The sequence below is a fragment of the Salvia hispanica genome, chromosome 3 (genome assembly GCF_023119035.1).
Source record: "Salvia hispanica cultivar TCC Black 2014 chromosome 3, UniMelb_Shisp_WGS_1.0, whole genome shotgun sequence".
Classification (NCBI taxonomy): domain Eukaryota; kingdom Viridiplantae; phylum Streptophyta; class Magnoliopsida; order Lamiales; family Lamiaceae; genus Salvia; species Salvia hispanica.
The window spans coordinates 36,129,603-36,183,499 of NC_062967.1; the positions used below are offsets into that span (position 1 = coordinate 36,129,603).

Sequence of the window (53,897 nt, forward strand, 5' to 3'; positions counted from 1 at the left end):
TTTGTTTTTCCATTTGGGAAGTAAAACATGGTCGGGGTGAAGTATTCCAAGTTAGAGTGAAGTGCCCGGGCTATCTATGCTTGTTTTGCTTTTTTTTTCCATTTAAAAGGAAGAAAAAACATGGTCGATAAGTTTTCCCAAAGTTTAGAGGGGCGTTTTGGTATCTTTGGAAGGTTGTTTTTCCAAAAGTAAAACATGGCCCGTAGTGAAGTATTCCGGGTTTTTTTTATATTGGCACAAGTGTTGCTATTGATTTAGAGTGACATTTAAATTTAAACCCTTTTCATTTTAGTAAAGTGAAATGTGCTTAGAGGAAGTATTTCATGGTTAAAGTAAAGTTTTTTTGGACCATGCTTATGTTTCTATAAATGGCGGGACAACTATTAATCTTTTAAATTTTCTGGATATACTTAAAAAAAGACGAAGGGGAAAGATCTAGAGCAACAAAGTAGAGGCCAAGATTTTTTTAAATTGGGAAATTTTGGGGTCTATGAAGGGGAAGATGTACCAATTTGATATATTCATAACAGTTTCAAGTTCATTTAAACCGATTTAGCCCCATTTAAATTCCCAAAATTATGTTTAGAGGGAACAGATTATGCTTTTGAGGAAGTAACAACTTGGAGATAGATGTGGAAAAAATTTTTGTAAATTCAAGCGTTCATGCCCATTTGTATGAAAATGATATAGTTCATAATATTTGTCATCATATTCTATATAAAGCTCATCCGTTTTAATTAAATTAAATATTATGTTTACTATTTACTTCACCGAGAGCATATTTGTTTCACTATAAAGATATTTTTCTTCATTATAATTCACCAAAATTATTATACTTCACTATAAACATATAATAGTTTTATTTACACAATATACTTCATTGAGGGAAAAAAAGAAAATATAAGGGGATGTTCAATTTACATCACTATAAAAACAATATATTCCACCGAAAAAAGAAAAAAAAGTAGACTATAAGACATGCACAATATACCCACTTTATGCTCAATATACTTCACTTTATGCCCAATATAATTACTATATGAAAAAAAAGACATCATTGAACATTACACTTTATGCATACTATACTTCACTTTAAAAGGGTCAATATACTTTAATTTTTGGGGAAAAATTAAAAATCATATTTATTTTACCGGGAAAGAAAAGACAAGACACCATAAGGTATTCCCAAAACCACTTTTAAACATTTAATAGTTCACATAAGGTCAATATACTTCACTTTTCGGGAATATATTTACTCTATGAAAAAAAGACACTATAACCAATATTCTTTTACTCGATATTAAAAATCATTCAAAAGTGAACTAAACATTCTACAAAGTGAACTATTTCCGATTCTCACGCCTGTTTTGTTTTGTCTTTCATCTTTTTGCGACCTCAAGGATTCCGGTGAAGGACGATCGATCAGGAACCGAATCGGAAATCATGGTTGACGATCGATTAGACATCGGAAAATAGCGAATAGGATGAACAAATCGAATTGTGATGAATCTAAAATCTGAATTGAATCATGTGAATTCACGATCGAAGGACGATCGATCGTGAATCGAATGAAATCATGATTGACGAACGATTAGAAATCTGAAATCACGAACGAGATGAACAAATATGGAATCGTGATGAATCGAAATATGGAATCGAATCATGTGAATTGACGAAGGACGATCGATCAGAATCGAATATGGAAATCATGCTTGACGAACGATTAGAAATGAAACCCACAACGAGATGAACAAATCGAATCGTGATGAATCAAGTCTGGAATCGAATCATGATGAACAAATCCAGAGGATTAACGATCGGGGAATCGTGAATTTTGGAAGAAATCGTGAATTCGAAGAGCTAAGAAAATCATGAAAATATGGTGATGGTGAAGAAATCATAAGTTTGATTTAGTAATATTGAATTACAAAAATGCCCTTGGGCTATATTTAAGCAATAGGATAACTTAAGCCATATGATTAATTTGAAGTATTAAAATGTGTCGGGATTTATTCTATAGTTATGGACTTAAAATTAGTTAAACATTGATCACTTCTCATATATATATATATATATATATATATAAGGGGAGCATTAGGTCCTTTTGCCCCTAGTGTCTATTTCCTTCTTAATCTCATCCACTAGATTGAGGGAATGGATGGATTAGATTAAATTGGGTAAACTGATCCCGTGTTGCATTATTTGTACTAATATGTGCATTATAAGGGTATAAGAGTAAAAACATATTGGTCAGAACACTTTCAAAACGGAAGGTCCTATAATTAAGCGTGATTTTTAAACCTTTCATCTACCCCCCTCTCTCTCATTCTATCCCATCAACCCCATTCTCCACCGTTTCAAAAGGGCAAACCCCCCGGCTCTAACCCCGACACCCTTTCCCCCAAGAAACGTGGGGTCGCCGATTAAGAGGTTTAAGTAGATTTGTTTGACGAATTGATTGTCGAATTTTTGTTTCTAAAGGGGGGTTTTAAAGTTTTTTTGGGAAAAAAACCTTTTTAGCGGTTTAAAATTTTCTGGATGTATACGAGATTGCCGAATAATGCAAATTTTATGGATAAATTTTTTCTAAAAAAAAATGAAATCGTATGCGTGTGAACTAGGTTCGTTCAATTAGTTAATTTTATAGTTTATTCGAGTTGTTTTTTAAATGCCCATTATGTTTTTTTTGGGTTTTTGGATATTGTCAGTTTTTGGGTTTTTTTTGGACGCAATTTTTGAATTTTTTTTCGTGTGGGTTGATTCTTTCCATTTTTGGGAATTTGGTTGATTATTGTGTAATATTTTAGATTTTGGTTTTGGGATGTAGAATTAACCGATTTCGTTTTTCACTACAAAATATCGATATTAATGCCATTAATCGAAAGACATTAACAAAGTAAGGGAATAATGGTATAAAAAAAGGAGAAGCGAATATCATTATTAATGCAAGGCTATTAATCGATAATGACTTTAAAAAGTAATGGAATAATGGTATAAAAAAAGGGATAATGCAAAAATATCATTATTAATGCAATGCTATTATTCAAAATGCACATTAAAAAAAGAATGGATTAATGGAGTAAATAAACGGAGAAATCACAATATCGATTGAATGCTATAATTCGATAATGCACATTAACAAAGTAATGAAATAATGGTATAAATAAAGGGAGAATGAAAAAAATATCATTTTTAAATGCAATGCTATTATTCAAAATGCACATTAACAAAGTAATGGATTAATGGAGTAAATAAATGGAGTAATCCCAAATATCGATTTTTTTAATGCTAAAATTCGATAATGCAAATTAAAAAAATTGGAATAATGGTATAAATAAAGGAATAATGAAAGTCTAATTAATCACAAGTTAAGTCATGTTTGTGGAGAAATGTACATATTCATTCCATATAATGACGTTTGATTAGTAGTAAAAGGATATTATTCGATAATAATTAACTTCGAAAAATGCAAATTTATTATGCATAAAATTTCCCCGGGTAGAAATAAAAAAACTAGGACAAAAACAATAAAAGACAAATACAAGCAAACAAATTTTTTTTAGGTAAAAAACTTTTTATGCATAATAAATTTATCGTGCATTCACATCGCTTCCCCTTTTCATCTTCCCCCCTCCCCTTCATACGAGTAAACCCAAAAGAACCCGTCCCCGCTTTCTCATTCCTTTTTTGCCATAAAACCAAATCCGGGGGATACACATCATAAAACAAAAGCAAAATCTAGGGGTTGGAAGCCCAACCACAAGCTTCAATTGTGGAGAAATTGTATAACAAACATATAAACAAAAAAAAAAAAAGCATATCAAAATTTATTTCCCTTATATGATATCAACCAAAATTAAATATGAAAAAATACATTATACATTACTACGCTATCATTATTTACATCCGTAAAACCCAACCAAAAAACAAAAAGGGGGTTTCCCCCAAAGATTCTAAAACCAGAGGGTTAAAAAAAAACTAATACGTATTCAAAACAAATTACAATAATTTAATAGTATCTTTTTTTTATAAAAGAAAACACTACACATAAAACCAAAACAAAAAGTAAAAATTTATTTTCATTATATGATATCAAACCCTACATTACATATGGAATGCAGCCATTATTATTCGATTATATAAGTCCCTAAAACAAAAAGGGGGAAAACAAAATAAACACTAAACCCTAATACATGATTTGGCTTGCAACATATAAACCACATCCACCAGCAAAAGGGCCCTTTGATTTTTACATTCTAACCAAATCACAAAAAGGAGCTCATGAAATTAAGTGAAACAACTAAACAATGCATAGCCCAAATTTTTAAAGATCAATTACTCCAACAAAACGATTTAATTAACAACTCGGGTTAGAATCAATACATGCAAAAATTTAATTACCTTCTTCTAGATGAGAACAAAACGATATCAATGATCTAGTGTCGAAATTTTTGTTTTTAAAAACTCGGGAAAAATCGTATTTTTCGTAAAAATAAAAACGGGGTTCTTCGACCCTAAAAACAGAAAGAATGAGGAATGAGAATTTTTTCAATGGAGAATTCCAAATTTTCAAGAAAGAAGAAAGAAAGAGTATGTGGAAAATAAAGGGGGATATCTTTGATGGAGATAATCGGTAATTTCCATAACAAAATACTTTGGTATACCCTTTTGACCTTTTTAAATTAAAATATTTTAATTCACATGTGGCATGATTTAAAACGGGGTCTAATAATGGGGCAAGATTAAGAAGGAAAAAAAACAATTAATATGAAAAGGATATGAATACATCCCTATATATATATATATATATATATATATATATATATATATATATATAAAGGGGTGCTTAAAAATAAAAAACACTCTTAAAATGAAAACTTTGACACCCCCCCAAGGCCCAAAATTTATTTTGCAAAGGGGCGCAATAGTAAAAAACGCTAGGTTTGATCTGGGGGTTGGGCCCAATGATAAATTTGCGGCCGGAAAAAAAATTCCGATCAAATTGTTTTGGGAATTGGGCCCGTGAAAATTTACCCTTGAGCAATTTTTATGATTCCCCTTTATGGCGATTTATTATTCGTCCACATGTACAAATGATTGGCTAGGAATGGTGGTATGGTGTTACTTTAAAAAGGTGTTGTCTTTTTAACCAATCCTATATATATATATATATATATATATATATATATATATATAAAAGGTTTGTGTTAAAATGACAAAGTGTGTTTTTATCGGCAATATTATAAAGGGCCTGACAATATTACAAACCCAACACCCACCCCCAATCATAGATTCTTTGTTATGGTCGGATTTTGTTGTTGAAAAATTGTTGTAAAAAAGCCCGGCATTTTTTTTTGTTTTTTTTAATTTTTTTTTTTTTTACCACGTGGGGGCTTATTTTTGTCACGTGTACAAATTTTGGCTAGAAATTGTGGTATGGTGTTATTTTAAGGGGTGGTGGCACCCTAACACCCCGTATATATATATATATATATATATATATATATAAAAAAGGGCACATTTATGGCCACCATGTTTAGAGTGACAACATCCCACCAATATCGGCCATAGGATCAAATCCAACCCCCCAAGGGTTAATTTTTCCGGGGTTTTTTGTCTAATGTATTCAATTCTTAGGGGGCATTTTAGTCATTTCATAAATTTTAAAATTAAATGGGATTTGGGGATTTTTCCTCCCCAATCACCCCCATTCTCTACATTCTCTCTCTCCCTCCTTCTCTCTTTCTTCACCCGCAATTAATCTTCTTAAACCCTAAAACCAATCGATAAAAACCCCAAAAATTCAAAAATCTCCCCTTTGTTTGCCGCCCCCATTACCCGTGAATTGGTGTTTTCCCGGCCAAACTTTTCGAATTGGCGCTTTCCCCCAACTCCGAGAATGGGCGTTTTGACCATAACTACCGAGAACCCAGCCAATTTCAGCAACTCTGAATGCCTCTATACCACTCCCCGATGCCCTTTGGAAATTAGTCCCTTTTTCGACAAGGTATGTTGAGGGGAATACTTTTCCAAAAAATTTTTTTTGATTTGTTTATGCAGATTAATGAATGTGTTTATTGATTTTTTTTTTGATGTTTTTTGAGAGATTAATATTCCTCAATCTATGCCTTGTTTAATATTGATTTGTGTTTTTGTGAGTGATTTATGGTTTGGATCGGGGTTTTTTCGAATTTTTGGTTGATGTTTTGGAGAACATAGAGGGAAACTGGGGTTGGAAACCCTAGATCGGTGAGCTACGTAACCAAGCCATGTGAGATTTTTTTTGATTGATTTAAATGATTTGTGGATGGTTTGGTTGATTGGGGATGATTTGGTTGTTCATTAGTTGCTATATTGTACCCCGCTTTTTTTTTAAATGTTCTTGTTTGGTGGCCAATATTTGATTCATATTCTTGGTTTAATGCATTTAAAGACAAATTAAAATGGCACAAAACAAGATCACAGAAAGGAAAAAAAAAGAAGAGTTTAACATAACTCAGAAGGGGGGACGGAAAAGTTGAAAACAACCTTTTTTTCAAAAACGGGGAAAGAGGAGGAAGGGGAAACAAAACGGCATTTTAAACATTGATGGAAAAAAAAAAACGGGGCCCGGGGGGTTTAGGTATTGTGATACATCTTCCCAAATTTTTATGTTATATATTCGGTATTGCTTTTTATATATTGCGATTGCATCATTTAAAATTTTGATATTGTTGGACTCTTCTGTTTGTAGTTGGTGTTGATGAATTTTTTTAAAATGTTATTTTGTATTGTGCTTTCCCAACTTTGTCAATTTTTGCTTTATTTTTGCAAATTTCCTTTTTATGGGGAAAATTTTGCAGCGATTTTTAAACATCATTCGTTCAATTTCGGTTTTTTAATGTTGTTTTTTTTTTTGGGTTTGTTTAAGGGGGGTTGACATTTGGGTTCAATCCTTTACCCCCTCCACCCCTCTTGCGATACGTAACATGTTTGCATATGTGCGTGAGATAGTGATTTAAAACATGAATGCACTTGATAGTATTGGAAAATTAAAATTAATGTTTTGTGAATGTGGGGTAATAATGTAGATCTATTCGGTGGATAGAGTTTATATTCGGTACTTTGTTTTGGGTTTCGGTATTTGGTTTATGGGTTCCCTATCGAAACAAATTAATTTGTTGACATTACTTGCCTATTGGTGGGAAACTATATTTTCATATTTTTTTATACGGATTGCATATTTTAAGCAAATTATTTGCTATATTTAGATTTTTCAATACTTTGTTATTTGGCATTCGTCATATTAAATACATATGTAGATGTTGTCAACAAAGGGCATTCCATTTTTTTATACATTTATCCTTCGTTTTACATTTATTGGGTTTCATATTAGTTTTTATGAAAATGCAATATTAAAATGATCTAATGATTGAAATACTCTTCTACGTAAAGGTGATGGTGAAAGTAAACAAGGGGGTGAAAGGGCCCCTTCTTTTTTCGGATGTCACCAACAACCCTTTACCAATGTAATCATTTTCATGAAAAATTTCGACAAAACACTTTTAGGAAAAAGAAAAAGACCGAAAAGATGTTGAGAAGATGGTCGCGGACTACAAGAAATTGTCGTTGAATGAACAACTTTTTTTAAAAATTAGGTTTAGTTTCGGGGTTATTTTGGTGTAAATGAATTGGCTAATGTTATTATTTTGTGAATACCATTAAAAAAACGTAATTTTTTTCGTGGTGTAGACATTTTGGTCACATAATTTGAATGCTCATTGTTGCATAGTTGTTAGTTGTCCGATAACTGTATAATGTTTGCATGCATAAGATGGAGTAGTCAGCAATTCATTAAGTTCGTACTGCAATACGTATGTTTGCAATGCAATTATTAGGAAGCAGTATTTAATTAATGAGAATGCAAATCTTTCCACAACAGTATAGAATTACAAAAAAAAAAAAAAACTTTTATTGTGTTGTGCAAGCCAAGAAGTAATTCAAACACTGCATGCCACAAAGCTATAATAGGCAATACGAAAGACTTGTAACGCAAATACTACTTGGTAACACTCGCAATATTTATAAAGTAAAACTACAATCTTGTAATTGTATTGTGAAAAAGTAATACAAATAAAATGTTCAAGTACTATGCAATATAGGAGTCATCCTTTACACCAATCAAAAGCCAGTAAAATATGGAATGCTCGTTCGTGTAATGCGATATACAATACTTAACCAAGCAATATGAATTTATAATCCGTATTACATAACAGAAAATATTAAATTAACCATGTACAAATTCAAATATCCTTCTGTGTATTGGAATGTTTATATTCCTATAATAAAAAATCTAAATCGAGATGAAAAACTGAAAATCGAGAAAATCGAATGGGAACAAGTACAATAAATTAATATGTGCACAACAAATACTACTTGGTCACATGCAATATGTTAATCATGTACAAATTCAAATATCCCTTATGTGTATTGGGATGTTTATATTCCTACAATCAAAAAATTAAAATTGAGATGAAAAAATGAAAATCCAAAAATTGAGAAGAAAAGCTTCAACGGCGAGAAGCCGTAAGACAAAAATCGAGCAGGAAAATCGAGAAAACCCTCCAAATTGAGAAGAAAAGGTGTGATGATGAAAACTGCAGGAAAACCATGAGAGACCTCGACGTCTCTCACTTTCCCCTCGGCGTCCGTACCCTAGCTAGAACCCTAGCCCTCCAGCGCCTCAATTCCTCCACCGCCGATTACCTCCAGCTCTGCTCCTGCCGCCTCCAGAAGCCACCGCTCCTCAAGCAATACCTCCAGGATTCCCCAAAATCACACCTCCCAAACAGGGCATCGTTTGTAGAACTCTTCCCAAACCTGCAATCGAATGCAATTAACCATATGGTGGACGCAATATGTAACACATAATGCAACAATCGGTAAAAAACAAGGTATCCATAGAACTTAATAGAAAAATTAATCAAAACGAATTTGAACAACAATCAATGAGCTTTATGAAAAAAAAACTCAATTCATAGCAAATAACATGTAATTTCAACACAAATCAAAACATACTTAACTGAACAACTTCTAATCAAAGCCAACAAAGAAGGTGGAGCAATAAGAGCATCACATAATTGCTTCAATGGAAAAATAAATTGGAATCAAGTAATGACTACAAAACCAACAACAACGACAAAACATAACACGTGTGAAAAAATAAATCAAGGGGGGAACATGGAAATCAATGCATGTATAGATGCAAATATGTTCTATGTAATGCAAATATACGCATAACAAGAATCGCCACAACATAGTATAATGAAAAAAATGAAGATGACAAAATTGATTCAATGGTAAAAAAAATTGAAACCAAAAAGAAATGCACAACGAAATATTGAAACCAACTGAAAAATTGAAGATAACTGAATTAATTCAATTGATGAACACAGAATATGGACAAATTTGATTGAACAACAACATCTACAAATACTTACAAAATCGCGACAACTTAAATTAATGACAAAAATTGAATCGGTCAAGGATTACACAACACACATATCATGAAAGTTCCCCTATCGCGGAGATTAAAAATCTGCAAAATTGGGAAATCTTATTTTGAAAAAGTACTAATCTCTAAACCGAATCAAACCCGAATCGTTCGGATAGTAGGGGCAATATACGCATAAAAAGGAAGATGTAAAACAACAATTAGTAGATAGAAACTACAAAAAAACGAAAAAAGATGTAAAACAACAATTAGTACATAGAAACTACATAAAGAAACTAGTATTGCCATAAAATCACAACATGCATATTCTGCCTAATTCCTTAAATCTCGAAACGAAATTCAACCAAAAATTTTATAACCAAAATCACAAACTCCCCTTTTAAACCCAAAAAAAAAAAAACTCGCCAACCAACATAATAAAAACAATCGAATCGAATATGACAAACCCCAAAACAATCTGAATCGAGAAATTAATAATCTAACAAAGCTCACCTTCTAGAAAAACATCCATGTCAAAGTTGAATTGATTCACCCTTTAAAGATTTTGTGAATGTTGCGAAACAAAAATCGATTGCACAAGTCGTAATTGAAAGAAACGTTCAAGGGGGAATAAAATTTTAGGTCAATTAAACCGAGGGTGAGATTGATGCAAAATGAGATGACCTCAAACTGGATTGAACATGTGGCGTGTTATTTGGAGCTAGATATTGCGGGGTCGAGAATCAAAATCAAGATTAGTTGGGTGATTTGGAATCTAGCGTGAAATTTGGGGTTTAGAATGATAAGAAAATTTGCGGGAAAAGATAAATTTAGGCGTGAATGATGAAGATGAATTGAAAAGAAAATTCCTATTATGCCCTCCGTTTTTAATTTGATTAAACAAAAAAAAAATGAGGCCACATGGCACCTAGCAAGTCCCATTTCCGATCCCAGGGCCCCCAATGGTGGGATTTTATATTAAATATGTTGTCATTTTAAAACCCCCTATCATAACCCTATTTATTGATAACCTAATAACCCTAATTTTAGGCAAAAAAATCATTTTATGGGCAATATCATTTTAGGAATAAAAGTATCATTTTAGCATGTTGAAAAATCTCATTTTATCGTGTATAAATATCATTCTCAAAAAAAATACTTTTACCCATAAAATGATAAAAGGGGGTTTTTAGGTTATCACATAAATATGAGTTATGATAGATCCCCCTATATATATATATATATAGGGGTGGGTTAAAAAAGACAACACCTCAAAATGACACGTGAACCCGGGGGAAATGTATTTATATGCTAGGCGCAATCTATAGATTTGGTTAGCGTTTATAGGATGTGTCTAGTGTATTGGAATGGCGTTTTGAAAAATTTCCCTTGAGCAATTTTTTTGATTGCCACTTTGGGGGTTTTTATTTCCATAATTTTATTCAATAAATATTTTTTTAATTTTTAATTTTAATTTTTTATTAATTTTTTTTAAAAATTTTTAAATTATTTTTTTTAATTTAATTTTTTTTAATTTTTTTTAAATTTTTTTTTAAATTTTTTAAAAAAAAAAATTCATTTTTTTTATTTTTTAATTTTTAAAATTTTTTATTTTTCAACTGCATATACAATTCATGTCAACTACATACATATAATGTCAACTATGTGTACAATCCATGTCAACCACACACACAACATGTCAACTACACACATATAATGTCAACTATGTGTACAATCCATGTCAACTACATATACAATTCATGTTAACTACACAATATAATGTCAACTACATGTACAATTCATGTCAAATAGTATTTATTGAATAAAGTTGTTGACATTTGATGTGTAGTTGACATGAATTGTACATATAGTTGAAAAAAAAATTAAAAAAATAATAATAATAAAAAAAACGAAAAAAAAAATTTTAAAAAAAAATTTAAAAAAATAAAAAAAATAAAAAAATTAATAAAATTACAATTATGCCCCTCTGTTGACATAAACTACATGCTGTTGACATTTCACAAATATTTTGGATGAGTGGGCATATTGCATCTCATTTTTCAATTTAGCTAAATAATCTCAACCTAACAAGACCCTATATATATATATATATATATATCCCTATATATATACATATTTTTTAAATTATTTTTTTCTATAAGTAATTAAATCTATATATAGTTAGAATTGAGTTGGCTTTGATTTACTATGTGTTAGTTTCTTAATGTTAGATCGTACACTTGGTGTTACATCTACTTCTCTTGAATTGTTTTTTATTTACTCATATTTCTATTCTATATATTTATATTGAATTCAAATGTGGCTAAACCAAGTAATCATGAAACACTAATTTATAATGATATAAAGTGAAACTAAATTATATCATTATCAAACAAAGAACAATATTGCATAACATTAATTGTTGTTGTGTATAGTAATATACAATTGTATATATAATATATTAGTTTAATTAAATATGTTGAAATTACTTATAAATATATATTTATATTCAAGATATAAAATTTATGAATATATTTATATTTAAATTACTAGAAGTACACATAGTTATAATTGAGTTGATTTTGTTAATTGAAACTGGTGAACTATTTATTCCTTCAAATAGTTTGCTTTTTTCTTTTTTTTTTATTCTTTTGTAAATAGTAGTATTACATTTTTCTTTATTTGTATATCTTATTCTATTTCATCCACACATCTTTCTCTTTTGTTATTTCTTTTATTTTATACTACACTCATATCAAATATTAAAATAATATACAATCATCTGCTAAAATATGAAATGTTTCATTGAGAGTGGGCGAGAGAATTACAATTGTACAAATATTTTTTTTGTTGTTGTTGTTTATAATATTATAAATATTTATTTTAATTAGTTCTTATCTGTAAATATATTTTTATACTTATTTACTCTATATTTTTTTATTTTAAATTAATATATCTTCAAATTATTTAAAAATCATTTGCCCTGTGCATAACACAGGTGTTAACACTAGTTTTTATATTATGTCTCACTTTCTGTTTTAAATTGTCCTACTAAATATGTTATATTTTTATATTAAAAAATTTCTCTCTCGCATTGATATAAAATTATATTTTTTCTCTTCACTTAACAAACAAAATAAAACTTTATAAAATCTTGCGTCATCTCACGAATGTGATATCTTAAAGGACGGAGGGAGTACTAATATTGCAATTAGAAATGCAATTTTCTTCATGGACTTGACATGTTGTGTGCGTTTTAATGCACCTTCTAATACGATACGAGGCATACTTTTAGGAATATATTCCAATTGAATATTAATAATTAAAATAGGGCCCGAACCCAACCCGGACCTAAATTTCACCCAACCCAACTTAGTAATTTTTTTGGTCAAACTTACAAAAAATTTTCACATTATACCAGTGTATTTTTTATTAAGAACAACGATCAATTTTGCAACAATCAATTTTGATGGAAAGTTTAGGAATTTATAGATAATTATCCTATATCACGCTATTATCGTAGCAAATTTTTGTCATTGCTAGATTGTGGATTGTGGATGTATTATTGCTAGCATTTTGGTCAGTTGACATGCTTATTATTATTTGAGATAAGTGCTTTTGAAAACAATTACCACTAAAATGCATTATCTATGTAAAATAAAATGGAAATTGTTATAAAATGTGATGAAAAGAATATCTATTACTCACTCCGTCCCAGATTTATAGTCACATTTAGTTATGGCACGGGTTTTAAGGAATTGGTTGAGTGTGTAATTAATGAAGTGAGAGGTGGAGTGTGTAATAAATTAAAGAGGGAACATATTTTTTGGTCCACGAACTTTGCCAAATTATCATTTTAGGTCCGTGAACTTTGAAAATATCATTTCAGGTCTATCAACTATGAGTTAATATCATTTGGATTACTTTTTAACTATTTCCAAGTTTTTCTGGACAAAAATACCCTTGATACCTTAAAGGGTATATATTTTTAATAAACTTATCCTATACTCATATTTTTTATAAACTAGTATCACGTCTGTGCTATGCACAGATTAATATATTTTTAGAATATTTATTTTAAATTTTAAATTAATTAAACTAAATTAGAATCTATAATGAGTTACAATTTTAGTTCTATGAGAATAAAAAACCTATACAAATCAATAATGAATCATAATAAATTTGAAACAAAACGCATAATATAATGTTTAAACATTAAATCATGGAGTAGGAAGATAAAATTCTATCACAATAAAGAATTAAACACAATGGATTTCTCTTACCAGAGATATGATATAAAGCAGGCTGCTCGTTGGATCGAGCAGGTCCTTCCTTTCTCGTTGCTTCTGTTGATTGTATTCATACGTCAGCACCTCCAAGGTATTACCATGCTTCATCATATTGATATGGCCTTCTGATTTGTGTCAAAGCATAATTTATGTTTTATGATCTATTAATTAAAACCTTCTACTCACTCCACTTAATCACATATGTCATAGCAAAATCTCCCGCTCACTTCACTTAATCACAAATTAATGATATATTTATTTTAATATAATTTTTTAAATTAAATGACAATGAATTTATTTGATGCTATAAACGAATGCAAATTTAACAAACATGAGCAAAATTTAACTAACATGAGCAAATTGAAGCTCTGGTCTTACCAATTTACTTAAGTAAGATGCTATGCTAATGGAAATTCGTTAGAAGGTTGGATTCCATCTCTTATATTTGGAATTTGCTAAACTAAAGCAAATCGAAATTCATGAAACAATTTCAGATAATTTAAAAAATAAATCGAACAGAAAGAAAATAACAAATAATCGATACCTCGTCGGCGATCATAGCTGCGGATCTGAGGTTTGTTCGCCATTGCTATTGAATCTCCACAATGAACCAAAAACCTAAGTCCATTGCCACTAATTATACCACTAATCCACTAATTAAAACTAAATAACCAACTCTTATCCACTTATTATGAAACTAAATAACTCTAAACTAAAACACGTGGTCTTCAACATTCATGTTTATATTTAAATAATAATATCTACTCCCTCCGTCCCACATTTGTAGTAACAATTAGTTATGACACGAGTTTTAAGGAATTGGTGGAGTGTGTAATTAATGAAGTGAGAGGTGGAGTGTGTAATAAATGAAATGAGATGGTGGAGTGAGATGATGAAGTGTGTAATAAATGAAGTGAGATGATGGAGTGTGTAATAAATGAAGTGAGTTGGTTGAAGGTGGGTCCCTCTTTGACTTTTTGATTTTTTATTTTTGTTTTGATTTATTTTAATATAGATAATGACATTTGAGTGTAATTTTAGTGAATAATGGGGTAAAATTTTATGTGCAAATATGGTAAATTCTAAATGTTACTCCAAATGTGGGACGGACTTTTATAGCAAAATGTTACTACAAATCTGGGACGGAGGGAGTATTATAAAGGGGCATTTTCCTAAATACCCCCAAAACTCACCTTATTTTCCTATATACCCCCAAAACTCCCCTTTTATATATTGTATAGATGTCTTTACTATATATTTTTGATGAATTTTCAAAATATAATTTGACCTTTAATATTATCACTTAATTTTGTAATTAAGTGACATGCAAGAAAAGATCCTTATTAAATTTTTTATTATTAAAGAAAAGTTCTTTATTCAATTTTAAAATTCTTTAATATAAAAATTGAAGAAGCAATTTTACTTGCATGTCACATAATTAAGTGATAATATTGAAGGTCAAATTATATTTAGAAAATTCGTCAAAAATATATTGTAAAGATATTTATAAAATGTATGAGTATATGATAAATTTATTAAAAATATATACCCTTTAAGGTATCGAGGGTATTTTCGTCCGGAAAAACTTAAAAACTTGGAAATAGTAAAAAAGTATGTCAAATGATATTAACCCATAGTTGATGGACCTGAAATGATATTTTCAAAGTTCACGGACCTAAAATGATACTTTGGCAAAATTCGTGGACTAAAAAAGATGTCTCCTCTAAATTAAATGAGATGGTGGAGTGAGATGATGGAGTGTATAATAAATGAAGTGGGATGATAGGGTGTGTAATAAATGAAGTGAGTTGGTTGAAGGTGGGTCCCTTTTTAACTTTTTGGTTTTTTTTATTTTTGTTTTGATTTATTTTAATGTAGATAATGATGACATTTGAGTGTAATTTTAATGAATAATGGGGTAAAATTTTATGTCCAAATATAAAAACTTCTAAATGTGACTATAATTGTGGGACGAACTTTTTTGGCAAAATGTGACTAAAAATCTAGGACGGATGGAGTATTTTTTTCCATGTAAAAGTAATGGAAAAATGGGATAAGCTTTACTAGTATGATTTTTCTTCAATTTATGCAATTCTCGTGGAACGGGCTATAAGACTATAGAACTCGCACTTGAGCTCCAGCTATCCTGAGGGAAACTTCGGAGGGAACCAGCTACTAGACGGTTCGATTGGTCTTTCGCCCCTATACCCAAGTCAGACGAACGATTTGCACGCCAGTATCGCTGCGGGCCTCCACCAGAGTTTCCTCTGGCTTCGCCCCGCTTAGGCATAGTTCACCATCTTTCGGGTCCCGACGGTTATGCCCACTCGAACCCTTCTCAAAAGATCAAGATCGGTTGGCGGTGCACCCCTCGAGGGGGATCGCGCCGGTCAGCTTCCTTGCGCCTTACGTGTTTACTAGCCCGTTGACTCGCACACATGTCAGACTCCTTGGTCTGTGTTTCAAGACGGGTCGAATGGGGAGCCTGCAGGCCAGCAGCGGGAGCACGCAATTGCCAAGCACACACGAGGCGCACGCTCTCCGCCACGATCGCAGCGACGGCGTTCCACGAGAACTTTTTTATCTAAACTCATAACACTAACCATTTTTTTTATCTAAAGCCATGCGACACCCATTTAGATCTATATTTAATAGACTGATGAAGTATATGAAAAGAACTTTTATTCACACTAACTAATTTCATTTGCAGAAGAGATAATGGTGACGGAAGCAGCTACATGCTCAAAAACAAGCCATTTGTTTGGGGGATCATGCTCAAGTACTAAAGTTAACTATTGCAACTCAGTTTGTATGAAAGAGGGTTTCTTCTCTGGTGTCTGCAAAAGCTCCAATTATATCTGCCGAAAAGATTGCTAGAATAATGCTTGATAAGGGTGTTATGATAAGAATGTTGTAATAATTGATTACAAGAATTAAGAGGTTTTTTAAGAATATACTCCCTCAATTATACATTGATGCATTTTTCAGAAATTAAAAGATAATAAAGTAAATTAAAAGAAATAAAAACTATACGAGAGAATTAAGTAAGAAAGAAAAATATATGTTAATTATTAGTATGGAAACAATATTAAAATGATTCTCTTTTGGTGATTATTACTCTCTCCGTCCTAAGGAAGATGACTCATTCCTTGGGCGGCACGAGATTTTATGCAGTTAATTTTGTGTGGTAAGAGGAGAGAGTAAAGTAAGAGAGAGGGAATAAAGTAGAGATAAAAGTGTTTCCATTTTAAGTAATGAGTCATGTTGATTGGGACAAACCAAAAAGGAAAGTGGGTCATCTTCAATGGGACGGAGGGAGTACAACAATATTGTACATTTAATATTATAACGAGAAAAGAAAATATATAGGAAAAAGTAAAAAAATTATCTCATTTTAACTATCATTAAAAGTTGACGTTTTATACACGAATGATATAATTGTAAAACATGAAATCGCGCGTATTACGTTTTCAAATCTTAGAAGATTTATTATAATTTGACCAAAATTTATAATTAAAATTAGGGGAGTGATCAATTGCTAACTCAACATTTAATTGCTAACTACAACTAATTTAAGGTCATAGGATTTTAGAAAATGTGCGGTCTACAATTTTCCACGTGTAATTTTCGTTTTTATTAATAAAATAAAAAAAGATAAAAAAAAATCCAAATTAGGGTTTTTGATGAAACTGTCAATATAGTGTTTCAAAAATATCAACACAATGCTTTGAGAATGTCAACACAATGCTTTAAGAATGTTAACCCATTGCTTATATTGACATTCTACATGTATTATATTGACATATTTTATATAGTATGTTGACATTTTCTGCATGTACGAAAAAATTAAAAATTTTCAATTTTTTTTTCAAATTTTGACGTCGATATGCATGTAGGATATCATTGGAATCCTTATGAAATTATCTTTAATTTGATGTATGTTATATGAATTTAAAGTTTTGGGATTTCTTTTAAAAGTTAGTTATAACTAAACATGTAGTTAATTGACATTAATACCCCTATTGATATTTTTTGGAATTAATCCTATGGCCTTATTGACGTTTTTCGTTGATCGTATTGACATTTAGGGATTAATGATCTAAGCCCTTAATTTGAATATCTAATTGCTAATATTTAGTTGTAGTTAGCAATTAAGTTATGAGTTAGCAATATAACACTCTCCATTATTATATATCCCTATATTTTTTGACTGGGCCGCTTGGTGATATACTTTTTCAGTCCTAAAAGAATATGCACTTTGGGTTCGACACATGTTTTAATTCAAAATTGGTAAAGTAGAAAAGATGTAGAGAGAAAATGTAATTAAGTGGATTATTGTTTGTGGAGAATAAGTCTCCTCATTAGAGAGAAAAAAGTTTCCAAAACTAGAAAGTCCATATTCTTGTGGAACAAATTAAAAAGGAAAAAAGGTTCATATTCTCGTGGATGGAGGGAGTATTAGGGAGAGCTAATGCATATTTAACATAATCATCCTAATATATGAGGCTATGAGTAGATAATATAGTCATATAGTATTATATAAACGTAGAGTCATTAGCCATCATGCCATCACCTTTTTAATGGAAAATTAAAGAGATGAAGAGAAGAGGAAATAAAGAGAGAAGAATTGACAAGTCTGAAAAAGTGAAAAAATGAAAGAGACAGCCTTGCTCCATTTATCGGATTTTAAAAAATGCAATGTTTTGAGGATACTTCAGTCCCAAAATTAGTTAAAAAAATGAAAAATACCAAAAATGTGATTATATCATAATTTCAAGAATGTCCCATGCTTCTTTTAAACTTCAGGGACTAAACTTATCAAAGACTGTTTATATAGTTCAGTTAACTATTTTAATTATAAAGGAAAGACTTTTACTCGTAGAGTCGTAGTCACGTTTTTACACATAAAAACTATGTAAATTTACAATAACTCTTTATTGGAGCTTACAAATAGAGGTCAATGGATACCATATAAAAAGTTTCATATCGTTATCATACATTGCCGCTATATTGCTAACATATTTGATAGATCGACAGGTTTTTACTTTGAGATAAGTGCATTAAAGAAAAAAAAACCAAAATAGAACTCCATTGTCTTTCTAATTTCTATGTAAAAATAATAGAAATTTGTTATCAATGCAATTCAAATAAACATAATACTATTTTTCTTCAATTCATGCAAGTTTACACTATAAAAGGGAATGAACGTGTGAAGTTAGATATCAACCTAAACCTCACTCTCAAAATGGCTAAACAATTCTCAACTCTCTCGATCCTTCTTCTTTGCCTCTTCTTTGCTTCTCGTAAGTTTACACACTTTCATAATCTCTTCTTAGCCTACTAATCTTTTGGATAATAACATGTAAATGATTTCATTTTGGAAATCAGTTAAAAACTAGTCTTATTTTCCTTTTGATTACTAGACTAGCTAGTTTGTTATCAAATGTTATTTTTCCATCTCACTCATTGTATATATTTACATTCTGTCCAAAAAAAAATCCATTTTTTTACATCTATATAATTTTATACTCCCTCCGTCACACGTTTGTCGTATTCTATTTTGGGTTGTCCCAAGTTACTTTAGTCATATCTCTTTTTGACTAAAGACAGAACATCTAATCATACCTACTTTATTTTTTTTTTTTTTTTACGTATTCTCTCATCTCTCTCTTACTTTATTCACTTATTTAACTCACTAAGCACAACTTTTTTAAATCCCGTGTTGAAAAGAAACGCCTTAAGTAACGTGGGATGGAGGGAGCTAGCTAGACACAAATATGACAATATGTCAAGACTACTACATAAATATATGGATATATTCTTTATCCCTGATTTATTAATTTAATTTGCAGAGGAGATAATAGTGACTGAAGCAGCTCAATGCTCAGCAAAAAGCTATTTGTTTGAGGGGAATTGCTCAAGCTCTAACGCTGACTACTGCAATTCAGTTTGTAAGAAAGAGGGCTTCTTAGCTGGTGCATGCAAAAGCTCCATATGTATCTGCCAAAAAAATTGCTAAGAGCGGCGGCGGAAACTTATACTAATAATGTTGCATTTTGTTAGAATTGTAACTGTGATAAGAGGTTAATAATGTTGTACTCCCTCCGTTTCTTCATAGTTGAATCATTTTTCTATTTCGGGAAGTTTCTTCATAGTTGAGTCATTTCTATATATGGTAACTTTTTTCTCTTTCTTACTTTACTCTCTCTTACTTTATTATCTCTACTTTATTCACTTTATATTTTATTCTCTCTACCTTTTCCTCTCTCTTACTTTTTTATCTATTTATTTAACACACCCAACATTCATTTCTAAAACTCCGTACCGAAAAATTCCGCCTAAGACGGAGGGAGTATTTCTTATCGTGACAAAAATTAAGAAAAAATTGTTTATTATGTTATATGAAGAAGAGATAGTAAACTGAAGTAAGAGTAAGAAAAGAGTAAGAATACACACCGACCATTATTGTCGCAATGGCAATGTCGAAATAGTAACTTAATTTCGACATTTTAAGACACCATTTGTAAGTGTAAGTTTGAATTTTGAACAAAGAAAATGGAGAAGTAATCAGACTAGAGGTGTCAAAATGATCGGGTCTGATGTTTTGAATCTGGAGTCAAACTAAGTCTACTCATATACATAAGGATCAAGCTTTTAAGACGATAACTATTTAAATCACAAATTTTGACCAATCCTATGAGGTTTGGAAACGAAATACTATCAATACGAAGTTTCAATTACTTAATGGTCGCATCCATGTATAAACCGACGTCCTTTGCCGATTATTAAAACAATGTTGTTTCGTTAAAATGAGAAAAGGAAATAAAGGGGAAAATATTTACTGAAATATCTCATTTTAGGTATCATGCGTTTTATATACAGATGTTACATTTGTCAACATGAAACTGTGATCTAGTATTCTGTTTTCAAATCTTTTATAATTTGAAAAAAATTCATGATCTAAATATCCCCATATCTTTAGACTTTGGGATGCTTTGTAAAAGCCCATCAAGCTAATTTATGTCTTAAGTTGGGTTGACCCGTTCATTTGTCTCTGACCTAAAAATAAATGGCTCTATACAAGAATCACGACATTATATAAAGTACTTCATCCGTCCTAAGATAAGCGAAACACTTTTTTTGGGCATAGAAATTTAAAAATTTATATTTAAAGAATTAAAATGGAGAGAGTAAAGTATGAGAGAGAAAAAAAATAGAGAAGTAAATAGAAAATAAAGTAGGTGGATAATAAAGTATTCCGTTATAGACATGACTTTTTGCTAAGTTCAAAGTTTAAGGTTCGTGGAGAAAAAGTAATATGACTCGCTTATCTTGGAACAGAGAAAGTACTCCCTCCGTCTCATTGAAGATGACCCACTTTCCTTTTTGGTTTGTCCCAATCAAGATGACCCATTGCTTAGAATGCTAAGTCTACTCATATATATAAGGATCAAGCTTTTAGGACGATAATTTAAATCACTAAGTTTGGCCAATCCTATGAGGTCAGGAAACGAAATACTATTAATACGAAGTTTCAATTACTTAATTGTCGCATCCATGTATAAAACGACGTCCTTCGCCGATTATTAAAACAATGTTGTTTCGTTAAAATGAGAAAAGGAAACAAAGGGAAAAATATTTAATGAAATATCTCATTTTAAGTATCATTAAAAGATAGGCGTTTTATACACATGATGATACAATTGTCAACATGAAACTGTGATCTAGTATTCTGTTTTCAAATCTTTTATAATTTGACAAAATTTCATGATCAAATATCCCCATATTTTTAGACTTTGGGATACTTTGTAAAAGCCCATCAAGCTAATTTGTGTCTTAAGTTGGGCTGACCCGCCCATTTTTCTCTGGCCTAATAATAAATAGCTCTATACAAGAATCACGACATTATACAAAGTACTTCATCCGTCTTAAGATAAACGAATCACTTCTTTTGAGCATAGAGATTTAAGAAATTCATCTTTAAAGAGTTAAAATAGAGAGGTAAAGTATGAGAGTGAAAAAAAAGTACTCCATAGAAATAAATAGAGAATAATGTAGGTTGATAATAAAGTAAAAGAAATGATTTTTTGTTAAAATAGTGAAACATCCTAAAAAGTAATATGATTTTGCTTATCTTGGGACGAAGAAAGTAATATTTTATGCTAAGTTTATAATTTAAGGTTGTTGAGAAAACTAATTTTTTTAAAAATTTTGTGATATTTTGCGCCAATATCCTAAAAAATTAATCTCAGAAATCTTTGTCATGTTTATTATTTGAGACGAGTGCATTCAAAGAGAATAACCACAAAAGTCCGTTATCTATCCATATAAAACAAAATGGAAAGTTGTTATAAAATTGGATTAAAATAAGATTTATTATTTTTTTCCATGAAAAAATTAATGGAAAATAAGCTTTATTATTTTTCTTCAATTTATGCAATTCTCCATTCTATAAATGAGCATATCAAATATCAACCTCAAATTATACTCTCAATATGGCTAAACAATTCACAACTCTCGCGCTCTTTCTTCTTTGTCTTTTGGCTTCTCGTAAGTTGACACACTTTTACCATATCTTCTTAGCCTACACATTTTTTTGGATATGTTATTGCATATTGGTCAAGGTCTAATTTTTGCAATTATAAAATTTAATTAAGTATATTTTCAATTTATTCTAATTTCTCAATATAAATCAATTATTTCGAAATTAGAAAATTTAGGTTTGTAATGTAAGGATTTGATCTTTGTTTTGGTTTGGTTTGTTCTTGGTTTTATAAGGCTCACGGGGTGTCTGTGGTAGCTGTTGTCCTCTACTTCTCTTTTATTGTAACTTTGATTCATTTGTACTTTTGAGCTTTTGACTTGCCATCGAGTTATAATATGAGTATGTTTTATACTTATAAAAAAATGTGAAGATTTAGTGGGGATATCACCTATGGGGATCTATTTTTATTTAAATTGTAATTTTCACTATGTTCCATCGACAAATAATTATTCCACATTATCGATCATAGCATCAGAAATCAATTAAAAAATATTATCCTTTTAACTAGAGTATTTTATTATCACATCTTGTTGTTCTATCTCGTTGATTACAACCTACACTCTTTTCATACCAAACATTATTTTTGTAACACTGTAACCGTTTTTTTCATTTAGTGCCTTGTAACATGAGTAAAATTTAGTGGATAGAACATGTTGCCACGTAACGTGTCAAGCCAATCACAATCATAGGAAGAGAGAATATATTTTTGCACTTGTGACTGGCTGAGCATATCACGTGACAAAATATATCTGAACTACTACTGAGTACATCCATTTAGATCAATTTTTTGATGGATTTAATCATTACATATATGTATAGTAACTAAATTCATTCGCAGAGGAGACAATGGTGATTGGAGCACATACATGCTCAAGGATAAGCACATTGTTTACTGGGACTTGCTCAGGTGGACCTATCCTTGATGCTTACTGCTCCTCAGAGTGTAAGGAAGAGGGCTATTTATTTGGTGAATGCACCAGTAATCAACAATGTCTCTGTACACAAATTTGCAATTAGAATTGTAACTTAATTAGATTTTGTTGCCAATTTAGGCATCAGAGTTTATGTATTTTCATAATTATAATGTCGAAATGGAAAACTTCATTTTGAATTTCCGACGTTTTCTATCACTCTTTGTAATTTTTACTTTAAATTTTGAACTAAGAAAACAGATGTTTCAAATTATCAGGTTTCATCTTTTGAGTCACAAAACGCCCGGTCTGGACCGCCGACTCACGTATCTAGATCCTATAAGGGTAGAAACGGAAAATTAAATATAGAGTTTCGATTCCTCAATTGTTGAATCCATGTACAGAACGACATCTTTTGGTGATGCTCAAAACAACATTGTTTTATTAAAATAAGAAAAGAAAAAGGTGGAAAAATATTTATTTTTGATGAACTACATTGTTTCGAACTTTGATAAAATATACTCCCTCCGTCCCGGCTAAGATGACACATTGCATAGTCGGCACGGGATTTTAGGAGTTATTGGTTAAAGTGTTTAATTGGAGAGAGAGAAGGTGGGTGTAAGTATTAAAGTAGAGAGATGAAGAAAGATGAATATTTTAACAGGAGTGAGAAAAAGTGGTTGAGTATATTAATTGGAGAGAGAAAGTTACCAAAAAAGGAAATGTGTCATCTTAGTTGGGACAAACTAAAAAGGAAAACGTGTAATTGTAAGCGGGACGGAGGGAGAAATGTTTTGTACACGGATAAGACAATGGCAAAAATTGAAACCTCGCAGTTTTAATATCCATTTTCAAATCTTGTATGATTGATCATAATTTATTCAAATTTTATGATTTAAATAACTATTATCACTAAAATTATAAGCTAAGCTATTGTTGAATATTGATGGTCTACTTTTATTGGACCTTAAGTATTTAGTCTAGTATTGGGCATGGCCCAATTGATTAAATGTTGTGGCCCAATGTTTGTGTGGTGATGGCCCAACCCGGCTTGATCCATTACTTACCTAGGCTGCACCGATGTTTGCCACATGGAGCTTTCACTCGGATCCTGCTTTGTGGCCGTTGATCTGAGTTGTGTTTGTTAAGTGAGAGGCTGACCTCTCACTTGCCATTATTCGATTACTCTCTCTCTCTCTCTCACTCTAGAACTCTTTGCCTTCTCTCTTCGTTCTCTCTCTGGTTTTCAGGCGACTTCGCCGGTGAACTCCTCTGATCTTTGGCATACACCGATTGATCCTTGTTTTAGTGGGTTCTATCGGTTTAGATCTTGAGTTTGGAGACTTTCTCGGTTTCCATTAGAGTGGTGGAAGGATTCTTACTTAGGGTTAGAATCTGGTGAAGTTTGGTGGTCAAGAAGTGAGAACTTGGGAGGATCTTGTGAGTTCCTGGTGATTGTGAGGTGCTCTGATAGTCTGGGTGACATTCGTGTGGCTAGGGTTTTCTGACCTAGTATTCAAAGGTTTCTCATCGTGTGACTTGTGGTAGAAGCGTGTGGGGAGGTCCTTGGCCTAGTGTAGTCACTGTTGTGACCTGAGCCATATCCTTACTGTTCTGTCTTTGTTGCATTTGCTTGTTGTTACTTAGATCCGAAAGGATCTTGTGTTGATTTACTGATCTATCTACTTTAGTGTGCAGGTACTAATTGGGCAAAGACTTGGATTCTAGATTGGTTAAAGTCTGGAATAGTTACGGCTTCAATTAGGGTTTGGTATTGTAATAGTTAGATACCTCAGTGAGTTAGATTACCTTGTAATCTTGTATCACCGTTTGTACAAGCCTTGTAACTTCTGAGATTAGTGATCTCAGAGATCAATCAATAAAAGAGATCCCGGTAATTAACGAATCCCAAGTGATCTGATCCCTATAGCTATCTAGGGCAAATCCATTTTTCTCTAGCCTATTACCCCTATTTTAAAGTGACGCAACTTTATTTTTTCAATTAATACTAAGAATTAATATATTTTGCAAAGCACTATTCCACACTTGAAAACAAACTACGAATCACTAATTTGCAATTCAGTTTTTTATAGATCGAACATTATGCAGTTATGCACTTGCATCGTTATTCAACATTCTATTACAAACAAATGTTTAATTAGTTTTATCAATTATTAACTATTGCAACTCAGTTTGTATAAAAGAGGGTTTCTTCTCGGGAAGTGAGTTGATAATTTTCATATTATGTCTCACTTCTCATTTTAAATTGTCCTACTAAATATGTTACTCCATATTTTTATATTTAAAAAATTTCCCTATCACATTGGTATAAAAATTTCACTTAACCCACAAAATAAAATTTTGTAAAATCTCGTGTCATGACAGAGGGAGTACTAATATTGCAATTAAAAATGCAATTTTCTTCATGGACTTAACATGTTGTGTGCGTTTTAATGCACCTTCTATTACGATACGAGACATACTATTAGGAGTAGATTCCAATTGAATATTAATAATTAAAACAGGGCCCGAACCCAACCCGGACCTAAATTTCACCTAACCCAACTTAGTATTTTTTTGGTCAAAATTATAAAAAAAAATTCACATTAAACCAGTATATTTTTATTAAGAACAACGATTAATTTTGCAACAATCAATTTTGATGGAAATTTTAGGAATTTTATAGACAATTATCCTGTATCATGCTATTATCGTAACAAATTTTTGTCATTGCTAGATTGTGGATTGTGGCTATATTATTGCTAGCATTACGGTCGGTTGACATGCTTATTATTATTTGAGACAAGTGCTTTTGAAAACAATTACCACTAAAATGCATTATCTTTCCACATAAAATAAAATGGAAATTGTTATAAATTGTGATGAAAAGAATATTTATTATTTTTTTCCATGTAAAAGTAATGGAAAATTGGGATAAGCTTTACTAGTATGATTTTTCTTCAATTTATGCAATTCTCCACTCTATAAAAGGGTGTAATCATATCAAATATCAATCTCAAAATTTCACTCTCAAAATGGCTAAACAAGTCTCAATTCTCTCGCTCTTTCTTCTCTGCATCTTCTTGGCTTCTCGTAAGTTTACACACTTTCACCGTATCTAATCTTAATTAAGTAATTTTGAATTTATTCTGCTTTATATAATCATAAATTATTGCATTTTGGTCAAATCTCTAAACAATTTAATTCCATCTCATTGATTAATTTATATACTCTTTTCCATAAAAATAGTCCATTTTAACCAAATACACTAACAAAACTAAAATCATCTCTTTTTCTTTATCAGATTATCTCATAGCATATTCTATTATTTTCAATTTACGTGCACTATCTCATAGTAAAATATAGTACTCCGTATCTATGGTTTGCTATTTAGAGGTTGCAACAAGAGTAAAAATTTAGTGGACAAAACACGTTGCCATGTGACTGTGTCAAGGAAAATCACAATCATAAGTGGAGAGATTTTTTTATCCCTCGCAATTATGATTGGCTGAAGCGAGAAAATGTGTCTAAAACCACTAAATTTGTACTGAGCAAGCGATTTATTTGGATAAATTTTTGATGGGATTAGATGTAATCCAAATACAAGACTAAGTTTATGGATTTAATCTTTATCTATTCCAACTAATTTCATTTGTAGAGGAGATAATGGTGACCGAAGCAGTGGAATGCACAATAAAAAGCACTTTGTGGACTGAGCTTTGCCCATTTGATGCCAGAGTAAAGGACTTATGCAACAAAACTTGTATTAGAGAAAACTACATATGGGGTGATTGCGAAAACTTAGATTGTATGTGCCATTATGATTGCTAGTGGAATTGAACTTAGATTTTGTTGCCAATATTAGGCATCAGAATTTATGTATTTTGATATACATGTTGCCAATAATAATATCGAAATGGAAATTTGAATTTCCGATGTTTTCAATCACCCTTTGTGAGTCTTATTTTGAAGCTTGAACTAAGAAATCAGAGGTGTTAGAATGCCGGATTTCATCTTTTGAGTCACAAAATGCTCGGGCTAGACCGGCCGACTTGCATATCTAAATCATACTATGAGGTTTAGAAACAAAATACTAAATACGAAGTTTAGGTTTTTTAATTATCTTATTCATGTACATAATGATGTCAATATACGACGTTTTGTACACGATGAACAATCTCAAAAACTGAAAACTCTCAATTTGATATTCAGTTTTCAAGTATTATATGATTGATAATAATTTAACTAAATTTTTAAAACAATCTCAAAAACTGAAAACTCGCAATTTGATATTCAGTTTTCAAGTATTATACGATTGATAGTAATTAAACTAAATTTTGTGATTGAAATAACTACTTTCTACCTGCACAAGTCAATCGGGCTGATTTGGGTCTCAATTCGGGCCAAGCCATCCATTTTTCTCTAGTCTATTCCCCCCACTTTTAAAGTGATGAAACTTTATTTCTTCAATTAAAACTTAAAAAATCAACACTTGAAAGAAAAAGGATTTAATTGGCAATTCAGTTTTAAATAGATCGAACACTATGCACCTACATGCTTATTCAACATACATTACAAACGTTCCTCAATTATTAATATTGCATTATAAATGATCAATCAAAATGTTATATCTCCCAAATAATTTAGTGAAAATAAGTTTGATCAATCCTGTAATTGTAAGAAATTAGAATTGTGAATATAATATGCAGTCGCGTAACGAAATCATGTACTCCGTATGAAGTGTAATTAGGTACACCATACCGATAATGGTATATTGTAGACACTATCGAAAATATCGATATGAAAAAGGTAATTAAATTGCTCGTAAATTTCTAAACTTTTGTCAAATTTTGGTTTTGCATACCAACTTAAAATTTTTCTATAATATACCAAATTATTGATTTGTTCTATTTTGAAATCAATTACTAACATTTTATGATTTTGAAATCAATCAAGATTTCGACGTTAACATAGCCTAATGACGTACTTACATGATACTATTGGAGGTCAACCAAAATGATGCCATAGTTTTTAGGCAGCGAAATAACGTATTATTATATTAAATAAAATAATTTAATTTGTTGAATTACAATTTATATTTATCCATATTAGAGCATCTCCAATCATTCCACTAAACTCAAACTCATTTTAGTGTAAATCACACACTAAATATTGATTTTACTCCAACCATTTACACTAAACTCAAACTTAAAAGAATATTCTCTATATTATGTCTTTTTTACTCACAAAATTTGAAAAACTTTTAGGTATTGGTTTAGTGTAAACCTAAAGATAAAATATTTTTTTCTCAAAAACCAAAAATAGGATAGGTTTTTGAGTACTATTGGAGCAAAATACCTATCCCATTTTAGGTTTTAGTGTACCCTTGGAGATGGTCTTAGAGCATCTCCAACCATTTACACTAAACCCAAACTCATTTTAGTGTAAATGTCACACCAAATATGATTTTACTCCAACTATTTACACTAAACTCAAACTTAAAAGAATATTCTCTCTATTATGCTCTTTTTACTCACAAAATTTGAAAAAGTTTTGGGTTTGAGTTTAGTGTAAACCTAAAGATAGGTATTTTTTTCTTAAAAACCGAAAATGAGATTGGTTTTTGAGTATTATTGGAGCTAAATACCTATTCCATTTTAAGTTTTAGTGTATCCTTGGAGATGGATATGGTATTAGAATTAGAATAATGATTGATTGTAAATCAAAACAAATCAATCAATAAATTGTCAATTTATATGCGGATTTAAATACTACTACTATTATTGTACCGAATTTTTGTCTTACCTCGATTGTGGCTATATTGCTAACATATTTGGTCGATTGACATGTTAATTGTTTGAGACGAGTTCTTTTAAAATAAATAACCACAAGAGAAGTTGGTTATCTTTCCATGTAAAAATAATGGAAAGTAGTTATCGATGGAATTGAAACCTCAGTAGTTTGTAACTAAGCTACCTAGCTCAAGTCCATTGGGCTGATTTGGGTCTTGAATTGGGCCGCAGAATTTGTCGATCTGCAACATTCAATAAAAAACCTATTAATGTAAAAAATGATCATCCAAATATTCGTATCTCTTTCAAATATGTGATCAATAAAGCACTCGAGATTTGGAAAAGGGCTGTGCTATTATGCACACACACATTAAATTATTTAATAATAAAAAATATTAATATTATAGTATTATAATTTATAAATGAAATAATGGAATGAGGGGAATTGCAGCCCTGCTGTGCTATCACCCACATGGGATCCAAACCCCACGTTTTTAATGGGAATTTAAAGAGATGGAGAAAAGGAGATTGAGAGATAGGATTTGACAAATTTGAAAAAGTGAAAAAGTGAAAAAGTGAAAGAGACAGCTTTCAAATGTCTAAAATGCATATCATGTTTTGTGGTTACTTCAGACACGAAATTAGTTAAAAATAAATGAAAAATACCAAGAATATGAGTAGTAATTTCAACTAAACTTCAGGGACAAATTTTGTCCAAACTCAAAAGATCAAAGACGGCTTAACTTAACACTATTTTGAAAAAATTTTAAAATAGTAATTTTCAAAAGATCAAAGATCAAAGACTAATTTTGAATAATTTTCCTTAAAAATTAATATAAAAATTATATTTTTTCTCTTCACTTAACCCATAAAACAAAATTTTATAAAATCTCATGTCATTTTACAAATGTGATTTCTTAAGGGATGGAGGAAGTACTAATATTGCAATTAGAAATGCAATTTCTTCATGGACTTAACATGTTGTCCTTGTTTTAATGCACATTCTATTAAGATATGAGGCATACTATTAGGAATAGATTCCAATTGAATATTAATAATTAATATTATGAATAAGTGAACCCTATACATAAAAAAATTATACTCAGAGTGATTTATAGTTTTCCAACCTTTCCAAATACCAAATGCTTGCTCATGGGTCCAAGCCCGACCCACACTTATAGGGGTGTCAAAATGGATATCGGGTATTGGATAGCCGATATCCGAACCCCAAATATCATGTAATTGGATATCCGATATCCGATTTTTTGGGTTTCGGGATCGGGTTCGGGTATAGGATTTTTGAATTATCGGGTATATTATCGGATAATCACACTTATAGGATTATCCGAACCACACTTATAGGATTTTTGAATTATCGGATAATCCGATACCCGATCGGGGAGTTGGGAATTACACGATTTTTTTTTAAAAAAATTAAATTTAATAAATTATGTATTTATTCTATTATTTAAAAAAATTAAATAATTAAATCTAGTCCCAAAATCTTTCATTCTTTAGTCACATTTAGGGTTAATATATGAATTGTGATGTTTATTATTGATGAATTATGGATCCTATAACTTATGAATTTTTTATTTTTAAAAATTTGTAGTAGTTTTTTCTCTTAATCGAACTAATTCAAGTTTGTATCAAATTCGAACTAATTATAAGTTTGTATTTCTAAAAGTTTGTAGTTAGTTTTGTTAAAAAAACTAAAATCTAAATTAAAATAAAAATTCAAAATCGAGACTGAATACCCGATTTTTCAGGATTGGATACCTGAGTCGGTTATCTGGGTACCCGTAATCATTTTCGGATTGGGTATCGGATAATAGATTTTGGAAAATTCGGGATCGGGTACCCGAAATTTTCGGGTCGGGTATCCCCAGATACCCGATTTGACAAGCCTACACACCTATATTTCACCCAACCCAATTAACCTAGTATTTTTTTTGTCAAACTACAAAATTTTTTCACATTAAACCAATATATTTTTATTAAGAGCAACGATTAGTTTTGCAACAATCAATTTTGATGGAAAGTTTAGGAATTTATAGACAATTATCCTATATCATGCTATTATCGTAGCAAAATTTTGTCATGGCTAGATTGTAGATTGTGGATTGTGGCTATATTATTGCTAGCATTTTGGTCGGTTCACTACAAAAAAAACTCGCAATTTAGTGACGGAAAATTTCGTCACTAATCAGAGAAATTTAGGCACTAAACAGATTTAGTGACAGATCATGTATTGACGGATCCGTCAATAATAAGCTTGTCCGAAAAAAAATTAGTGACGGATTTGTCTGTCACTAAAGATACTATGACGGAAATCAAAGGCGGTCACTGTGGTAAATTCAGATTATTGATGGAATATTCTGTCACGAATTAGTGACTGACATTTTTCAGTTGCTTATCCTTCACTAATCCCTGAAATTTTCGTTGCCATCACTAACTCCGTCACTAGTTAGCGTTTTATTTCTGTAGTGGTTGACATGTTTGTTATTTGAGACAAGTGATTTTAAAAACAGTTACCACTAAAATGCATTATCTCCATGTAAAATAAAATGGAAATTGCTATAAAATGTGATGAAAAGAATATTTATTATTTTTTTCCATGTAAAAGTAATGGAAAAATGGGATAAGCTTTATTAGTATGATTTTTCTTCAATTTATGCAATTCTCCACTCTATAAAAGGTAGCGAATGTAATCATATCAAATATCAATCTCAAAATGGATAAACAAGTCTCAATTCTCTCGCTCTTTCTTCTCAGCTTGGTTTATCGTAAGTTTGCACACTTTCACCATATCTAATTTTAATTAAGTAATTTTGAATTTGTTCTGGTTTATACAATCATAAATTATTGCATTTTGGTCATAATCTCTGAACAATTTAGTTCCATCTCATTGATTAATTTATACACTCTTATCCATAAAAAATAGTCCATTGTTACCAAATACACTAACAAAATTAAAATCATCTCTTTTCTTTAATAGATTATCTCATAGCATATACTATTATTTTCAATTTACAAACACTATCTCATACTAAAATATAGTACTCCGTATTTATAACAGTTTTTATTTGGAGGTTGCAACGAGATTAAAAATTTAGTGGACAGAACACGTTGCCATGTGACGTGTCAAGGAAATCATAATCATAAGAAGAGAGTTTTGTTTTTGTTTTGTTTTTCACAATTATGATTGGCTGAACACACCAAGTAAGAAAATATGTCTAAAACAACTAAATTTGTAATGAGCACTAAAATTTATTTAGATTAATTTTTTATGGGATTAGATGTAATCCAAATACAAGACTAAATTTATGGATTTAATCGTCAACTATTCTAACTAATTTCATTTGCAGAGGAGATGATGGTGACTGAAGCAGCCTTCTGCTCAAAAAAAAGCACCACGTTTGCTAAGGTTTGCCATGATGACGACAAATGACAAATGACAAATGACAAATGACAAATTAAAAGACGACAGAAACTTACCTATAGACTTTCTAAACTGATTGATGAAACGTTGACAAATTAATTTTTTTTTGAAATCGGTTGAATTCTATCCAGGGATTGGTTCCAAAATTATTCTATTCTCTTGTCGACCTACTATGGCAGTATTTACTATATATACCACAATTTTACTATGAATTTCACTATTTCACGAATATAATTGATCCAAATAACATTTATCATTCAAAATTAAAATTTTAAAGAATTAAACACCCTAAACTAGTAATTTCACGAATTAAAAATTGTGCAAACAAATCAAAGCACTATAGATTGTAATTGAAGGAAAAAAGTTGAGACATGGGTGAAACACTTAAAAATGGAGTGTGATAGGATGAGTATATGATGATGCATGATTTGTGGAGTAAAAAAAATTGGCAGGATTTGGAATCGTGGGAGGCTGTAAGGCACGATGAAGAGAGTGAGATTCATGGAAGAGTTCTAAAAGTGAAAACAAATGATTATGGAAGATATGATCCTGCGCCTTCTTTCGTTGAGCCTCCTTTCAAACTCATCCCCAACTAATATTTAAACTCAATATCTCTACCCACATCATCTTTTAATATATACTCCTATGTAATGTGAATCTATTTAGTTAATTAGTGCGTCACAAATATATATAGTAATGATCAATCCCTTCTTAGCTTCTATTGTAAAAAAATGTATGTCTACGCATGTATTTGTATCATGAATGTTGGGTTTTGTATGTTACGCTTTTCAAGCTATAAATTTTTATCATATTATTTTCCGAGTCTTTTTTATTATGTATTTTAGGGGATGTGATCAAATGAAAACTTGAAATTTTACACTGTGTTAATATTATATTGAAATTGTATTGAAGCTGTGTTGAGGAGTTTTGAATTTGTACAATATATAAGTTTGCATTTTATCACTACCCTGTATTTATATATGTGCCTACTATGATTCTCTATCACACGTTAGGAAACCTTATAAGATAAGTGACGATAAAGTGCAACTCTAAATATTCTATATATACACATATAGAGTAGTGATATAGGGCAACCATCACTTAAATATATAACTAGAGAATAAATCTCAGCCACACGATCAAGAAAATTAAGGGTTGATATTCAACATATGCTTTTGAAATTGTCCCAGATTTTACTTCATTATAAGAATGAATTAGTTTACTATAATAAGGCGGAGGGCAAAATAGTCATTTACAAAAGTTAGGGTTAAAATCAATTACACTCATTTTGAAAAATGCATCGTTTCGCCATAACCCACTGCGCTTCTTCTTCTCCACTCTCTTCTCTCAATGGAAACCTAGGGTTCCGCCGTTTCCTCTATCTTTGTTGCTCATTTCAGCCGCTTCTCTTACTACCCGCTAAGTTTCAACATCTAGTCATCGTTTACGCCAGCGTTGGGGTAGGGTTGGGCCATGGGATGTTTGCGGTGAAGGGTCTCGCCGGAGAGGCGTTGGGAGAGAGATCGGTGGTGGTGTAGCCATTGTTGTTTTCGGTTGGGATTGTATAACCATTAGCAGTGACTGTCAGCTCTCTCTCTCTTTATATATACTTACTACACTAATTGGATAAAAGTATGTATGTTTATATCTCTATTGCAACTGTGCTTCAAACTATATTGTGAATTACGGAGTGAAAAAAAATACAAATTTACACACACTAGTCTTATTCTTATGCACAGTCTTTCTAGAGAGAGAGATCTGCAGGGATGAAAAAACAATGCATTATAAGCAAGGATCACAAACACTTCACTCTAAGCACATTTTACTTCACTGGGATGAAAAAATAGTGCACTATAAGCACGGATCACAAACACTTCACTCTAACCATAAAATACTTCAATTTATGTACATTTTACTTCACTGAGATGAAAAAATAGTGCACTATAAACGTGGATCACAAACACTTCACTCTAACCATGGAATACTTCACTCTAAGCATGTTTTACTTCACTGATATGAAAAAATAGTTCACTATAAGCATGGATTACAAACACTTCACTCTAAACATGGAATACTTCACTTTAAGGACGTTTTACTTCACTGAGATGAAAAATCAGTGCACAATAAGCAAAGATCACAACACTTCACTCTAAGAATGAAATACTTCATTTTAAACACGTTTTACATCATTGAGATGAAAAAATAGTGCACTATAAGCATGGATCACAAACACTTCACTCTAAGCATGAAATACTTCACTTTAAGCACGTTTTACTTCACTGAACTGAAAAAACAATGCACTATAAACAAGGATCACAAACACTTCACTCTAAGCACATTTTACTTCAATGAGATGAAAAAATAGTGCACTATAAACGTGGATCACAAACACTTCACTCTAACCATGGAATACTTCACTTTAAGGACGTTTTACTTCACTGAACTGAAAAAACAGTGCACTATAAGCAAGGATCACAAACACTTCACTCTAACCATGGAATACTTTACTTTAAGCACGTTTTTACTTCACTGAAATGAAAAAATAGTACACTATAAGCAAAGATCACAAACACTTTACTCTAACCATGGAATACTTCACTTTAAGCACAATGAAAAAATAGTGCACTATAAGCATGGATCACAAACACTTCACTCTAAGCAAGAAATACTTCACTTTAAGCACGTTTTACTTCACTTAACTGAAAAAACAATGCACTATAAACAAGGATCACAAACACTTCACTCTAAGCACATTTTACTTCAGTGAGATAAAAAAATAGTGCACTATAAGCACAGATCACAAACACTTCACTCTAACCATAAAATACTTCACTTTATGTACATATTACTTCATTGAGATGAAAAAAATAGTGCACTGTAAGCGTGAATCACAAACACTTCACTCTAACCATGGAATACATCACTCTAAGCACGTTTTACTTCACTGAAATGAAAAAATAGTTCACTATAAGCATGGATCACAAACACTTCACTCTAAGCATGGAATACTTCACTTTAAGTACGTTTTACTTCACTGAACTGAAAAAACAGTGCATAATAAGCAAGGATCATAACACTTCATTCTAAGCATGAAATACTTCACTTTAAGCACGTTTTACTTCATTGATATGATAAAATAGTGCACTATAAGTACGGATCACAAACACTTCACTCTAACCATGGAATACTTCCCTTTAAGCACGTTTTACTTCACTGAACTGAAAAAACAGTGCACTATATGCATGGATCACAAACACTTCACTCTAACCATGAAATACTTCAATCTAAGCACGTTTTACTTCACTGAAATGAAAAAATAGTGCACTATAAGCATGGATCACAAACACTTCACTTTACTGAAAAAACAATGCACAATAAGCAAGGATCACAACACTTCACTCTAAGCATGAAAAATACTTCACTTTAAGCACGTTTTACTTTATTGAGATGAAAAAATACTGCACTATAAGCACGGATCACAAACACTTCACTCTAACCATGGAATACTTCACTCTAAACTCGTTTTACTTCACTGAAATGAAAAAATAGTGCACTATAAGTATGAATCACAAACACTTCACTCTAAGCATGAAATACTTCACTCATCAGTATATTCTCATATTCTGATTGGTCCGGACTGGTTTCTATTTTATCTAACGGATTTGGGGTACGTAGCAATTTCAACTTTCTCAATGTGATCTAACTATGTTTTAATGCGAACCATCTACGATCATCTGAAAATTATCTTCAGCTTCAGGCTCCGCATCTTCCCAAACGATAATGCCTCAGATCAAAGTAATTTTCGTATGTTTTTTCTATAAAGTCCATTACAGACGTAATCGACGAGTGAAAATACAAAATAAGTGTTGGATTGATCGAATGTGATCCTTGATTTCGCGATTGAAATTCCAATTTTTAGCTTCAAACAATTTTCACAATCGACAAGCAAGACGACGCCATACACACGCAGATCTCAAACTGACGACCGAAATATGAAAACTAGGTTAGGTGATTTCATCCACGCCTTAAGGTGCATCGACGATTACAAGTTGCGATCAGCGCTGCTAGTTGGGCGGAATATTATTTGGAAGCCTACTAAGTCACGCCGGAGATGAAGACGAAGCGGTAGGAGGTTGAAGGGGAGCAGGAAGTGACGATAATGCAGCCGGTGGGCCACAGAGATGAGATGACAGGGGGAGGCAGCTGCAAGAGGAAGCCGGCGGAGGAGGGCGTCGCCGGAGAGGAGGTTGATTCGTGTTCCTCCACCTCCTTCGTGTAGACACACAGAGAGAGAGAGAGAGAGAGAGAGTATGCATGAATGTGATGTGTATGTCAGAATATGGAACAAAGTTAATTTCCCAAATTACCCCATGCAATTTTTATTAATAAAAAATGAATACTTAATTTAGTCATTAGATTAAGATAATGAGTGGCTGAGATTTATTCTCTAGTTATACACTTAAAATTAGTTAGACTTTGATCACTCCTCTATATATATATATATATATATATATGGTCCTATTCTAATGCTTATAGCACCCTAATCCAAAATCAAGACTAAATCTCCACCCTTGGATTTTAAAATAAGTGGATAAGATTAAAGCTCACAAATCTCAATAAATAGTAGACAAAATATCAACAAAACGCTATATCAAATGCACAATGTTATATTTGATAATATATCTCTATATAGGTATATGCATGATCAAAGAGCTGTAATATCATCAGTGTTTTAAAAACTGGTTTGGACTGGCCGGTCGGATCGGTTCGGCCGCGAACCGATGACCTTTCCGGTCCAATTCACCATATAAAACCAGTGGAGCATTGAACCATTTTGGACCGGGTGAACCGGCCGATTGGACCGGAAACCGGGAACCAGTCGAACTGGTTACCAAATTTTTTGATTTTTAAAAATGAATTAAAAATCAATTTAAAAAAAATTTACACTAAACTTTCATTTCATATTAACCCATACTTGTATTGGGCCTATGAATTTATAAAAACTAGCTTAAAAAATCATTTGTGTCTTTCTTTTATAGAAGTATTCCACAAGATTGTTCTTTCATTTTTCAATGTGGGATGAAAAGCTTATTTTATAGTCATCTTTTACAATCTTTTGCCTTTACTTTTTCAATGTGGGATGTAGGTTTTTAAAACATTGAATATCATAGTATGTAATATGCAAATAGGTGTATAAGAATTAAGAAGTATGCGTGGTTTTTACAGTACTATGAGGAAAATATTTCTGTATATGTGATCTGGTATATTTAGATAAAGGTGAGTTACATTGGTAAAAATTGACTTAGGTTAACATCATTCATTAGTGTATATAGAGGTAGATAGATGTCACTAAAATAGAGTAATTTATTTTACTTCAACAAGGCCTTCCACTATGAAAAGAAATAAAAGAGATATAAAAGGCGTGTATGAGTTGATATAGTATTAGAGTGGTAATGTCTGAGACATCAGGTGCGGGTTTCGAGTCCACCATGATGCCGTGTTTAAATTTATACTCATTTATCTATAGTGGTATAAAAAAATTATAATACAAATTTCAAATACTAGGAGCTAGGAAAGAAACATCGCCGATTTCTTCAAACATTTTGCTCTGATAGAAGGCAAAGGCAAAAGCTAAAGTAAAGCCTAAAAGAGACTATTTGTTTATTAGGATAATTGCCTTAAAAGTTATAAACTTTTGCCAAATTCCAATTTTTCCCACGAATTATAAAATTGGCGTATAATGTCACAAACTTTGTTGGGTTGTGAGTATTTTCCATTTGACCCGACCCGGGAGTTTTCCGGTTGAAATTGTGTGGACGTGGCAAGCCTGAAATCTGACGTGGAGAACGCCGGAAATTCATGAAACGATGTCGTTTTCCCTAGACGAAACGACGTCGTCGGTAGACCTCATTGACGGCGAGTTGCTCTCTCCTCTGGAAGCTCCTTCTCCGGCGATGGCGCGAAGGAGGAGGAGGAGGAGGCGGCGGTGGCTGCCGTAAGAACAAGAATATCAATCCCTCCTCAACGACGACGCCCTCAAATTCTCCCCTGCCATGGATTTCCAGCTCCCCAAATCATCAAATACCAGCGTTTTTCACCACCAATTCGCTTCTAATTTCACCCGATTTATTGCCTGCGATTTGACATCAGCCATGCTTTAACCTCGATCCCTCTCAATTAGGGTTTGCTTTTCCACTCAAGCAAGGGGAGAATTTAGAGTTTCACGATCAACGCAGCAATCTGGCGACCTCGATTGAATCACTGAACTCCAATGGAGCAATCTAGTTTCAGAGCTTGAAAATGGATGGAAGCTTCTCCATCACGGAGTGGTTTCTTAATAACTTCTACGCGCCTCCGACGGCACCGGAAAATGGAGCGGTAGGATTCAAGCGTGGGCTGAATTGAATCACTACACTTTGCCTGGGGAGAAGGGTGGAGCAGAAGGCCATGTGGATCATGTGAGGGAGATGGGGAAGGGCCAATTGTACAACTTCCCATTGCTTCCAGCGGAGGTGGAGATTTGGGGGTTTTGGGTTTATACAAAGACAGAGTAGGTCAGCTCGTTCAACTGATTCCGTTGATGGTGGAGTCGCTGATTCCGGTGATGGTGGTCGCTGATCGGAGTCTTCGGCGGCGGCGGCTAGCGTTGAGGAAGAGGAGGAGGGGTGGTGGCAGTGATGGGAGTGAGTGGTGGAGGATGATAAGACACATCATCTCAAAATTTGGCATCCACGTCATCCGCTCAATGTACACTTGGCAGGCCACATCAGCTTAAAAAGACACATCAGCTGAATTCATAGTCGGAAAACCCGCCATGGGAAAACGGCAACCGATTGTAAAGTTCGTGACATTATACGCCAATTTTATAGTTCGTGGGAAAAATCAGAATTTGGCAAAAGTTTATGATTTTAAGGCCGTTATCCCTTGTTTATTTAGTGTGTTATATCTTTACCTTTACCATGTAAATTTCATAGTAGACACAGTAAAATAGTGAGGCCTATTAACAAAGCAGACAACACAATTATACAAATGAATACTATACTCCACAAGGGGAAAAAAAATCAGATTTCTTAATTCTTATTCTCGAAGAATTCCTATGTAATGCCTTTTTCTTTGATTACTTCCTTTATCTTTCCCCTTTTCAGACACTTCTGCTTCTGCCTCAAAATAGTCGGGCCAAACATTTCTGAAATACTGGCTACAAATAGCAAAATGGGCCCGATTGAAAAGCCCTATTTTTTAGGACCATGAAATCTGTTTCAATAATAAATTACAACTGCCTTTGTTTTCTTTTTTTGTTTTTTTCAGTATGTAAGGTGATAAAATTATGTATGGATTGATTGCGATTGTTCCTCTGAAATATGTATGTTTTTTTAAATAATTTTGCTTTGTATTTATCTATCTATCGATCTAGATAGATTGTTTATTGTTTTCACATAGGCTTGACATGTGTGTTTTGACGATCAAAAGACTAAAGTCACCTCTTTCGATTGGGTTTTAAATTTTATAATTATATGGTTCATATATCATGATTAATTTGGTATTTTAATTTCTAATGTATAATGTATGTATACAATCATTGTTCGGGCATGTACATTACTGGATGTATAATATGTACGATAAAGGATTGATATTGATTATTTATTAATTCAATATAAAACAATAATAATAGTTATTATTATGTAATATTATATAATTCATAGTTTAAATAATTATATTATAATTATTTATTACTTAATACACCCTCCGTCCGTGAATAAGAATCTCGTTTTTCATTTTAGTCCGTTTGCGAATATAATTCTCGGTTCACTTTTACTATAAATGGTAATAGGGTCTCACCTTCCACTAACTCACTCCACTCACATTTCATTTAATATATACAAGTGAGATCTCTATTCCACTAACTTTTTTTCACCCACTTTTCATAATATTTCTTAAAACTCGTGCCACCAGAAATGAGACTCCTAATGGTTGACGGAGGGAGTACTAGTTTTTAGTTTTATAACAATAATATTATCATAATAGTAATTAAATATAATTATAATTATAATTTTAATTAAGTATATTTGAAAGCTAAGACCATCTCCAACCACACTCCATAAATAAGTTTCGGTGTAAAAATCTTCTCCAGTCATACACTAAACTCAAACCTATTTTTGGTATTTTTTGTGAAACAACACCAAATATGGTGTTATTGCAAAAATTTTGTGAGACAAAAATTCAAAAATGGTGTAAATTTTGAATATGGTATAAATGGTTGGAGTAAAACTACTTTTTAGCGTGACATATACTCACAAATGGGTTTGAGTTTGGTGTAAATGGTTGGAGATGGTCTAAATTAATTATTAATTTATAACATTAAATTAATAATATTAATATTTATTTAAAATGTTAGTATAAAGAGTGAGGAGAATTAGAGAAGTAATATAACTTTTGGTACTAGTTTGTGTATGCCAAAATATCATTTATGACATAAATGGGAAAATGTATTTGTTTAGAGGACATTTTGGGGTGAAAGTTGCATCAGATACCAAAAATGTGATTTATAGGTACAAAAAATGACATAAAATAAAGATCAGATAGTATTTCCGTGAGAAAATGAAAAATCGATTTACCATATACATAGTTCACTCTATAAAATAAAAATAGTCATTAGCTAACACCTTTTTTTGAAAAGGATCCCCTACTGTGCACAGCACGGGCTGTGCTAATATGCACACACATTACATTATTTGATTATAAAAAATATTAATATTATAATTTATACCTAAAATAATCAAAGCAGGGCTTGTGCTATTATGCACACACATTAAATTATTCGATTATAAAAAATATTAATATTATAATATTATAATTTATAAATAAAATAATGAAATGAGTGGAACAACAGCTCTTGTTGTGCTATCACCCACATGGAATCCAAACCCCACCTTTTTAATGGAAAATTAAAGAGATAGAGAGAAGGAGATTGAGCGATAGACAGCATTCAAATGTCTAAAATGCTCTTCATGTTTTGTGGTTACTTCAGACACGAAATTAGTTAAAAATAAATGAAAAATACCATATTCAATATGTGTAACATCCCGCTTTTTTGAACCCTAATTTTTGAGACGTGAAAAATTTTGCATTAAATGCTTTTAATGCTATGATTATGTGGAATTAAATGATGGATGATTAATTGCAATGTTCCTTGTGACCTAATTGCGATTTGGAATTGAGATTGAGTTGAATGGTCAACTTGTTGAATATGTGACGTGGCTATTGAATAGTCAATATTGTGGAAAATATGACGTGGCCGTGGAATGGTCAAAGTCGTTGGAAAATGTGAAGTGGAAGTGAAATTCGAATATGTGGATATTTTAATGTGGGGAGAAATAATAATTGTGGTGAATTATTTTTCTAAGAGATGAGTGAGAATTTAATAGGAGCATTATTAATTATGTGGAATTTTTGACCCCTCCTATTTAATGGAGAAGAAATCCTATCTTTCTTGGATTTAATTATTGCTTGGGATAATTATCCAAATTAAATCCAAAGTCCAAATATTCATTGATTATTTGATGAGATTTTCGAAACCCCTATCATAATATGGAGATTTTCGAAATCTCCTAATTTTATGGGAGAAGGAATTATTTTATTCTATTATTTGATCCCTTGTTTACTCTCTTCCATAAATAAATTCAAATATCCTAGCATATCTTGCCAAATCTAAGGAGATCTTACCATATCCTAATTTAAATAGGATTTTAATTAAATCCCTTTTGAGGAATTGAAACTACACGCCACTTTCCATATATTTTGGGGAGATTTATTATTATTTTTCTTGCTCCGTGATATTTTATTCTACTCCGTGAAATATTCAAATTTAATCATAGGCTAATTAAATAGCCTAGAAATTCGAAATCCCCTATTTTCTCAACCAAATTAACGCCACTTCTCTTCCATATCTCTTCCAAATCTTTAATTTATTTAATTAAAGATATTATATCTTGCACTCTATAAATAAGAGAGAACACATAAACCCTAGATCACAAATCACGCCTCCCCCACTCCCAAATTTTCGATCCCACTCTCCCCACTCTCTTACAAATTTTTCTTCTACTTTCTCCATTAATTCTTCATCTTTTGGAGAAGAATCGAAGTTGAAATTCAAGAATTTGTTGAAGAATCAAGATCCTACTTGTTTCCTACCGATTGTTCTATTGAAAAGGTATTTTTTTTTTATTTTGATCTTCTCTTCTTCTACCGATCAATCGGTGTTCTTGAGTCCACATGCATTTAGATCGAGTGAAGAGGGAAATTAATCGGTGATTTTGGATGCATGTGTGGGTGTGTGACCGTGTGTGTATGTGTTGTGACCGTGTGTGTGTGTGTGTGCACGCCTCGGTAGGCGTGCACATGTGTGGTGTGCGTGTGCGTGTGTTGTGTGTGGAAAACACTCATGCGTGACACGATTTGATGTTAAATCTGGAGTTGTTGTGTGAATAAAAATGATATGATAATCGTACTTTGATTTTGAATGATGATATTGAAAATAATCGATGGGAAAAAGGGAAACGTGAGAACATGCATGATTTTGATCCATGATTGAGACTTATTTGAAATACATGAACTAAAGGTGATAGCTCGCGTTCTCGGTGTGATACCAAGAAGAAGTACGTACTTGAAATCGAAGGAAATCGAGGTGGGCTTTATTCTTAAACTCTCTCTTATGTTGCAAATACTCCCTCTGTCCCAAGGAAGATGACCACTTTCTTCGGCGGCATAGGATTTTATGCAACTTTATTTTGTGTGTTAAATGGAGAGAGTAAAGTAAGAGAGAGGGGATAAAGTAGAGATAAAGGGATTTCCATTTTAAGTAATGAGTCATCTTGGTTGGGACAAACCAAAAAGGAAAGTGTGTCATCTTTAATGGGACGGAGGGAGTATATGAAAGTGGAGCGATAAGGGTGGATTAAACTGTTATGTCATGCCTATGATTATTTTGGATATTGTGTGTGCCTGATGCCTAGTTTGCGAGTGCGCTCCATTAGTCTATAGGGCTATATAAACGAATTCGGGTATGAGTAGGGCCGCAAACCCTATCAGGCTAGTGTACACGGGAGATCGGGAGCCGTCCTTGCTAGTCGGCCGGTCTCGTGGGCGAAAGTGTGGCCACACTTCGTCGCACCATATGAAATGTTGATTGATGAGAAAATGGGAGGTCTTATTTGACTAGCCAATCCATGAAATATTTTTGTGATACTCGATGCTATCTTTTAAATTAAATGCTAAACCTCGAGTTCACTATGGTAAGGGTGGCATAACTATAAAATGTTTTGGCATGAGTCCACTGAGTATGCTTAAAATACTCAGCCCTGCGTGTGTTTTCCCTATGTGCAGGTTGAGCGGCGATGGGCGGTCGGTAGTGTTGAGACAGTTGAATCGATTAATATGGATGGTTGGGATTTTGAGTGTAGTCGTGTCCTCATACATGGCTTCGCTTCTCTTGGAATGCTTCCGCTGAATATTTTGAAACTTATTATCTTTGGTTGGTTTGAACTTATTTCTTTGATTTGGAATATTGGGAAATATTGCGTTTTGTTGGAGCTACAATAAACCTTTGACTTTTGAGCTTAGCCTATGTTAGCTATTAAATCTTGTTTTTCGTATTTAAAGCCGTTGACTTATTGCCTTGATCTTCATTAAACACTTGGTCAAATCTCTTTAAATGAAACCTAGTCTACATTTTTGTCACCTTAAGTTCGCCTAGTTAACAGTCGCCGTATTTATTATACCCTAGAAATGCCGGGCTGTTACAATATGAGTAGTAATTTCAAGAATGTCTCATGCTATTTTTAAACTTCAGGGACTAATTTTGTCCAAACTCAAAAGATCAAAGACGGTTTACGTTTGAAAATTTTTCCTTACACATTAAGATAAAAATTATATTTTTTCTTTTCACTTAACACATAAAACAAAATTTTATAAAATCTCATGTCATTTCACAAATGTGATCTCTTTAAGGGACGGAGGGAGTACTAATATTGCAATTAAAAATGCAATTTTCTTCATGGACTAACATGTTGTATGCGTTTTAATGCACATTATATTACGATACGAGGCATACTATTAGGAATAGATTCCAATTGAATATTAATAATTAATATTATGAATAAGTGAACCCCATACATAAAAAAATTATACTCCTTAATCTCGAGTGATTTATAGTTTTCCAACCTTTCCAAATACCAAATGCGTGCTCACGGGTTCAACCCCGACCGGACCTATATTTCACCCAACCCAATTAACCTAGTATTTTATTGGTCAAACTACAAAAAATTTTCACATTAAACCAATATGTTTTTATTAAGAGCAACGATTAGTTTTGCAACAATCAATTTTGATGCAAAGTTTAGGAATTTATAGACAATTATCCTATATATCATGCTATTATTATTGACATGTTTATTATTTGAGACAAGTGCTTTTAAAAACAATTACCACTAAAATGCATTATCTTTCCATGTAAAATAAAATGGAAATTGTTATAAAATGTGATGAAAAGAACATTTATTATTTTTTTCCATGTAAAAGTAATGGAAAAATGGGATAAGCTTTACTAGTATGATTTTTCTTCCATTTATGCAATTCTCCACTCTATAAAAGGGAACGAATGTAATCATATCAAATATCAATCTTAAAATCTCATTCTCGAAATGGGTAAACAAGTCTCAATTCTATCGCTCTTTCTTCTCTGCCTCTTCTTGGCTTCTCGTAAGTTTACACACTTTCACCATATCTATTTTAATTAAGTAATTTTGAATTTATACTGCTTTATATAATCATAAATTCGCATTTTGGTCAAATCTCTGAACAATATAGTTCCAACTGATTGATTAATTTATACACTCTTTTTCATAAAAAATAGTCCATTTTTACCAAATACACTAACAAAACTAAAATCATCTCTTTTCTTTTAACAGATTATCTCATAGCATATACTATATATTTTCAATTTACAAACACTATCTCATAGTAAAATACTAGTACAGTTTTTATTTAAAAGTTGCAACGAGAGTAAAAATTTAGTGGATAGAACACGTTGCCATGTGATGTGTCAAGGAAATCACAATCATAAGAGTTTTTATTTTTATTTTATTTTTATTTTTTTTGCACAATTATGATTGACTGAACACACCAAGTGAAAAAATTGTCTAAAACCACTAAATTTGTACTGAGCACAACAATTTATTTAGATTAATTTTTGATGGACTTAGATGTAATCCAAATACAAGATTCTAACTAATTTCATTTGCAGAGGAGATAAGGGTGACTGAAGCTGTCTACTGCTCAAAAAAAAGCACCACGTTTACTAAGGTTTGCCATGATGATGACTTATCAAGGGGTTTATGCTCCACCGCTTGTCAGCAAGAAAACGAGGCATACTTATTTGGTGATTGCGAAATCTTAGATTGTATCTGCAAATATAGATGCTAGTAGAATTGAACTTAGATTTTGTTGCCAATATTAGGCATCAAAATTTATGTATTTTGATATAAATGTTGTCAATAATAATATCGAAATGGATACTTAAGTTTGGATTTTCGACATTTTCAACCACCCTTTGTGAATTATGAGTCTTACTTTGAAGCTTGAACTAAGAAAGCAGAGGTGTTAAAATGACCGAGTTTCATCTTTTGAGTCACAAAATGCTCGGGCTATACCGGCCGGAATCATACTATGAGATTTAGAAACAAAATATTAAATACGGAGTTCAGATTTTTTAATAGTCGTATTCATGTACATAATGATGTCAATATACTACATTTTGTAAACAATAAGACAATCTCAAAAACTGAAAACTCGCACTTGATATTCAATTTTCAAGTATTATATGATTGATAATAATTTAACTAAATTTTGTGATTGAAATAACTATTTTTCACAAAATTTTAAACTAAGCTACCTAGCACCAGTCGATCGGGCTGATTTGGATCTCAATTCGGGCCAAGCCGCCCAATTTTTCTCTTGTCTATTCCACCCACTTGTGATGCAATTTTATTTCTTCAGTTTAGACTAAGAAAATAATATATTTTGCATAGCAGTATTCCACACTTAAAAAAAAATAGACGATTTAATTGGCAATTCACTTTTCAATAGATCGAACATTACGCACATACGTTGAATTAGTTCCTGAATGATTAACTAAGTTAACGATTAAGCCAAGCAGCATATATCGCAATTAATATTGCATTATAAATGATCAATCAAGATATTATATCTCCCAAATTATTTAGTGAAAATAAGTTTAATCAATCCTGTAATTTTAAGAAATTGCCGATTATATATCATTACTAATATAGACATTTTTAACAATTGTCAATATAATTTGTAGAAAATATAATTTATAGGCATTTTTAAGCGTAACGAAATCATGTATATGAAGTTATGAACAATTATTCTTTCTTAGTGCTCATCATTAGGGGTGGGAATGTACGATACACTATACCAATAATGGTATATTGTAGACAGTGGAGAAGCCAAGAATTTTACGTTTGGGGCCCAAATTGTTGTTAACGTTTGTGGATATTTTTGGTGTCGTTATTGCTAGAAGTATTTCGAACCTACGAGAGAAAGATGGATAATAAGGGAGAAATATTTATTTCTTTTTTCCCCCAACTAAACAAGTACTACTACAATACTATTATTTTGCTTAATTTTTCTACTCATTATTTTCATCATAGATTAAAATCAATGTAAATGATAAACAAATAAATAAAAATATATTAAAAAATGAAGAGTAAATCTTTAAATTTGAATTTAATACTAATATACATATATTTACACTTACAAATCTAAAGAATTAAGTTTTATTATTAGATAACAAAGATTATTACTTTGTATTTCTGAATTATACTAGTATGTTTTACTTAAATTTATGAAACTAAAACAACAATAAAATATATAATGGAACTAAAAAAACAAATATGCAACACTGGGATTCAAATTTGAGGTAAGATATGATAAGGTTGAACAAAAGACAAATTGAGCAATTGAGAGAAATTGTTAATATGCATGTATAATCAATAGTAAGCAGCAAAATTCATGGGGGACCATGGGCCCCTCATGCCCATATGTGGCTTCGCCACTTATAGTAGAAACTATTGAAAATATCGATATGAAAAGGGTAATTAAATTGCTCTTAAATTTCTAAATTTTTGCCAAATTTTGGTTTTGCATACCAACTTAAAAATTCATCTATAAATTATCAAATTATTGATTTGTTTTAATTTTGCAATCAATCAAGATTTCGACGCTAACATAGCCTGGTGACTTACTTACATGACACTATCGGACATCAACCAAAATAATGTCATATTTTAGGCACCAAAACAACATATTATTATACTAAATTAAATATTTTAATTTGTCGAATTACAATTTATATTTATCCATATTAGAGCTAGAATCTTGTTTGATTGTGAAATCAAAACAAATCAATAAATTTACAGTTTATATGCTGATTTTAAAGAAGTTGAATTTGACAAAAAAATTAGGAATTTATAGAAAATTACCTCAATGAAAAAAATACTACTGCTATTACTATTTATTGTACCGAATTTTGTCATAGCTCGATGGTAGCTATATTGCTAGCATATTTGGTCGATTGACATGTTAATTATTTGAGACGATTTCTTTTAAAACAAATGACCACAAGAGAAGTCGATTATCTTTCCATGTAAAAATAATGGAAAGTAGTTATCGATGGAATTGAAATAATCTTTGTTTATTTTTCTTCAATTTATGTAAGTTGCACTATAAAAAGCTTGTAACGAATGTATGAAGTTTGGATATTAACCTCATTCTATTCTCAAAATGGCTAAACAATTTTCAATTCTCTCGCTCTTTCTTCTTTTCCTTTTAGCTTCTCGTAAGTTTTTACATACTTTCACCATATTTTGTTAGCCTATGACTTTTTTTGGATAATAACTTCTAAAATATTGTATTTTGGTCACATTCTAATTTTTGTAATTATAAATTCAAATTAAGTATATTTTCAGTATAATCTGAGTTTATAATCCAAGTAGATTGACTCTGAAATTATAATTTTAGGTTTGTGATGTAAGGATTTAGTGGGGAAATTATCTATTTTATTTAAACTGTAATTTTCACAATGTTCCATGGAAACATAAATATGCCACATTATAAACTCAAAAGTGTAGTGATATTATAAGATTAACCCGTTTACCGCCCGGAAAAATAGTAATTAAATTTCCGTCGGTAAAAATGTTGTTTTTTTAGTGTTTTATATAGTTCAGTTTTAATTAGTAAGTACGAAGTACTATTTTAATATAAAGAAAAGACTTATACTCGTAGCCACTTTTAACAACATACTCCTTCCGTCCCGTTTAAGATGACGCGTTTTCCTTTTTAGTTTGTCCCAATCAAAATGACACATTTCCTTATTTGGAAACTTTCTCACTCTAACTAGTACACTCAACCACTTTTTCTCACCCCTATTAAAATATTCACCTTTCTTTCTCTCTTTATTTTAATACTTTCACCCACTTTTTCTCTCTCCAATTAAACACATTAACCAATTACTCCTAAAACCCCGTGCCGGCTAAGGAATGTGTCATCTTAGCCGGGACAGAGGGAGTAATTTGTAACGGAAGGGATCATCCCTTCCGAATTTGTAGTCACATATAAAAAATATGCATATTTACAATTACTCTTTATTGGAGCTTACAAATAGAGGTAAAAAAATACCATATAAAAAGTATTATATGAGATATAAGTGCATTTAAAAAGAATAACCAAAATAGAACACCATTGTCTTTCTATGTAATTCAAATAAACTTAATATATTTTTTTCTTCAATTTTTATGCAAGTTTACACTATAAAAGGTTATTAACATGTGAAGTTTAGATATCAACATAAACTTCACTCTCAAAATGGCTAAACAATTCTCAACTCTTTCGATCCTTCTTCTTTACCTCTTCTTTGCTTCTCGTAAGTTTACACACTTTCATACTCTCTTATTGGCCTACTAATCTTTTGGATAATAGCATGTAAATTATTTCATTTTGGTTAAGTTCTGATTTGTGCAATTATACATTTAAATTAAGTATATTTTTAATTTACAATCGAGTATCTGTTTTGTTTAAATTGCAATTGTCACCATTTCATGGACACATAATTATGCCACATTAGCCAAAATTTAATTTTATTGAAGACGAATCGGTCAAAAAATTGGAAATCAGTTAAAAACTACTAGTATCCTTTTGATTACTAGACTAGTTTGTTATCAAATGTTTTATTTTCAATCTCACTCATTGTATATATTTATATTCTGTCCACAAAAATCCATTTTCTTTACATATATACATTATAAACATTAGGTTGATTTTATTTATAATAGTAACTCATAACATAATATTTTCAATATATCAACTAATATTATTATCAATAATCTACTGATTAAATATATGGACTTAATCTTTACCCTACTAACTAATTTCATTTGCAGAGGAGATGATGGTGTCTAAAGCAGATACATGCATAACAGTGCCAAGCAGGTTTTTTGAGGGGCCTTGCAAACAAGATGTTGCTAGTAGGACTTCATGCACTTATCTTTGTAGGAGAGATAACTATACATCTGGTGATTGCGACAATGAATCCAGATGTATGTGCTCAGTAGGATGTTAGAATTGTAACTTTGATTTTGTTGCCAATTTGAGGCATCAGAATTTATGTACTTTCATAATAATGTTGCCAATATTAATGTCGAATGGAAACCTAAAATTAAATTTATGATGTTTTTAATCACTCTTTGTGAGTCTTACTTTGAATTTTGAACTAAGAAAATAGAGGTGTCAAAATGAGCAGACTGGGCCGACCGACTTGCATATTTAAATCCTATGGGGTTTTATTATACACGAAGTTTCGAATTTTCAATTGTCTTTTCCATGCATAGAATGATGTGTTATGGTGATGATCAAAACAATGGTGTTTCACTAAAACAATGTCGTTTTGATTTCTAAATTGTCGAATCAATGTACAAAACAACGTCTTTTGGTGATACTCAGCGCAAGGCCATCGTCGGCTGATTTGGGTCTTGACTATATACTAATATTTACAAGCAATCAAAATCCAAGATTCTATTGATTGGAAAAAGAAGAATTTCAGTGGCAAAGTACCTGAGGAAGAGATGGAAAAAATGGCATTAGAGGTACTTGAAATGATGGCTCAAATGCTCGATCATAATGAGGCAGAGTTGGAAGAGATGGATATGTGTTGATGCAGAGGCAAGTGATAAGTCCTCATTAATTATTAGATTTCAATTAATTATGGATTAATGTTGCCGCTTTTTGTAATTTTACTACTTACTGGTTTAAGCTTAATTGTTTTCTTACATGTTTTTGTTGTTACGAAATATCGATAATACTATATTGTTGACAGTATCGAAATCGATATGAAAAGGGTAAGAATTTGTTTGTAAATGTCTAAACTTTCGCTAAACTTTTGGTTTTGCGTACCAGCTTACCAATCTGCCTATAAATTACCAACTTATTCATTTGTGCTGATTTTGCAATCAAAATATTTTTTCTTCTCAGTTTACAATCAATTAAGATTTTGATGCTAGTTACGTAGCACTATCGGACATCAACCACAACTATTTCATAGCATCAAAACAACATAATATTACCAAATTAAATAATTGTATAATGTTAAAAAGAAAATAAAAAAAGATGTCTTGATATGGGAAGAAGAAAGATTGTGGAAAATAAGGAAAATGAGAACGTGTGGGAATTAGGCACATCTTTTCTCAATTCAGTTTTTTAATATAGATCAAACTATGCACTTACATGCTTATTTAACATTGCATTGCAAACAATTTTTAATTAATTTCTCAATTATTAGCTAAGTTAACGATTAAGCCAAGCAGCATATATCGCAACTAATATTGCATTATAAATGATCAATCAAAATATTATATCTCTCAAATAATTTAGTAGTACAAGAAAAATAAGTTTGGGCAATCCTGCAATTTTAAGAAATAGTCAATTATATTATTATACTACTAATATACTAGCATTTTTCACAATTGTCAATATAATTTGTAGTCGCGTAACAAAATAATGTATATGAGCAATTACTCTTTCTTGGAGCCATTGGTTAGGGGGTGGGAATATACAATATACCATATCGATAATGCTATATTGTAGATATTATAAAAAATATCGATACGAAAAGGGTAATGAATTTGTTTTAAATTTCTAAACTTTTACCAAATTTTGGTTGCATCAACTTTAAAATCCGCCTATAAATTATCAAATTATTGATTTATTCTGATTTTATAATCAATAATTTTATATAGAATTTGCAATCAATCAAGATTTCACTAACATAATGATATCATATTATAGGCAGTGAAACAACATAGCATTATTCCAAATAAAATAATTTAAATTATTGAATTACTACACTTATATTTAGCCTTATTAAACCGACAATCTTGATTAATTGTAAAACCAAAACAAATCAATAAATTGACAATTCAAAGCACTTGAATTTGATGAAAATTGAGGAATTTATAGAAAAATATCTAAATGAAAAAAATACCATAATTGACATCAGTGCTTTTAAAAAGAATAACCACAAGAGAAGTTGAATATCTTTCCATGTAAATAATGTCATAAGTGCATTTAAAATGAATAACCACAATAGAAGCTGAATATCTTTCCATGTAAATAATGTCATAAGTGCTTTTAAAAAGAATTACCACAAGAGAAGTTGAATATCTTTCACGTGAATAATGTGGTTATCAGTGGAATTGAAATAAACTTTATTATTTTTCTTTAATTTATGCAATATACACTATAAAAAGGTAATGAGCATATGAAGTTTTGATATCAACCTCAAATTCTACTCTTAAAATGGCTAAACAATTTTCAATTCTCTCGCTCTTTCTTCTTTGCCTTTTAGCATCCCGTAAGTTTACACACTTTCATCATATTTTGTTAGACTGTGATTTTCTTTTTAGATAATAACTTCTAAAATAGTGTAGTATATATGGTCAAATTCTATTTTTTTTGAAATTATAAATTAAGTATATTTTCAATTTAATCTAATTTTTGAATGAAATAGATTGACTGATCTGTTAGAATTTTAGGTTCGTAATGTGAGGATTTAGGGGGGAAATTATCTATTTTTATTTAACATGTTACATGGACATATAATTATGCCATATTATTGGTCATAATATAAGAAATCAGTTATAATTTTTTTTAAAATTAATTACAGTATTTTATTATCACATCTCATTGATTATAACCTAATGTATACACTCTTTTCCATAAAAGATAATCCATTATTGTGTATCTTGTCATTTACATGTATTATCTCATAGCATTATTTTGAATTTACAGACATTTGCTCATAAAATATTAGTACTTTCAATTTGTCAACTAATGCACCTTTATATAATGAGATCATCATTAATTCTTGCATACAAAATAATTTTCAGCACTCTAACCGTTGTTTATATAGTGGTCTGGAACACGTTGCTATGTGCGTGTCGAGACGTTGCTATGTGCGTGTCGAGCCAATCACAAATATTTCTGTAGATGTGTAGGTTGGACACATCACGTGGAAAATGTGTCTGAACCACTAAATTTTTATTGAGCGCACTTATTTAGATCAATTTTAGGAATAGTTAGATGTGATTGAAATAAAAGATGACTACATATATGGATATAATCTTTATCTCTACTAACTAATTTCATTTGCAGAGGAGGTGGTGACTGAAGCAGCTATATGTACAACTGAAAGCCAATTTTTCAAGGGGAATTGCAAAGGTGATGTTGCTAGTGAGATTAGTTGCGCCTACGTTTGTCAGAGAGAGGGTTTTTTATCTGGTGAATGCATAACAAACGTATGTATCTGCTCATTCAATTGCAATTAGAATTGGAACTTAGATTTGGTTGCCAATTTTAGGCATTGGAATTTATGTATTTTCATAGTGATGTTGCCAATAGTAATGTCGAAATGGAAACTTAATTTTGAATTTCCGATGTTTGCAATCACCCCTTGTGAGTCTTACTTGAATTTTGAACTAAGAAGTAGAGGTATAAAAATGACCAGGTTTGATCTTTTGAGTTACAAAATGTCCGGGCTAGACAAACTGATTTGCATATTTAAATCATATGAGGTTTAGAAATGAAATATTAAACACGAAGTTTCGATTTCTCAATTGTCTTTTCCATTCACGAATGATGTGTTATGGTGATGATCAAAACAACGGCGTTTCATTAAATCTATGTCATTTTGATTTCTCAATTGTCGAATCAACGGTGTTGGACAATAGGGCTTAATAATTTTATTCAATTATGTGTCACCTTAAAATAAATCCAATTCTAATATGTAATCAACTTTTTCACTAATATCTTTTCCTTTTCTA

General features: G+C 31.4%; 4 long non-coding RNA genes across 4 annotated transcripts; all 4 read left to right on the top strand.

Moving 5' to 3' along the window:
* The first annotated feature begins 18,993 nt into the window (after positions 1-18,993).
* On the top strand, positions 18,994-19,962 carry LOC125213056. The gene is made up of 2 exons (XR_007174846.1): positions 18,994-19,064; positions 19,614-19,962. It is a non-coding gene; the product is annotated as an uncharacterized LOC125213056 (long non-coding RNA).
* A 2,297-nt stretch (positions 19,963-22,259) lies between these two features.
* On the top strand, positions 22,260-23,419 carry LOC125212814. The gene is made up of 2 exons (XR_007174778.1): positions 22,260-22,311; positions 23,145-23,419. It is a non-coding gene; the product is annotated as an uncharacterized LOC125212814 (long non-coding RNA).
* Positions 23,420-26,244: 2,825 nt separating this feature from the next.
* LOC125211865 lies at positions 26,245-27,162 on the top strand. Its single transcript, XR_007174575.1, has 2 exons — positions 26,245-26,310; positions 26,876-27,162. It is a non-coding gene; the product is annotated as an uncharacterized LOC125211865 (long non-coding RNA).
* A 17,965-nt stretch (positions 27,163-45,127) lies between these two features.
* LOC125211657 lies at positions 45,128-46,043 on the top strand. The gene is made up of 2 exons (XR_007174549.1): positions 45,128-45,207; positions 45,752-46,043. It is a non-coding gene; the product is annotated as an uncharacterized LOC125211657 (long non-coding RNA).
* Positions 46,044-53,897: the final 7,854 nt, after the last annotated feature.